Source organism: Neolamprologus multifasciatus, chromosome 4 (assembly GCF_963576455.1).
Source record: "Neolamprologus multifasciatus chromosome 4, fNeoMul1.2, whole genome shotgun sequence".
NCBI lineage: Eukaryota > Metazoa > Chordata > Actinopteri > Cichliformes > Cichlidae > Neolamprologus > Neolamprologus multifasciatus.
Window position 1 is genome coordinate 31,829,163 of NC_140442.1, and position 72,089 is coordinate 31,901,251.

At 41.3% G+C, this 72,089-nt stretch overlaps 2 protein-coding genes and 3 non-coding genes across 7 annotated transcripts; 3 read left to right on the plus strand and 2 right to left on the minus strand.

Moving 5' to 3' along the window:
- Positions 1 to 8,907: 8,907 nt before the first annotated feature.
- Positions 8,908 to 36,274, minus strand: LOC146520864 (ribonuclease inhibitor-like; the record flags this gene model as incomplete). Its single annotated transcript, XM_085157633.1, has 6 exons — positions 8,908 to 9,041; positions 9,716 to 9,889; positions 12,238 to 12,321; positions 20,483 to 20,569; positions 28,897 to 29,070; positions 36,087 to 36,274. Coding segments are annotated over 6 exons (720 nt in total), but the record flags the coding sequence as incomplete, so codon positions are not given.
- Positions 36,275 to 39,352: 3,078 nt separating this feature from the next.
- LOC146520865 (protein NLRC3-like) lies at positions 39,353 to 55,565 on the minus strand. 3 transcript variants are annotated; one of them, XM_085155596.1, is made up of 8 exons: positions 54,776 to 55,565; positions 53,606 to 53,755; positions 53,387 to 53,500; positions 52,541 to 52,782; positions 50,460 to 52,437; positions 48,780 to 48,956; positions 44,542 to 44,715; positions 39,353 to 42,393 (listed from the first exon to the last, which is right to left on the minus strand). In XM_085155596.1, the coding sequence occupies exons 1-8, from the start codon at positions 54,883 to 54,885 to the stop codon at positions 42,198 to 42,200; spliced, it is 3,141 nt and encodes a 1,046-aa protein (XP_085011722.1). In that variant the 5' UTR covers positions 54,886 to 55,565; the 3' UTR covers positions 39,353 to 42,197. The 3 variants fall into 3 exon arrangements, 2 of the variants coding, with proteins under 2 accessions (XP_085011722.1, XP_085011723.1); XR_014873549.1 differs by lacking the exons at positions 39,353 to 42,393; positions 44,542 to 44,715 and adding exons at positions 43,795 to 44,438; positions 45,123 to 47,038 and having other exon boundaries at positions 54,776 to 55,564; XM_085155597.1 differs by lacking the exons at positions 39,353 to 42,393; positions 44,542 to 44,715 and adding an exon at positions 48,404 to 48,589 and having other exon boundaries at positions 54,776 to 55,564.
- Positions 55,566 to 70,813: 15,248 nt separating this feature from the next.
- Positions 70,814 to 70,887, plus strand: trnai-aau (transfer RNA isoleucine (anticodon AAU)). The gene has a single exon. It is a non-coding gene; the product is annotated as a tRNA-Ile (tRNA).
- Positions 70,888 to 71,377: 490 nt separating this feature from the next.
- trnai-aau (transfer RNA isoleucine (anticodon AAU)) lies at positions 71,378 to 71,451 on the plus strand. The gene has a single exon. It is a non-coding gene; the product is annotated as a tRNA-Ile (tRNA).
- Positions 71,452 to 71,943: 492 nt separating this feature from the next.
- On the plus strand, positions 71,944 to 72,017 carry trnai-aau (transfer RNA isoleucine (anticodon AAU)). The gene has a single exon. It is a non-coding gene; the product is annotated as a tRNA-Ile (tRNA).
- Positions 72,018 to 72,089: the final 72 nt, after the last annotated feature.

A 72,089-nucleotide genomic window follows, 5' to 3' on the forward strand; every position in this document is an offset into this window, starting at 1 on the left:
AAAACACTACAACCGCCGAAGAAACAAATAAAACCAATCACAATCAACATCAAAATATGATCATAGAAAAATAGAAGAAGAAGATGACAGCTCAAGCACCCCCCACGACCCTGAAAAGGATATGTGGAAGCAAACGGATGGATGGAAAAACAGAAGAGACATATCATACAATTCATATACGTTCATGTGATATCTTTGGGTTCAAAAAACCCAATAAACTTAAATCCTTCTTTTAAATTACATTTAAATTTCAGCTGGCAGCAAAGAAATTAATCAGAAATCAACCACAAATAATTTGCAGCTTCATCAATGTGATGCTGAGTTTCTGACTGAAATTCAGCCTGAACATGTCTGACTCTGTTAAACAGTGTTTCTCTAACAGCAGGAGCCTCTTTACACTCAACTTCACACAGACGAGCTGAGGAATGATCAAGCAAACTTCTTCTTCTGTCATTTTTAACAGCAGCTTGCATCCAAAGATGTTGCACTACTGCCATCTCCTGGCTTTTACTCTTACTTCTCTTCCAGATCCTCAGATCCTCTTGATGAGATCAGTATTTCTCAAAAACTAAAAACCACTCCTTTCACCTCATCATGACTTAACTGATTAAACACTTTTTCAAATGTAAGTTTCATTTCACCACCAGTTCCTACCCTCAACACTCTCCTTTGACTTCTATACTTCCTGCAACTAATAACCACATGTTCAACCGTCTCCATAGCATTACACCATCACATAACCCAGTCGGATGTTTCCCCATCATAAAAAGAGAACCATTCAGAAAGCAATGACCTGTTTGTGTTCTCCTGCTGCCTATTTAACCCACTACTCCTCTTAACTTCTATTGTGTTTTGTACCCCATGTCTCCTTTTTGTTCCATTATCCCATGCCATTCTCCAGAAGTTCTTACTTTGTGTCCAAACTATTCTTTTCCCTCAGATTTCAACAATGGTATCTGCACATCTATGTCTACTTTTTTTAACAGCTGCTTCAGCCAACCTATCTGCTCTTTCATTACCCACAATACCTCGGTTGAGGGGGTCAGACCAGCACAGTCTCTTTCAGCACACATGGATATTTCATCAGTCTCATAGACACTGAGAACAATTTGTGTATCAGACTAAAGAAACAGTCCACACATAATTGAACAAAAGGCCTCTAAAGTTCTGTGGTTGCCACATTCCCGCATGACTGTTTAATTACAGCAAAAACCATAATTATAATTATCTTGATTGATATTGGAATCTCAGTTTTCAACACAATTGTTCATTAACTTAAACAATGTTACAAGATAAATATATATTCTTAGTGCTTATTTTCTGATTAGATTGTTTTATGTATTTTAATAAGAGAGGCCTTCATAAACCAAGCCCAGATGTGAGAAAGAACTAGGTCAGAGTGTGAACATAAAATAAGAGCTCGATTAGGCTGCAGAAACGGATGAAAATCCAGCAAAGTGAAGAGTGTGTGTGTGTGTGTGTGTGTGTGTGTGTGTGTGTGTGTGTGTGTGTGTGTGTGTGTGTGTGTGTGTGTGTGTCAAAGGAGCTTGCAAAGAAAAGCGTCTGGACTTCTTTAAGTTACTTGAAGACGTTTCACCTCTCATCCGAGAGGCTTCTTCAGTTCTAAGGTCAAATGGTGGAGAGTCCCAGATATAAACCTGGTGGGAGTGTCCCCCCACAGAGGGACAAAAGGACCCCCTGATGATCCTCTAATCGCCTGAGCCAAGGTGTGGAACTGGGTGTGGGTCCCAATCAGCCAGAGTTTCAGGTGAGTTCATTGTGAAACCTGGCCCCACCTTATCATGCGAATTCCTGAGGTCAGATGGCCCAGGATGTGAGTGGGCGTTAAGGTGTCTGGGAAGGGATCTCAAAACTGGATTATAGATGGCAGAGAGTTGGTGTCGTAAACCACCGCCTCTGTTCAAAGATGGTCGCTCACAGTGGACATAGATGGCTTCTTTCACTCCTCTTTCAAACCATCTGTCCTCTCTGTCCAAAATGTGAACATTGGCATCCTCGAAAGAGTGTCCTTTATCCTTAAGATGCAGATGGACAGCTGAATCTTGTCCAGTGGAGGTGGCTCTTCTGTGTTGTGCCATGCGCTTGTGAAGTGGCTGTTTGGTCTCTCCAATGTAGAGGTCTGGGCATTCCTCGCTGCACTGTATGGCATACACCACATTGTTAAGTCTGTGTTTTGGCGTTTTGTCTTTCGGGTGAACCAGTTTTTGTCTGAGTGTGTTGCTGGGTCTGAAGTACACCGGGATGTCATGCTTGGAGAAAACCCTCCTGAGTTTCTCTGATACACCGGCTACATAGGGGATGACAATGTTGTTGCGTCTGTCCTTCTTATCCTCCCTCGCTGGTGTCTGATCTTCTTTTCTGTGCCTCTTTGCTGACTTTAAGAATGCCCATTTAGGATAGCCGCACGTTTTGAGTGCTTCCTTTACATGTGTGTGTTCCTTCTTTTTCCCTTCAGGCTTAGAGGGAACATGTTCTGCCCGGTGGTGTAGGGTCCTAATTACTCCAAGTTTGTGTTCCAGAGGGTGATGTGAGTCAAACAGGAGGTACTGGTCCGTGTGTGTGGGCTTCCGGTAAACTTCGATGTTGAGGTTGCCATGCTCTTCAATGTGCACAGCGCAGTCCAGGAAAGGCAAACAGTCGTCCTTTGTGTCTTCCCTGGTGAACTTGATGTTTTTATCCACAGCGTTGATGTGCGCAGTGAAGGATTCCATGGAATATATAAATATATATATATATATATATATATATATATATATATATATATATGTATATATATATATATATATACATTTAATTTAATTTGTTAAATTAAAGGACTAAAGCTGTTACCTGTAAATTTAAATCATGTTTTTATTAAGTACTCGGTATCAGTATCGGTATCGGTATCGGCGAGTACTGAAATGCAAGTACTTGTACTCGTACTCGTTTCCAAAAAAGTGGTATCGGTGCATCCCTAATATATATATATACATATATATACAAAACAAAAAACACCCAGCACGCCCCTGCGGGCGGTTTATCCTTCAAGCTCGGGTCCTCTACCAGAGGCCTGGGAGCTTGAGGGTCCTGCGCAGTATGTTAGCTGTTCCCAGGACTGCGCTCTTCTGGACAGAGATCTCCGATGTTATTCCCGGGATCTGCTGCAGCCACTCGCCTAGCTTGGGAGTCACCGCACCTAGTGCTCTGATTACCACGGGGACCACCGTTACCTTCACCCTCCACATCCTCTCGAGCTCTTCTCTGAGCCCTTGGTATTTCTCCAGCTTCTCGTGTTCCTTCTTCCTGATATTGCTGTCAATCGGAACCGCTACATCGATCACTGCGGCCATCTTCTTCTGTTTGTCTACTAGCCACCACCATTTTGTCCGTCTGCATCTGGAAGTCCCACAGGATCTTAGCTCGGTCATTCTCCACCACCCTTGGGGGCATTTCCCATTTTGACCTCGGGACTTCCAGGTTATACTCGGCACAGATGTTCCTGTACACTATGCCGGCCACTTGGTTATGGCGTTCCATGTATGCCTTGCCTGCTAGCATCTTGCACCCTGCTGTTATGTGCTGGATTGTCTCTGGGGCATCTTTACACAGCCTGCACCTGGGGTCTTGCCTGGTGTGATAGACCCCAGCCTCTATGGATCTTGTACTCAGAGCTTGTTCTTGTGCTGCCATGATTAGTGCCTCTGTGCTATCTTTCAGTCCAGCTTTGTCCAGCCACTGGTAGGATTTCTGGATATCAGCCACCTCCTCTATCTGCCAGTGGTACATACCGTGCAGGGGCCTGTCCTTCCATGATGGTTCCTCGTCTCCCTCCTCTTTCTTGGGTTTCTGCTGCCTGACGTATTCACTGAGCACGCTGTCTGTTGGGGCCATCTTCGTGATGTATTCTTGGATGTTCATTGTCTCATCCTGGACTGTGGTGCTGACACTCACCAGTCCCCGACCCCCTTCCTTCCGCTTAGCATACAGCCTCAGGGTGGTGGACTTGGGGTGAAACCCTCCATGCATGGTAAGGAGCTTTCTTGTCTTTATGTCAGTGGCTTCTATCGCCTCCTTTGGCCAGCCTATTACCCCAGCAGGGTACCTGATCACGAGCAGGGCGTACGTGTTGATGGCCCGGATCTTGTTCTTACCGTTCAATTCACTCCTCAGGACTTGCCTGACCCTCTGCAGGTACTTGGTGGTTGCAGCTTTCCTAGCGGCCTCTTCATGGTTCCCATTCGCCTGCGGGATCCCCAGGTACTTGTAACTGTCCTCTATGTCTGCAATGTTGCCTTCTGGTAGTTCAATCCCCTCAGTTCTGACTACCTTCCCTCTCTTTGTTACCATCCGACTACACTTCTCCAGCCCGAACGACATTCCAATGTCATTGCTGTATAGCCTGGTAGTGTGGATCAGTGAATCGATGTCTCGTTCACTCTTGGCATACAGCTTGATGTCATCCATGTACAGGAGGTGGCTGACAACTGCTCCGTTCCGTAGTCGGTATCCGTAGCCAGTCTTGTTAATGATCTCACTGAGGGGGTTCAGGCCTATGCAGAACAGCAGTGGGGACAGAGCATCTCCTTGGTAGATCCCACACTTGATGGTGACTTGTGCTATGAGCTTGGAGTTGGCCTCCAGTGTTGTACGCCATATCCCCATTGAGTTCTTGATGAAGGCTCTTAGGGTCCCATTGATCTTGTACAATTCTAGGCATTCCAGTATCCAGCTGTGGGGCATTGAGTCATAGGCCTTCTTGTAATCAATCCAGGCAGTGCACAGGTTGGTTAGTCTGGTCTTCCAGTCTCGGCTGACTGTTCTGTCTAACAGTAGCTGGTGTTTTGCACCTCTGGTATTCTTGCCAATTCCTTTCTGTGTCCCGCTCATGTATTGACCCATGTGCCTGTTCATCTTAGCAGATATGATGCTTGACAGGAGCTTCCATGTAGTACTGAGGCAGGTTATTGGTCGGTAGTTCGAGGGGACTGGTCCCTTCTTGGGGTCCTTCGGTTAGCCATTCCGGGTGTCCCTCGTTAACTAGCAGCTGGTTCATTTGTGCTGCCAGACGCTCGTAGAGTGCAGTCAGCTTCTTCTTCAGGAGACTACTACTGGACTACTGGAGACCCTTTCTTGGATATCTGCCACTGTGATGGTTACTGGACCCTGTTCAGGGAGGTCGCTATGGTCTGCCCTCAGATCCACTAGCCACTGAGCATTGCCGTTATGGGTTGCATCCTTCTCCCATATGCTCTTCCAGTATTGCTCCGTCTCCAGCCTTGGTGGGGCTGTTCTCTTATTATTGTTCACTTGCCACTGAGAGTACACCTTTGCTGGTTCTGTGGAGAACAGCTGGTTTATTCTCCAGCCTTCTATCTCTCTGGTGTACCTCCTCAAGCGGCTGGCCAAGGCTGTGAGTCTTTGCTTGGCAGTTTCAGAGGCCTCAGGTATGGACAGCTTGCTGTATTTCTCATGCACCTTCTTTGTCGCACCTTTCTGCATCTCCGTTAGTTGGCTAACCTCCCTCCGTGCTACTTTGATCTCCATGGAGGGTGAGATAGATGAGGGTTGTTCAACTTGTAGCCAAGCATCTCACTGATCACTGCTGCCGTATTGTAGATCAGTTAGTTGTTAGTGTCGGTAATATATATATATATATATATATATATATATATATATATATATATATATATATATATTTATATATTTTATCGATCCGATATATTTTATCGGATCTTTACAGACAGATCCGATAAAATATAACTTTAGTTATAACTTTACAGACAGTTATAACTCTTAAAGCCCCATGATGGACAAAATCCAACAGATGAAGAGAGCAAGCACAGTCATTCATATAAATCATGTCACTGTAATCCAGGGCGGGTAAAATAAAAAAAGGTGGCAGCAACAAACTTTTTCCTGTGAAACATGATCTGTTCCTGGAAGAGAAGCCCAACTTCAGCCTCAGAGTCTTTATTAGATGTTCAATGTGTGGCTTATAGGAAAGTCTGTCATCAATCACAATACCGAGGTATGTGTATGAGGCCACAGCCTCTGATTTGGACTCCTGAGATCAAATATATTTTCCTTTGGGTTTTTTTTCTTCCCATTTGTGGCTTTAATTTAGTGTTACATCCTTTTTGTTTGCTTCCATCTGTATACATGTCCAGTTTCATGGTTATGTTTCTATTCTTACATTGCTGTGTGATCACTGTTCCCTCTGCTAACTGATGTGACCTTTTGTATCTTACACTGATACTTGTCATATTTGTATCTGCGCTAAAATAAAAAAGTTTTCCATGCTAAAACACAGCTCCACCTCCTGCAGTTCTCCCTCTGAACCACTAGATGTCTCTGTTATCTAAATGAAGACGTGCAGCACAGCAACCACAGCAGCGCTCAGATCACACGTGTCCTGTTATTATGTATAAAAGCATGAAACAGGTGGGATCAATATTAATGTTGTGGAAATATATGAAAAAGCAACAGAAGAGTCAAAACATTTTGTGTTTCTAGAAACATCTTTCAGCTCATAGCTGCTCACAGACTGTATTTACAAGTGACAAACTGCAACTCTACTGTACATCTACAGTATATATCAAATATATTCTATTCAATTTCAATTCAATTCAATTTTATTTATATAGCGCCAAATCACAACAAATGTCGCCTCAAGGCGCTTCATAGATACAGAGAAAAGCCCAACAATCATATGACCCCCTATGAGCAAGCACTTTGGCGACAGTGGGAAGGAAAAACTCCCTTTTAACAGGAAGAAACCTCCGGCAGAACCAGGCTCAGGGAGGGGCGGCCATCTGCTGCGACCGGTTGGGGTGAGAGAAGGAAGACAGGATAAAAGACATGCTGTGGAAGAGAGACAGAGATTAATAACAGATACGATTCAATGCAGAGAGGTCTGTTAATACATAGTGAGTGAGAAAGGTGACTGGAAAGGAAAAACTCAATGCATCATGGGAATCCCCCGGCAGCCTACATCTATTGCAGCATAACTAAGGGAGGATTCAGGGTCACCTGGTCCAGCCCTAACTATATGCTTTAGCAAAAAGGAAGGTTTTAAGCCTAATCTTAAAAGTAGAGATAGTGTCTGTCTCCTGAATCCAAACTGGAAGCTGGTTCCACAGAAGAGGGGCCTGAAAACTGAAGGCTCTCCCTCCCATTCTACTTTTAAATACTCTAGGAACAACAAGTAGGCCTGCAGAGCGAGAGCGAAGTGCTCTAATAGGGTGATATGGTACTACAAGGTCATTAAGATAAGATGGGGCCTGATTATTTAAGACCTTGTATGTGAGGAGCAGGATTTTGAATTCAATTCTGGATTTAACAGGAAGCCAATGAAGGGAAGCCAAAACAGGAGAAATATGCTCTCTCTTTCTAGTCCCTGTCAGTACTCTTGCTGCAGCATTTTGGATTAACTGAAGGCTTTTCAGTGAGTTTTTTGGACATCCTGATAATAATGAATTGCAGTAGTCTAGCCTGGAAGTAATAAATGCATGAACTAGTTTTTCAGCGTCACTCTGAGACAGGATATTTCTAATTTTAGAGATGTTGCGCAAATGGAAGAACGCAAGTCTTACATATTTGTTTAATATGTGCGTTGAAGGACATATCCTGGTCAAAAATGACTCCAAGGTTCCTCACAGTGTTACTGGAGGCCAAGGTAATGCCATCCAGAGTAAGAATCTGGTTAGATACCATATTTCTAAGCTTTTCAGCGCCGAGTACAATGACCTCAGTTTTATCTGAGTTAAGAAGCAGAAAGTTAGTGGCCATCCAAGTCTTTATGTCTTTAAGACATTCCTGCAGTTTAACTAATTGGTGTGTGTTATCTGGCTTCATGGACAGATAGAGCTGGGTGTCATCTGCATAGCAGTGAAAATGTATGCTATGTCTTCTAATGATGCTGCCTAGGGGAAGCATGTATAATGTAAACAGAATTGGTCCTAGCACCGAACCCTGTGGAACTCCATAATTAACCTCAGTGTGTGAAGAGGACTCTCCATTTACATGCACAAATGGAGTCTATTAGATAGATATGATACAAACCACTGCAGTGCAATACCTGTAATACCTACAGCATGTTCTAATCGCTCTAATAGAATATTATGGTCAACAGTATCGAATGCTGCACTTAAGGTCAAGAAGGACAAGCACAGAGATGAGTCCACTGTCAGAGGCCATAAGAAGATCATTTGTAACCTTCAATAAAGCTGTTTCTGTGCTGTGATGAACTCTGAAACCTGACTGAAACTCTTCAAATAAACCATTCCTCTGCAGATGATCTGTTAGCTGTTTGACAACTACTCTTTCAAGGATTTTTGATATGAAAGGAAGGTTGGAGATTGGCCTATAATTAGCTAAGACTGCTGGGTCTAGAGATGGCTTTTTGAGTAAAGGTTTAACTGCAGCCACCTTGAAGGCCTGTGGTACATAGCCGATTATTAGAGATAGGTTGATCATATATAAGATCGAAGAATTAATCAATGGCAGGACTTCTTTGAGCAGTTTTGTAGGAATGGGGTCTAAAAGACACGTTGATGGTTTGGAGGAAGTAATTATTGAAGTTAACTCAGAAAGATCGATTGGAAAAAAAAAATTCTGTATTCAAATCTATTGAGTGATGTTTGAAAGTCTTTCCAGGTGAGTTTGATCCAGGAGGGTCTGAAGCCAGAGTCAGACAGAGACTGTGCCGAGACTATAAAAGGACAGAGCAGCAGCAGAGCAGTCCAGATACACTGATGATCCTCTGTCAGATCCAGAGGGACACACAGGGATGATGCTGGACTCTACATTGTGTCTGACAGTGGAGCTGTTCTCAGAGCAGTTCACTCTGCAGCACTGACAGTCATCTGCACTTCATTCCTCTATCAGTCACTGCTGGATGAAGCTCTCCTCTCCACCTCCCAGTAACATGGCCCAGTCAGAGCGTCTCTACACACAAGCTGCTGCTGCTTCAACCTCTCTGGATCATCAGGACACAGCTGCTCCTCTCTCAGCACACACACCGTCCTGTTTACCACCCCCACCTGCAGAGAGAAGGAGGAAGAGCAGAGGAGATAAACGAGTGTTTCCAAAGACTCTTCATCAGCTGTCAGTCAGTGATGCAGCACATCCAGTATAAAGAGCAGCAGGGACTTCAGTGCTGGGACTGTACTAGGACTCATTGTTGCTTCACTTTTTCTAATCTTTGGATTTTTATTGAAGTTGATGAAAATGCTTTTCCCTCCTAGTTTGAGTTTGGACTTTCACTCATTAGAAGAACCTTGGTGCGTCCACTCTGAGCTCTGTAGGAACCCCAACAACCAGCCCAACAATCAGATGGACGGTTCCAGCTGTTAACTGGAGGAATTCCATCCAAACATCTGCTCTCACTAAATTCTTCCTGACCTACAGACTGTGTTCTTCACTGCTTTAAACTTGGAAATGAATGCAGTCATTGGTCTGCGTGCTGCTTTGTTCAGAGAGCTTATTGGCTGTTGACAGCGTTTGATCAGAGCGTGTCAGCCGTTACTATGGTGACCATAAAGGTCAGAAACAGGAAGTGTTGGTGTCCAATCCTGAAGTCTGTCACTGATCTCCTCTCACAGCTTCACTGAGAAGCTGCAGCTTTACAGGAAACACTGGATCTTTGTTTCATATTGACTGTGTTTAGTACAATACTGCTGACAGCACCACCCACTCACTCCATCACTATACTTACCGCAGAGTCTCCAGTATGTAGCCCGGACTCTGCTGAAGATCAGACAGCTGCTTCACTCCTGGATCCTCCAGGCTATTGTATCTCAGCTCCAGCTCTCTCAGATGGGAGGGGTTGGACTTCAGTGCTGCTGCCAGATAATCACAGCTGATCTCTGACAAATCACAGAGATTCAATCTGTATAAAGAATGAAAGATGTAAGTTTATTAGACAAAGTGTGAGCTTGAAATCATTCAGTGTTTCATCATCTGTTCAGAGCTGAAGAAGGTTCAGAATGTAGAAGTTTAGAAAATGGAAACTTCAAACAGCTGAAGCCAACAGGAAGCAGCTTCAAACAAACACAACAAGAGAAAAAACTCTGAATGTTTCACATTAAAGTCGTACATTTCTCATAGAAACAGGACAAAGACTTGAAAAAGTCGTGTTTTTCCTTCCGGGAACCACAAGGATTCACTTTTAAAGGTGAAGTGTGAAAGAAATGGACATATTTGAAGTCCAACACCTTTTTCCAGTCACATTATTAAAGCAGACAAACTACAAGCTCATTTTCATTCCAACAAGTCATCTTCTGACCTGGACTAACAACACTGGTCTCTACGTACAGCTGGCTGTGAGACCAGTGCTCAGGGAGTGTCTACAAAGTGCAACACTGAAAGAACATCACACACTCATTTGCTTCCAGCACTTTCACACAAACATCTACTGTCATTATTGTCACCAAACTCTGTGGATCCTTTATTGCAAATTCAAATGGGATCAAATGGTCAGACAAAAGAGCGTTATGAGGAAATATTATAAAATGTTGTGTATTAGCAGCAACTTATTGAATCTTTTTCCTCAGAAACCAAACAAAATAATTGACAAACATGTTTTTACAAACTCAGTGTTGGACTTGGATCAGCAGGATAAGCTGATGTTTAAAGGCATTTGAGTCTCGCTGAATGAGAGTCCAGTTATTACTCAATATTTATGGATGACGTTCTTTCAGTGTTGATCTTTGTAGACGCTCCCTGAGCCTCACAGCCAGCTGCACATGGACCAGCTGACATTACCCAGCATTAGAGGCGGCTGTAAAAAAATGGATTTTCCCATTTAAATGGTTTTAATTGGAATAAAACGATGTTGATTGAATCCTGAATCGATGTTTAATATAAATGTATTTTGCCAGAATCTCAGGTTAAAGCTCACAAAAGTATTTCAACAACAACCAAACAGATAAAACAGTAAATGAGAGCAGCTAAATACACAAAGATGGAAACACAGAGCGTGGATCGTTCACTCGACGGCACGTACACGGACACGCCGTCGGGGCTGAAAGTGGACAGCTCACAGATCCTGAAGCTGCAGGTTTCATCTGTCTCCAACCAAAACTGAGTGAACCAGCAGCAAAAGAAGATCCAAACTCTGCTTTACGTTTGACGAACATCGTCATGAATTCTCTCTGACTTTGACGTTTACTTCCTGCACAGCTCTCTCTCTCAGTGTACTTCAAGAACAGTTTACCTTCAAAAATGTGTTTTCTGCATTATTCACTGCTTATTACGCACCAGTCTGCTGTTGTGTTCACTGCTGTCGGCCTCCGAAAACAAAGCCTCATTTCTGCTGTTCAATACTGAAGAAATTTAAACCTTTTAAAATGATCAAGGGAGCTTGCAAAGAAAAGCGTCTGGACTTCTTGAACTTACTTGAAGACGTTTCACCTCTCATCCGAGAAGCTTCTTCAGTTCTAAGGTCAAATGGTGGAGAGTCCCAGATATAAACCTAGTGGGAGTGTCCCCCCACAGAGGGACAAAAGGACCCCCTGATGATCCTCTAATCGCCTGAGCCAAAGTGTGGAACTTTTAAAATGATGACAGATTACAAACTCTCAGCTGTGTCTGTAATCAAACCTCTGTAACTTTGCTTCACTTCAGCAGCATCAGCTCATGTTCACATGTTGATTAATGGTTTGCTTCAGTTTTTGATCGACTGCAGAAGATTTTGAAGGTTATCTTCTATAAAAAGCCAGAAGAGGAAAATCTGCTTCATGTGTTTCCGTTTGATCCTCAGTGACTTTGACACAAAGGCCTCTGCTGTGATGATCACACCTCTGATCAAGTCTCACAGTGTCAGCTTTGTTTTTATACATATGGATATGTGCTGATAAATGATCAGAGTTAGAATATTTCCCACTGTCTGCTGTGTGCCGTGACCTTTGACCTGCTAAAGACAGTCAGCTGTGGATTATTCATTGTTGTGTCTGATACTTAGAACTGTGAGGAAGAAGCTACACAGTTAATCAGGGTCCCCTCTCTCTGAATCAGGAAAGGTGGGCAGGCCGCGGGCCATACGTTGAGTATCACTGTTTGAAATGTGAACATTGTTCTGCTGCAGTCAATGGACTAAACCAGAGAAGAAAAAAACAGACTTTACCATGAAGATCCTCAGTGTGGATCAGTATAATATCAGCCTGATGTCTGCAGTTTAGTGTCAGCACAACATTCACATCATATTCATCTCAGCACAACTAAAACATGCTGACTGACCTCAGAGTTTCAAGTCCACATCCTGGACTCTCCAGGAAACCACACAGATGCTTCACTCCTGGATCCTGCAGGTTGTTGTTGTATCTCAGGTCCAACTCTCTCAGATGAGAGGGGTTGGACTTCAGTGCTGCTGCCAGATAATCACAGCTGATCTCTGACAAACCACAGAGACTCAATCTGTATAAAGAATGAAAGATGTAAGTTTATTAGACAAAGTGCTTAAAATCATTCAGTGTTTCATCATCTGTTCAGAGCTGAGGTAGGTTCAGAATGTAGAAGTTTAGAAAATGGAAACTCCAAACAGCTGAAGCCAACAGGAAGCAGCTTCAAACAAACACAACAAGAGAAAAAACTCTGAATGTTTCACATTAAAGTTGTACATTTATCATAAAAACAGGACAAAGACTTGAAAAAGTCGGGTTTTTCCTTCCAGGAACCACATGGCTTCACTTTTAAAGGTGAAGTGTGAAAGAAATGGACATATTTGAAGTCCAACACCTTTTTCCAGTCACATTATTAAAGCAGACAAACTACAAGCTCATTTTCATTCCAACAAGTCATCTTCTGACCTGGACTAACAACACTGGTCTCTATGTGCAGCTGGCTGTGAGACCAGTGCTCAGGGAGCGTCTACAAAGTGAAACACTGAAAGAACATCACACACTAATTTGCTTCCATCATCCAACCTGAAGAGGAAATAGAGACACCTCCCCTTCACAGTAAAAGCTGCTCCTTTTGGACACAGTATCAAAGAAAGTCTACAGTATAACATAGAAAAGCCAGAAAAAAAGTTTTGGTTGTTTTTAAATTGTGCAGAAATGAAACTACACTAAGCTCAATTATGTGACAGACATTTCATCCCATGTCAGTTTGGCCTCATCCGGTGCCGGATTATCCAGCACACACTCTGACCACAGGCCCAGGGGCCACGCACAACTGGGGTCAATCCAAGAGACAGGACACAAACCAACACAATAATAAAAAGCACCATGTGATCTTCTTACATCTTCAAGACAAACATAGTAAAAACATGAGCATATTTGTTTCCTGATAAAATGATGTGACAGGTAGAACAGAGTAAAGTGGTGGTGTTACAGCCTTTCTCCCCTCTGCTGCCGAGGCTGTTAGTCTCTCCCAAACTCAGCTACAGGACTTCCAAATGAATGAAAGCAGCAGAAGTGGCTTTACAAATGAAAGAGGAAGAGGAGAAGAAGAGGAGAGGGAGGCCACCCTGACCATCACTCCAGCTGAAAACATCGCACTTCCATTAAAGTTGGTGATAAAATGTTGAGCAGGATGAGCTGCTGGCTAATCTGGAGGCTGTAGCAGCAGCTCACAGTCACAGTGGATTTCCACTCATGAAAAAGCTCTGGCTGCTTCATTTCTCATCTCATATCAGAGACTTTAAAGCTTCAAAGCTGTACTGTGATGCTTCCATATTCCAGTGAGGCCTCCATAATGATTTCAGCTGTTCTGTACACACACTGTGTGCCCTGTATGGCTCAAAGTCTCTGCAGCCTGTTTTTATCTGCTATCATCAGATCTTCATCATCCTCATTCACATCCCTCACACACTCTACAGCCTCATCAGCACTGACTTCATCTTCACTGACTGATGGAGCACAACATGAACCTGTGGAGGCTGAAACACTGTCCTGTCAAACATCTCCCTGTCACCACTCCACTTCTGTCAGCCTTTAAATGAACCCTGCTCAAGCCTGTCACTTCTGTTTGGAGCCAAAACGAAAAACTGTTGTTCAGTCGTTTGGAAAGACTCAACATTTCTGAAAGCACTCAAGCTTCTTCACATTTGTCTTCAGACACATCCTGAACATTTAGGAACTAAAGAAAGTTTCAAACATCAATCAAAGACCTTGTGAGCAATTAGAAATTATTTTTGCTGCTATTGTTAATAATTATCATCATTACCATTGCATTAATAATACAATCTGCAGCATTGATATTGTATTCAGATGTTTAAACATATTGGTACCCAATTAGCCTTTACTACAGGTGCAGTTATAACCACTCTAAACTGTTGAGTTGAATCTATAATCCTAAATGCTTTTGAATGCTTGTTATAATCTGAAATGTGTATGTGCTGGCCTTCTGTCTGGTGGAAAAGGTTACAAGTTTCAGCTGGTGAGGCAAGAGGTGAAACTGAGTGCATTTCATGCTGACAAACACACAGTAGACTTTATCTCATGTATAGGTGAGAGGTTAATCATGTTTGCTTGCAACTCTAAAATTGTCTCTGTAGAAGAGGAATAGTTTCTTGCTGTCTCTGCAAAAAGAGGAACAGTTTGATTTTACAGACGGGAAGTGAAAGTCAGATGACAGGAAGCATCTGCTGTGGAGGTGGAGACAATGTTATTTTTAAACTGTCTTAAGTCATTGTGGTTTTGAAACCTATGTATGAACTGTATCTGAGTGATGTTTAGGGGTGTAGTAAATTTAAGCCCAGAAGGTATAAAACACCTGCTTATGCTCTGTAAGTTGGGGATCGGCGCTGTCTGCGTACAGCGGGCGATCTTCCCACGCGTGTCATTAAAATCATCGTTTGACTCCACCCGGCCGGACCAGTGTTGTTATTATGAAAGTTGATTACCTCCTCTACCCCTCCTCAATATTGAACCTAACAACCATAAATATAGAAAAACAACAACAGCCGCAGTCAGTGAACTCACCTCAGAGTCTCCAGTCGACAGTTTGGACTCTCCAGTCCAGCACACAAAAGCTTCATCCCTGAATCCTGCAGCTTGTTCTCACTCATGTCCAGCTCTGTCAGATGGAAGGGGTTGGACTTCAGAGCTGAGGCCACAACTTCACAGTGAGTCTTTGAGAGTCCACACCGAGTCAGTCTGTGATGATGGAAAATATAAAATGTGTTATTATAAAAGCAGAAAATCTGCATTATAAATACAGACTGAATCTATATGAAGACAAAAACAAAGACGCGAAAACAAAGGCGGACTGCAAATTGTGCTCAGCGAAATTGTCCAGAGGAGGCTCAAAAGGTAGCGCATTTAACACAAGTAATTTAATCAAGCACCAAAATCCCAACACGACAACGAGTACAAAGAGTTTACCCACGCTTATTTACCCATGCTTATTAGCACAGAGGAGCATAGCTGATGCTATAGCAGTGGGGCGGAAAAAAGTTGGGCATTTTAAACATTCCGCCTTAGCCTACTCCCGCCTCGAGGACATTCAGGGACAGCTCAACCAGCCAATAAAGAGACTGCAGCAGGACGTACAGATGCACTGGAACAGCATGTATTACATGCTCCAGTCCTTCATTGAGCAAAAGCGAGGGCTGGGCGTGTATGTGTCCGAGCACGAACTCCCTGACTCTCTCACCTCTCACCAATGGGCTCTTATGGAGACGACTGTTGCCATCCTCGCCCCCTTTGAGGAACTGACTAAAAAAGTGAGCAGCTACGACGCACTAGCCTCTGATGTCATCCCAGCTGTGACTGTGCTAGTGAGACTTCCAAACAGAGAAACAGACGAGTAAATACCTCTCAGCCCCATGTAGCAGTGTGGAAAGTGAAAGGCTTTTTAGCTCAGTGTCACACATTATAGATGAAAACAGAAACAGTCTGACTGCTGATAATGCAGAAAAGCTAATTTTCTTAAAAAAAAACCTGCCACTCACTTTTTCTCTCCATTAAGTGAGTCATCTTAGACTTGATGTTAATACCTACCTCAGTTGCACTGACTGCCACAGTTCTATGTTGGTGGATGTTGTCAGTTTATTCAAATATTGTGCACTAAATAGCAAAGATGTTTATTAATGCCCCTTGTCCAAAGCGGCAGAGTTTACAATAAACTGAAAACAATACTTGAGTGGCACTGTCACTGTTTAAATTTTTTTTCACAATTATTTATTCTCTAATATGTTGTATACAACATGCTTTTCATTTTAAATAAATGTTCTTAATTCCAAACCAGTCCCTTGTTTTGTTTTTTTTTAACAAAAAAAATTTAATTTGTTAAATTAAAGGACTAAAGCTGTTACCTGTAAATTTAAATCATGTTTTTATTAAGTACTCGGTATCAGTATCTGTATCGGTATCGGCGAGTACTGAAATGCAAGTACTTGTACTCGTACTCGTTTCCAAAAATTGGTATCGGTGCATCCCTAATATATATATATACATATATATACAAAACAAAAAACACCCAGCACGCCCCTGCGGGCGGTTTATCCTTCAAGCTCGGGTCCTCTACCAGAGGCCTGGGAGCTTGAGGGTCCTGCGCAGTATCTTAGCTGTTCCCAGGACTGCGCTCTACTGGACAGAGATCTCCGATGTTATTCCCGGGATCTGCTGGAGCCACTCGCCTAGCTTGGGAGTCACCGCACCTAGTGCTCTGATTACCACGGGGACCACCGTTACCTTCACCCTCCACATCCTCTCGAGCTCTTCTCTGAGCCCTTGGTATTTCTCCAGCTTCTCGTGTTCCTTCTTCCTGATGTTGCTGTCATTCGGAACCGCTACATCGATCACTACGGCCGTCTTCTTCTGTTTGTCTACCACCACTATGTCCGGTTGGTTAGCCACCACCATTTTGTCCGTCTGTATCTGGAAGTCCCACAGGATCTTAGCTCGGTCATTCTCCACCACCCTTGGGGGCATCTCCCATTTTGACCTCGGGACTTCCAGGTTATACTCGGCACAGATGTTCCTGCACACTATGCCGGCCACTTGGTTATGGCGTTCCATGTATGCCTTGCCTGCTGGCATCTTGCACCCTGTTGTTATGTGCTGGATTGCCTCTGGGGCATCTTTACACAGCCTGCACCTGGGGTCTTGCCTGGTGTGATAGACCCCAGCCTCTATGGATCTTGTACTCAGAGCTTGTTCTTGTGCTGCCATGATTAGTGCCTCTGTGCTGTCTTTCAGTCCAGCTTTGTCCAGCCACTGGTAGGATTTCTGGATATCAGCCACTTCCGCTATCTGCCAGTGGTACATACCGTGCAGGGGCCTGACCTTCCATGATGGTTCCAGCCTCAGGGTGGTGGACTTGGGGTGAAACCCTCAATGCATGGTAAGGAGCTTTCTTGTCTTTATGTCAGTGGCTTCTATCTCCTCCTTTGGCCAGCCTATTACCCCAGCAGGGTACCTGATCACGAGCAGGGCGTACGTGTTGATGGCCCGGATCTTGTTCTTACCGTTCAACTGACTCCTCAGGATTTGCCTGACCCTCTGCAGGTACTTGGTGGTTGCAGCTTTTCTAGCGGCCTCTTCATGGTTCCCATTCGCCTGCGGGATCCCCAGGTACTTGTAACTGTCCTCTATGTCTGCAATGTTGCCTTCTGGTAGTTCAATCCCCTCAGTTCTGACTACCTTCCCTCTCTTTGGAGTTGGCCTCTAGTGTTGTACGCCACATCCCCATTGAGTTCTTGATGAAGGCTCTTAGGGTCCCATTGATCTTGTACAATTCTAGGCATTCCAGTATTCAGCTGTGGGGCATTGAGTCATAGGCCTTCTTGTAATCAGTCCAGGCAGTGCACAGGTTGGTCAGTCTGGTCTTGCAGTCCTGGCTGACTGTTCTGTCTAACAGTAGCTGGTGGTTTGCGCCTCTGGTATTCTTGCCTTGCCAATTCCTTTCTGTGTCCCGCTCATGTATTGACCCATGTGCCTGTTCATCTTAGCCGCTATGATGCCTGACAGGAGGTTCCATGTATTACTGAGGCAGGTTATTGGTCGGTAGTTGGAGGGGACCGGTCCCTTCTTGGGGTCCTTGGGGATCAGGACTGTCCGACCTTCGGTTAGTCATTCCGGGTGTCCCTTGTTAACTAGCAGCTGGTTTATTTGTGCTGCCAGACGCTCGTGGAGTGCAGTCAGCTTCTTTAGCCAGTAGGCGTGAACCATGTCGGGCCCTGGTGCTGTCCAACTCTTCCTACTGGAGACCCTTTCTTGTATGTAAATATATATATATATATATATATATATATATATATATATATATATATATATATATATATATATATATATATATATATATATATATATACACATATATGTGTGTATATATATATGTGTGTGTGTGTATACATATATATATGTATATATGTGATGTGTATATATATATACATACATATATGTGTGTGTGTGTGTGTGTGTGTGTGTGTGTGTATATATATGTATATGTATATATATATTATCGTATCTTTACAGACAGTTATAAATCTTAAAGCTCCATGATGGACAAAATCCAACAGATGAAGAGAGCAAGCACTGTCATTCATATAAATCATGTCATTTTAATACAGAGCGGGTAAAAAAAAAAAAAGTGGCAGCAACAAGCTTTTTCCTGTGAAACATGATCTGTTCCTGGAAGAGAAGCCCAACTTCAGCCTCAGTGTCTTTATTAGATGTTCAATGTGTGGCTTATAGGAAAGACTGTCATCAATCACAATACAGAGGTATGTGTACGAGGCCACAGCCTCTGATTTGGACTCCTGAGATCAAATATATTTTCCTTTGGGTTTGTTTTCTTCCCATTTGTGGCTTTAATTTAGTGTTACATCCTGTTTGTTTGCTTCCATCTGTATACATGTCCAGTTTCATGGTTATGTTTCTATTCTTACATTGCTGTGTGATCACTGTTCCCTCTGCTAACTGATGTGACCTTTTGTATCTTACACTGATACTGGTCATATTTGTTTCTGCGCCTAAAAGATAAAAGGTTTACCATGCTAAAACACAGCTCCACCTCCTGCAGTTCTCCCTCTGAACCACTAGATGTCTCTGTTATCTAAATGAAGACGTGCAGCACAGCAACCACAGCAGTGCTCAGATCACACATGTCCTGTTATTATGTATAAAAGCATGAAACAGGTGAGACAGGTGGGATCAATATTAATGTTGTGGAAATATATGAAAAAGCAACAGAAGAGTCAAATCATTTTGTGTTTCTAGAAACATCTTTCAGCTCATAGCTGCTCACAGACTGTATTTACAAGTGACAAACTGCAACTCTACAGTACATCTACAGTATATATCAAATATATTCTGTATTCAAATCTATTGAGTGATGTTTGAAAGTCTTTCCAGGTGAGTTTGATCCAGGAGGGTCTGAAGCCAGAGTCAGACAGAGACTGTGCAGAGACTGTAGAAGGACAGAGCAGCAGAAGAGCAGTCCAGATACACTGATGATCCTCTGTCAGATCCAGAGGGACACACAGGGACGATGCTGGACTCTACATTGTGTCTGACAGTGGAGCTGTTCTCAGAGCAGTTCACTCTGCAGCACTCACAGTTATCTGCACTTCTTCTCATTCCTCTGTCAGTCACTGCTGGATGAAGCTCTCCTCTCCTCTCCACCTCCCAGTAACATGGCCCAGTCAGAGCATCTCTACACAAAAGCTGCTGCTGCTTCAACCTCTCTGGATCATCAGGACACAGCTACTCCTCTCTCAGCACACACACCGTCCTGTTTACAATCATCGCCTCCACCTGCAGAGAGAAGGTGGAAGAGCAGAGGAGATAAACGAGTGTTTCCAGAGACTCTTCATCAGCTGTCAGTCAGTGATGCAGCACATCCAATATAAAGAGCAGCAGGAACTTCAGTGCTGGGACTGTACTAGGACTCATTGTTGCTTCACTTTTTCTAATCTTTGGATTTTTATTGAAGTTGATGAAAATAAGAAAATTAAAAAAAGAATAAAAAATGTTTTTCCCTCCTAGTTTGAGTTTGGAATTTCATTCATTAGAAGAACCTTGGTGCATCCACTCTGAGCTCTGTAGGAACCCCAACAACCAGCCCAACAATCCAGATGGACGGTTCCAGTTGTCAACTGGAGGAATTTAATCCAAACATTTACTTTCATTAAATTCTTCCTCACCTACAGACTGTGTTCTTCACTGCTTTAAACTTGGAAATGAATGCAGTCATTGGTCTGCATGCGGCTTTGTTCAGAGAGCTAATTGGCTGTTGACAGTGTTTGATCAGAGCGTGTCAGCCGTTACTATGGTGACCATAAAGGTCAGAAACAGGAAGTGTTGGTGTCCAATCCTGAAGACTGTCACCGTTCTCCTCTCACAGCTTCACTGAGAAGCTGCAGCTTTACAGGAAACCCTGGATCTTTGTTTCATACTGACTGTGTTTAGTACAATACTGCTGACAGCACCACCCACTCACTCCATCACTCTACTGACCCCAGAGTCTCCAGTTTGTAGTCTCCTGAAGATCAGACAGCTGCTTCACATCTGGATCCTTCAGGCTGTTTCCCAACAGGTCCAGCTCTCTCAGATGGGAGGGGTTGGACTTCAGCGCTGCCAGAAAATCACAGCTGATCTTTGACAAACTACAGAGCTCAAATCTGTATAAAGAATGAAAGATGTAAGTTTATTAGACAAAGTGTGAGCTTGAAATCATTCAGTGTTTCATCATCTGTTCAGAGCTGAAGAAGGTTCAGAATGTAGAAGTTTAGAAAATGGAAACTCCAAACAGCTGAAGCCAACAGGAAGCAGCTTCAAACAGGAAACTGTGCAGAGTTTCAGACTTATATGACCTGATGCAGCCATTTGGTTTTTGGAGATTTGAATCTCTGTTCTGTGACTAAGTCCTTGAATCATTTCTTCCAGTTGGTCCAACAAGACAGACTAAGTATTGGACATGTGTTGTGGCTCCATTAGGGGAGCTTCTAAATGTGATGTGATGGACCCTCTGGGTCTGTCAGGTCACAGCACTGAAGAGAGCTCAAACTGGGCACACAGTTGTTCCAGTCTGGACCAAAGACTCTATACTGGGACTGAGGGACTGCTTTGACTGCACCCACTGGGACTTTTTAAAGGCTCATGTTCTGACTTAGATCATTGATTTCTACTTACATTTCTTTCTGGGAAAAATGGGGATTACTTTGGAAACAGGAAGTATTTTCCACAAAAAGCAGCCCTGGATTAGTAAATCACTCCAACATGTTCTCAGGCAGAAGAAGCTGTCTTGTTATGAGGGAGAGAAGAAAAAGATAGAGGCACAGAAACTTGCTCAAAGAGAGATAAAGCAGCTAAAATCAGGTGTAAAAGTAAAGCAGAGGATGAGCTGAATAAATGACACTCAAGGCTGGCTTGGAAAGGAATGAAGTTTTTCTTGTTTTAATAAAGGGAACAGAAAATATGGCTCTGAGCAGCTGCATGTGCGACAGTAAATGGTGTGTGTGACAGGAACTTTACATGCCCATAAAAGGAACTGACTGTGTCAAGGGAGCACCCAGGGAGAGAAACAGACGAGTTAAACTCTAGGCAGATGAATCAAATGGAGGTTTTAAGAATAGAAATGAAAAGGATATTAAATGTATGCTTTAGTGTGTCAGTACAGGTGGACTTCTCTCAACCTGGAACCTTGAGTACAGCGGCAAAAGGATAGATTAACAGAATTCGGAAGAAAACAGGCCAGGTTTTGGCTAAAATTTTACAGCTTGACCTCTCACTTTGTCCCTATCCTGAGAAGAAGCTCAAGGACCGTTAATCTCCTGATGAAGACCGACAGAACATCGTGGACTTGAAGAATTAACAGCAGGCAAAAGACAGTGCAACTGAACCATTAACACTGACGACGACTGACAACACCAGCAGCATGTAAGAATTGTGAATTACAGGCTGGGCAGTTGAACAGTGGGATAAAGAACTGTGGGAAAGCACTGGACACTGATTTTCAGATTTGCCATGCTTGGAGCAATCTTGAAAGAGACGACTGAAAGTAACAACAGAGAAGCAGAAACCACGTGATGAAAACATGCACGGTGAACTGCAGGCTGGTAAGAGCAGGGTGACATGACTGTCTGAAGGCACTGAATGTGATATTTTGCCAGGCTGGGACTTGATCTAAAAGGAAAATACTGAAAAGACCAACGGAGAAGAAACAGAGAAGCAGCAAACAGTAGACTTGGGACTAAAGTGGCTGGAGATTTAAGGCCACAAAGGACAATGTGAAGAGAAGACGGAGACCAGTGAGAGGTGAAGCCCAGACGAGTTCGACTGCGAGGATACAGGGTATAATTGGGTTGAAATTGAAGCCTGAACTCATGATGGTTTAGAGATGTCCCCCAGATCACAACAAAGAGGTAAACAGAAAATAGAAAACACACCTACACAAATTGTTACATGTGAAATTATTTTTGGAAAGAATCAGAAGTGAGATAGTTTGAATGCAGAAATCAGTGAAAAGATGCATGAATTAAGCCTGGTTATAACATACATATGCAATGAAGAAGCAGCTTACACTCAATTAATATGACCACATAACATAAATGCAATGAAGAAGCAGCTTACACTTACATGCATGAGATAAATTGGTATTTCTGACCAGAGAGAGAGAAACGGGTAGTTTAAGCACTCATGATAATAATGAAAATGTTTCAGTTGTGTTATTTTCAGGGGCAAAGCAGACCTGGATCAATTTTCCACATGCAGCGGTCGGAAGAAAGTTATAGGTTAACATCACTGGACATGTTAAGGCAAGTTTCTGGTTGAATTGTTCACAGCACCTGAGTCCATTAACCTCACAAGCAAGCTCTGACCTATGGCTGAGGACAAGGAATGCTGTTATTTCAGGTGGGAAATTAAAATTTGGGTTAGCAAATTTGGGAAAGAGAAAACTGACTGTTTAAGTGGAGAATTGTGAAGGAGTCGGAAAAACTGCAAAAAGCAACATATGCAAAATCACATACACAAGCAGAAAATGCATTAACCTTACAAGGACGAGCTCATGAAGATTAATGCATAGATATTGATTAAACCAGGCTAAGAACACAAACATACACAATGAAAATCAGCTTGCTACTTGTATGAGTGTTTAAATGGTGTGAATGTTTAATAAAATACACTTAGAGCTTGAAGTTGAGGAATAACTCAAAGAAGCTATATGACAAAGGGAGTGAGTTATGGAAAAGAAAAGTGATTAAAGTAGTTTTTATAAGAGTGACTTAGGAGTGCTCTTGTACTGATTGATCAAAGCAAGTGATTAGTATAGAAAGAAAATGAAAATAATTCAATAATGTGGTAAGGTTTAAACATGTATTTCTCTTGTTACGGCAACTTCTTGAGATATGACTCGGTATGCAAATTAGCTGGAGTGAGTGGTGACGAAGAGGCTTCCTGTGTGTCTGTGTGACTGAGGCTTTCAATTGAGGAAACAGAGCAGTGACTGAAGAGGATTACTTGGTGAAATATAATGGTAAAGTAACAGGTTTTGTTGTAATGTGTTCTGTTGTATTGGGTTTACATCTTATGCTGAATCTAAGTATGTTACAGTGCATAAAGGGGGCGATTGTTGTGTGCAAATTGTGTGGTTTTAACAAGATTTTCGGCGTATTGAGGAGGTGAAATTATGTCAGTTGACCTGGGAGTGTCAGGACTCTGGTGGCAAAACTTTTGTGTGTTTAAGATTTTTGAGGTTGTTGTTGTAGTGATGGGTTGATTCTGTCCGTTAGGTTTGGTTTGTTTTTGGTTTTTCTTGTTTTAATAGAGGGAGTTTTAGTAAACATGGACATGTCTAAGAGGGGCCCATTATTTTTGTAACAGTGCACTTAGAGAAAACCTGTCAGGTGCTAATAATAGAGCTAATAATCAGCTAATAATCAGCTCTCATTTCTCATCTTGTTCTAAGCAGGCCTGGAACAGTGAATAACAGCTCTGACAAACTCTCGGGAGAGCAAATATAAGGTCGGCTTTCCAGATTACAACTGGCTGAGAAGGCTACCTGTGGGGATCTAATCAGGTTGAAAGTCCCTGTCTAAAAGGATTGTAGCGATTCAATCCAGTCCAAAAGCATAAAGAACTATTTTCCTAGAAACAAAATAAGACAAATGAATGAGCTCATGTTGCTGAGGGTGGAGAATATGATTACTTGCGCGGGAGTCTCCACTATTAGCAAAAACCTGGTGTGAATGCATGTGAGTGAATTTGTGTGACTGGACCAAAGTTGGGATGACTAACTTTTTTTAATTTCCTAAGCTTGGGTGAAGCATTTTTAGTTGAGCATTTAGTTTGATACATGAGATGTGTCAAAAAAGGGGGAATTTAAGGTTTGATTGGAAATAGGTTTTAGGATCATTTTATGACTTTTGGGTTTTTGATAATCTAGATATGCTAAAACTGAAGCAGAAATTGTTATTTTTATGTTAAGGTTAAAGGATTAAAGTGAACTGAATCCTGTTTAGAAGATAAAATGCCGGTGTTTATAAGAAGCAGTGTACAAAACTTTAAGTGATATGTTTTTTTTATTGATTAGCATTCAAATATCTCAGTGAAGACAGAACAAAGATTTACCACAAAGCAAGAAAGCATGAGACAAGGCTAATCAAAAGGTATTGGCTGAAGCATTTGCTTATTACGCCAACCCTTTTAACAAAAGATCTTTTAGCATGCAGCTCCTGTACACAGGGCTCGAAGCAAATAATAAAATTCAATTCAATTCAATTTCATTTATATAGCGCCAAATCACAACAAATGTCGCCTCAAGGCGCTTCATAGATACAGAGAAAAGCCCAACAATCATATGAGGGAAACTGTGGGAATAAAAGATATGGGGAAACTAGTGAAGATTGTAGGAGTAGAAAATGTTTGATTTCTTCTAGAAGAAGTGGTTATAATGTAGGCTTACACATACAGATATTACATAGATTTATTTTTAGAATAGAGGAGAGAGTTTATACGTAGAAATGATTTTTTACATATTGCACTTTGGTGCTTATTAAAGAGTTGTGGCTCAGTCTATTGAAGGTTGTAAACTTCACTGAGCGCGATGTCTCAGTTGATATATTGAGGGAGGCTAAGAGCATAGAAGGCCGCACATGCGTACAAACACATAGAATCCATAAACCTGTCAGGCTAAAGGCCTGAAATTCATTTAGCTTATAACTGACTCTGGCTGAAAGAGGAGAAACTTGTTGATATAATTCGTGCCATTAACAAAAGAGGTCACTGTGGAAGCTAACTCTAGTTTATAGAGGAGCAAAATGAAATAAAGATGCTATATCAAGAACAGGTTATGACACAGGAAATGTGAGTTTAAAATGAAGATAGTGTTAACACACTGGAGCTGTTTTTGGGCAGCGTTTAGCTATGATGAAATTTATGTATTAGTAATTGCTTATATGTTTAAACTTAATTGATTGTTGGTTGTTCTCTCTTTGATCTTTCGGTGGAATAGGCGCTTGTAATGATTTTCTTGTGATCTATTGTGAAAGGTGACTATTAGGTCAGAGTTGAGGCACTTGCAGCAGCGACAGTTTTGTGTACAGGATGTTGATGATCAGATAAGGGAAAATAGAGCGAGCAACAGGAAACATATGCAGGGACGTGAAAGCAACGCTTTAAGAGTGTTAAAATGATGATTACTGAGATGAGTAACGTTGAAGAATAAGTATAAATAATAGTTAATAAGTCAAAAGATAATTAGGTTCATGCTTTTGATTAAAGAGTCCCAGACATAATAGGTTGAACCAAGTTTGAATAAAGAGAACAATTGATGAACATGATAAGTTAGGGAGGAGTAGGAAAAGGTGTTTTGTTCCCTTTGCAGGACATCTCGGCTACCACAGGGGGTGAGGATCTTGGAGGCCAGAGACCTGACGGACCACAAGAGAGGGACCCAGAAAAAAACCTAATCTCATGCATGGAGTGTTCTCAAGTGGGAGCTGACGTTTATTACTGGACCACCTAGATGACATTCAATTCAATTCAATTCAATTTTATTTATATAGCGCCAAATCACAACAAAAGTCGCCTCAAGGCGCTTCATAGATACAGAGAAAAACCCAACAATCATATGACCCCCTATGAGCAAGCACTTTGGCAACAGTGGGAAGGAAAAATTCCCTTTTAACAGGAAGAAACCTCCGGCAGAACCAGGCTCAGGGAGGGGCGGCCATCTGCTGCGACCGGTTGGGGTGAGAGAAGGAAGACAGGATAAAAGACATGCTGTGGAAGAGAGACAGAGGTTAATAACAGATATGATTCAATACAGAGAGGTCTGTTAATACATAGTGAGTGAGAAAGGTGACTGGAAAGGAAAAACTCAATGCATCATGGGAATCCCCCGGCAGCCTACATCTATTGCAGCATAACTAAGGGAGGATTCAGGGTCACCTGGTCCAGCCCTAACTATATGCTTTAGCAAAAAGGAAGGTTTTAAGCCTAATCTTAAAAGTAGCGATAGTGTATGTCTCCCGAATCCAAACTGGAAGCTGGTTCCACAGAAGAGGGGCCTGAAAACTGAAGGCTCTGCCTCCCATTCTACTTTTAAATACTCTAGGAACAACAAGTAGGCCTGCAGAGCGGGAGCGAAGTGCTCTAATAGGGTGATATGGTACTACAAGGTCATTAAGATAAGATGGGGCCTGATTATTTAAGACCTTGTATGTGAGGAGCAGGATTTTGAATTCAATTCTGGATTTAACAGGAAGCCAATGAAGGGAAGCCAAAACGGGAGAAATATGCTCTCTCTTTCTAGTCCCTGTCAGTACTCTTGCTGCAGCATTTTGGATTAACTGAAGGCTTTTCAGTGAGTTTTTTGGACATCCTGATAATAATGAATTGCAGTAGTCCAGCCTGGAAGTAATAAATGCATGAACTAGTTTTTCAGCGTCACTCTGAGACAGGATATTTCTAATTTTAGAGATGTTGCGCAAATGGAAGAACGCAGTCTTACATATTCGTTTAATATGTGCGTTGAAGGACATATCCTGGTCAAAAATGACTCCAAGGTTCCTCACAGTGTTACTGGAGGCCAAGGTAATGCCATCCAGAGTAAGAATCTGGTTAGATACAATATTTCTAAGCTTTTCAGCGCCGAGTACAATGACCTCAGTTTTATCTGAGTTAAGAAGCAGAAAGTTAGTGGCCATCCAAGTCTTTATGTCTTTAAGACATTCCTGCAGTTTAACTAATTGGTGTGTGTTATCTGGCTTCATGGACAGATAGAGCTGGGTGTCATCTGCATAGCAGTGAAAATGTATGCTATGTCTTCTAATGATGCTGCCTAGGGGAAGCATGTATAATGTAAACAGAATTGGTCCTAGCACTGAACCCTGTGGAACTCCATAATTAACCTCAGTGTGTGAAGAGGACTCTCCATTTACATGCACAAATTGGAGTCTATTAGATAGATACGATACAAACCACTGCAGTGCAATACCTGTAATACCTACAGCATGTTCTAATCGCTCTAATAGGATATTATGGTCAACAGTATCGAATGCTGCACTAAGGTCAAGAAGGACAAGCACAGAGATCAGTCCACTGTCAGAGGCCATAAGAAGATCATTTGTAACCATCACTAAAGCTGTTTCTGTGCTGTGATGAACTCTGAAACCTGACTGAAACTCTTCAAATAGACCATTCCTCTGAATAGACCATTCCTCTGAGGTTGTTGTCTTATTGGCTGAGCCACAAGACTGCTAGAGAGGGTCAGAGCAATGACACAAGTAAAGTGTGGTGACCCTCTTTTTAAGGAAAGAGAGGGTCACCAAGAGAGGGAGTGTAGGGATTAGAGAAATAATTTGCTGCTATTGTTAATGATCATCATCATTACCATTGCATTAATCATACAGTTTACAGTATTCATATTGCATTCAGATGTTTAAACATATTGGTACCCAATTAGCCTTTATTAGAGGTGCAGTTATAACCACGTTAAACTGTTGAGTTAAATCAATAATCCTAAATGCTTTTGAATGCTTGTTATAATCTTAAATGTGTACGTGCTGGCCTTCTGTCTGGTGGAAAAGGTTACAAGTTCAGCTGGTGAGGGGAGAGGTGAAACTGACTGCATTTCATGCTGACACCCACACACACTCACACAGTAGATAGACTCATTTATAGGTGAGAGGTTAATCATGTTTGCTTGCAACTGCAAAATTGTCTCTGCAAAAAGAGGAACAGTTTCTTGCAGGGTGTGGGTCTGATGTTCCAGACGAGAAGTGAAAGTCAGAATGTTGACAGGAAGCATCTGCTGTGGAGACGGAGACAATGTTCTTTTAAACTGTGTTAAAAGTCATTGTGATTTTGAAACCTATGTATGAACTGTATCTGAGTGACGTTTAAGGGGCGTCAGTAAATTTAAGCCCTGATGGTATATAAAGCATCTGCTTATGCTCTGTAAGTTGGGGATCGGCGCTGTCTGCGTACAGTGGTGATCTCCCCACGCGTGTCATTAAAAATCATTGTTTGACTCCACCCGGCCGGATCAGTGTTGTTATTTTGAAAGTTGATTACCTCCTCTACCCCTCCTCAATATTGAACCCAACAAGCCCAACAATCCAGATGGACGGTTCCAGCTGTTAACTGGACGAATTCCATCCAAACATCTGCTCTCACTAAATTCTTCCTCACCTACAGACTGTGTTCTTCTCTGCTTTAAACTTGGAAATGAATGCAGTCATTGTTCTGCGTGAGGCTTTGTTCAGAGAGCTGATTGGCTGTTGACAGTGTTTGATCAGAGCGTGTCAGCCGTTACTATGGTGACCATAAAGGTCAGAAACAGGAAGTGTTGGTGTCCAATCCTGAAGCCTGTCACCGTTCTCCTCTCACAGCTTCACTGAGAAGCTGCAGCTTTACAGGAAACCCTGGATCTTTGTTTCATATTGACTGTGTTTAGTACAATACTGCTGACAGCACCACCCACTCACTCCATCACTCTACTTACCGCAGAGTCTCCAGTCTGTAGTCTGGACTCTGCTGAAGATCAGACGGCTGCTTCACTCCTGAATCCTGCAGGTTGTTGATGGTCGGGTCCAACTCTCTCAGATGGGAGGGGTTGAACTTCAGTGCTGCTGCCAGATAATCACAGCTGATCTCTGACAAACCACAGACCTCCAATCTGTATAAAGAATGAAAGATGTAAGTTTATTAGACAAAGTGTGAGCTTGAAATCATTCAGTGTTTCATCATCTGTTCAGAGCTGAAGAAGGTTCAGAATGTAGAAGTTTAGAAAATGGAAACTCCAAACAGCTGAAGCCAACAGGAAGCAGCTTCAAACAGGAAACTGTGCAGAGTTTCAGACTATATGTCCTGATGCAGCCAGTTGGATTTTGGAGATTTGAATCTGTGTTCTGTGACTAAGTCCTTGAATCATTTCTTCCAGTTGGTCCAACAAGACAGACTAAGTATTGGACATGTGTTGTGGCTCCATTAGGGGAGCTTCTAAATGTGATGTGATTGGCCCTCTGGGTCTGTCAGGTGACAGCATTAAAGAGAGCTCAAACTGGGCACACAGTTGTTCCAGTCTGGACCAAAGACTCTATACTGGGACTGAGGGACTGCTTTGACTGCACCCACTGGGACTTTTTAAAGGCTCATGTTCTCACATAGATCATCGATTTCTACTTACGTTTCTTTCTGGAAAAAATGGGGATTACTTTGGAAACAGGAAGTATTTTCCCCAATAAGCAGTAAATCACTCCAACATGTTCTCAGGCAGAAGAAGCTGTCTTGTTATGAGGGAGAGAAGAAAAAGATTGAAGAGAGATAAAGCAGCTAAAATCAGGTGTAAAAGTAAAGCAGAGGATGAGCTGAATAAAGGACACTCAAGGCTGGCTTGGAAAGGAATGAAGTTTTTCTTGTTTTAATAAAGGGAACAAAAAATATGGCTCTGAGCAGCTGCATGTGCAACAGTAAATGGTGTGTGTGACAGGAACTTTACATGCCCATAAAAGGAACTGACTGTGTCAAGGGACAACCCAGAGAGAGAGAAACAGACGAGTTAAATTCTAGGCAGATTAATCAAATGGAGGTTTTAAGAGAAGAAATGAAAAGGATATTAAATGTATGCTTTAGTGTGTCAGTACAGGTGGACTTCTCTCAACCTGGAACCTTGAGTACAGCGGCAAAAGGATAGATTAACAGAATTGGGAAAAAAACAGGCCAGGTTTTGGCTAAAATTTTACAGCTTGACCTCTCACTTTGTCCCTATCCTGAGAAGAAGCTCAAAGGACCGTTAATCTCCTGATGAAGACCGACAGAACATCGTGGACTTGAAGAATTAACAGCAGGCAAAAGACAGTGCAACTGAACCATTAACACTGACGACGACTGACAACACCAGCAGCATGTAAGAAAAGCACGTGATGCAACATGTACTCTGAATTACAGGCTGGGCAGTTGAACAGTGGGATAAAGAACTGTGGGAAAGCACTGGACACTGATTTTCAGATTTGCCAGGCTTGGAGCAATCTTGAAAGAGACGACTGAAAGTAACAACAGAGAAGCAGAAACCACGTGATGAAAACATGCACAGTGAACTGCAGGCTGGTAAGAGCAGTGTGACATGACTGTCTGAAGGCACTGAATGTGATATTTTGCCAGACTGGGACTTGATCTAAAAGGAAAATACTGAAAAGACCAACGGAGAAGAAACAGAGAAGCAGCAAACAGTAGACTTGGGACTAAAGTGGCTGGAGATTTAAGGCCACAATGTGAAGAGAAGACGGAGACCAGTGAGAGGTGAAGCCCAGACGAGTTCGACTGCGAGGATACAGGGTATAATTGGGTTGAAATTGAAGCCTGAACTCATGATGGTTTAGAGATGTCCCCCAGATCACAACAAAGAGGTAAACAGAAAATAGAAAACACACCTACACAAATTGTTACATGTGAAATTATTTTTGGAAAGAATCAGAAGTGAGATAGTTTGAATGCAGAAATCAGTGAAAAGATGCATGAATTAAGCCTGGTTATAACATACATATGCAATGAAGAAGCAGCTTACACTCAATTAATATGACCACATAACATAAATGCAATGAAGAAGCAGCTTACACTTACATGCATGACATAAATTGGTATTTCTGACCAGAGAGAGAGAAACGGGTAGTTTAAGCACTCATGATAATAATGAAAATGTTTCAGTTGTGTTATTTTCAAGGGCAAAGCAGACCTGGATCAATTTTCCACATGCAGCGGTCGGAAGAAAGTTATAGGTTAACATCACTGGACATGTTATGGCAAGTTTCTGGTTGAATTGTTCACAGCACTTGAGTCCATGAACCTTACAAGCAAGCTCTGACCTATGGCTGAGGACAAGGAATGCTGTTATTTCAGGTGGGAAATTAAAATTTGGGTTAGCAAATTTGGGAAAGAGAAAACTGACTGTTTAAGTGGAGAATTGTGAAGGAGTCGGAAACACTGCAAAAAGCAACATATGCAAAATCACATACACAAGCAGAAAATGCATTAACCTTACAAGGACAAGCTCATGAAGATTAATGCATAGATATTGATTAAACCAGGCTAAGAACACAAACATACGCAATGAAAAGCAGCTTGCTACTTGTATGAGTGTTTAAATGGTGTGAATGTTTAATAAAATACACTTGGAGCTTGAAGTTGAGGAATAACTCAAAGAAAGCTATATGACAAAGGGAGTGAGTTACGGAAAAGAAAAGTGATTAAAGTAGTTTTTATAAGAGTGACTTAGGAGTGCTCTTGTACTGATTGATCAAAGCAAGTGATTAGTATAGAAAGAAAATGAAAATAATTCAATAATGTGGTAAGGTTTAAACATGTATTTCTCTTATTACGGCACCGTCTTGAGATATGACTCAGTATGCAAATTAGCTGGAGTGAGTGGTGACGAAGAGGCTTCCTGTGTGTGTGTGTGACTGAGGCTTTCAATTGAGGAAACAGAGCAGTGACTGAAGAGGATTACTTGGTGAAATATAATGGTAAAGTAACAGGTTGTCATGTTTCGGCTGTGTCCAGGCAGGAGAAGGACCCAAACGCAAGACTCACGACAACGAAATTAAACTCAAAAAGCTGCTTTATTGCAGGATGGCATGGAAAACTAAACTAGGACATGGATAAACTAAAACGCAAGGAAACACAGCCATGAGGTAGACTACGACACTGACAAAGAGAAACACAGGGCTTAAATACACAGAGGGATAACGAGGGAATGAGACACAGAAGGAGAGCACAGCTGGGAGTAATCAGGCTGGACGAGACAAGGGAAGCAAAACTAGAAACACTCACATGAGACGTGGACCTTCAAAGTAAAACAGGAAACACACTGACTGAACTCAAAACATGTAAACTTAACACCAACTGAGACAGAACATACGGAGCTGAAACATGGGACAGAAACGCAAAGTAGACACAACATGAACATAACGACGCCCACAGGGAAAGAGCAAAACAGACCACCAAAGCACAGGACCTCTTTCAAAATAAAATAGGAAAAAATGAAACACTGACATGACTACATAAACTTGACAACATAAGAAACAGACATGAAACACATGAAGAATAAAGGAGACTTAACACAAGGGTTGAAAACACAAGGGGAATATAATAAGCAAATGAACATAGAAATCTAATGAGCTTAAACATAAACTATAAACATCAAAATGAACTAAAACTCAAAACGCTGGGTCATAAGACCCAGGATCGTGACACAGGTTTTGTTGTAATGGGTTTTGTTGTATTGGGTTTACATCTTATGCTGAATCTAAGTATGTTACAGTGCATAAAGGGGGCGATTGTTGTGTGCAAATTGTGTGGTTTTAACAAGATTTTCGGTGTATTGAGGAGGTCAAATTATGTCAGTTGACCTGGGAGTGTCAGGACTCTGGTGGCAAAACTTTTGTGTGTTTAAGATTTTTGAGGTTGTTGTTGTAGTGATGGGTTGATTCTGTCCATTAGGTTTGGGTTGTTTTTGGTTTTTCTTGTTTTAATAGAGGGAGTTTTAGTAAACATGGACATGTCTAAGAGGGGCCCATTATTTTTGTAACAGTGCACTTAAAGAAAACCTGTCAGGTGTTTTTTTTGTTTTGTGTTTTGATGAGCTAATAATCAGCTCTCATTTCTCATCTTGTTCTAAGCAGGCCTGGAACAGTGAATAACAGCTCTGACAAACTCTCGGGAGAGCAAATATAAGGTCGGCTTTCCAGATTACAACTGGCTGAGAAGGCTACCTGTGGGGACCTAATCAGGTTGAAAGTCCCTGTCTAAAAGGATTGTAGCGATTCAATCCAGTCCAAAAGCATAAAGAACTATTTTCCTAGAAACAAAATAAGACAAATGAATGAGCTCATGTTGCTGAGGGTGGAGAATATGATTACTTGCGCGGGAGTCTCCACTATTAGCAAAAACCTGGTGTGAATGCATGTGAGTGAATTTGTGTGACTGGACCAAAGTTGGGATGACTAACTTTTTTTAATTTCCTAAGCTTGGGTGAAGCATTTTTAGTTGAGCATTTAGTTTGACACATGAGATGTGTCAAAAAAGGGGGAATTTAAGGTTTGATTGGAAATAGGTTTTAGGATCATTTTATGACTTTTGGGTTTTTGATAATCTAGATATGCTAAAACTGAAGCAGAAATTGTTATTTTTATGTTAAGGTTAAAGGATTAAAGTGAACTGAATCCTGTTTAGAAGATAAAATGCCGGTGTTTATAAGAAGCAGTGTACAAAACTTTAAGGGAAACTGTGGGAATAAAAGATATGGGGAAACTAGTGAAGATTGTAGGAGTAGAAAATGTTTGATTTCTTCTAGAAGAAGTGGTTATAATGTAGGCTTACACATACAGATATTACATAGATTTATTTTTAGAATAGAGGAGAGAGTTTATACGTAGAAATGATTTTTTACATATTGCATTTTGGTGCTTATTAAAGAGTTGTGGCTCAGTCTATTGAAGGTTGTAAACTTCACTGAGCGCGATGTCTCAGTTGATATATTGAGGGAGGCTTAGAGCATAGAAGGCCGCACATGCGTACAAACACATAGAATCCATAAACCTGTCAGGCCAAAGGCCTGAAATTCATTTAGCTTATAACTGACTTTGGCTGAAAGAGGAGAAACTTGTTGATATAATTCGTGCCATTAACAAAAGAGGCCACTGTGGAAGCTAACTCTAGTTTATAGAGGAGCAAAATGAAATAAAGATGCTATATCAAGAACAGGTTATGACACAGGAAATGTGAGTTTAAAATGAAGTTAGTGTTAACACACTGGAGCTGTTTTTGGGCAGCGTTTAGCTATGATGAAATTTATGTATTAGTAATTGCTTATATGTTTAAACTTAATTGATTGTTGGTTGTTCTCTCTTTGATCTTTCGGTGGAATAGGCGCTTGTAATGATTTTCTTGTGATCTATTGTGAAAGGTGACTATTAGGTCAGAGTTGAGGCACTTGCAGCAGCGACAGTTTTGTGTACAGGATGTTAATGATCAGATAAGGGAAAATAGAGCGAGCAACAGGAAACATATGCAGGGACGTGAAAGCAATGCTTTAAGAGTGTTAAAATGATGATTACTGAGATGAGTAACGTTGAAGAATAAGTATAAATAATAGTTAATAAGTCAAAAGATAATTAGGTTCATGCTTTTGATCAAAGAGTCCCAGACATAATAGGTTGAACCAAGTTTGAATAAAGAGAACAATTGATGAACATGATAAGTTAGGGAGGCGTAGGAAAAGGTGTTTTGTTCCCTTTGCAGGACATCTCGGCTACCACAGGGGGTGAGGATCTTGGAGGCCAGAGACCTGACGGACCACAAGAGAGGGACCCAGAAAAAAACCTAATCTCATGCATGGAGTGTTCTCAAGTGGGAGCTGACGTTTATTACTGGACCACCTAGATGACATGAGGTTGTTGTCTGATTGGCTGAGCCACAAGACTGCTAGAGAGGGTCAGAGCAATGACACAAGTAAAGTGTGGTGACCCTCTTTTTAAGGAAAGAGAGGGTCACCAAGAGAGGGAGTGTAGGGATTAGAGAAATATTTTGCTGCTATTGTTAATGATCATCATCATTACATTGCATTAATCATACAGTTTACAGTATTGATATTGTATTCAGATGTTTAAACATATTGGTACCCAATTAGCCTTTATTAGAGGTGCAGTTATAACCACGTTAAACTGTTGAGTTAAATCAATAATCCTAAATGCTTTTGAATGCTTGTTATAATCTTAAATGTGTACGTGCTGGCCTTCTGTCTGGGGGAAAAGGTTACAAGGTTCAGCTGGTGAGGGGAGAGGTGAAACTGACTGCATTTCATGCTGACACCCACACACACTCACACAATAGATAGACTCATTTATAGGCGAGAGGTTAATCATGTTTGCTTGCAACTGCAAAATTGTCTCTGCAAAAAGAGGAACAGTTTTTTGCAGGGTGTGGGTCTGGTGTTCCAGACGAGAAGTGAAAGTCAGAATGTTGACAGGAAGCATCTGCTGTGGAGACGGAGACAATGTTCTTTTAAACTGTGTTAAAAGTCATTGTGATTTTGAAACCTATGTATGAACTGTATCTGAGTGACGTTTAAGGGGCGTCAGTAAATTTAAGCCCTGATGGTATATAAAGCATCTGCTTATGCTCTGTAAGTTGGGGATCGGCGCTGTCTGCGTACAGCGGTGATCTCCCCACCCGGCCGGATCAGTATTGTTATTTTGAAAGTTGATTACCTCCTCTACCCCTCCTCAATATTGAACCCAACAAGCCCAACAATCCAGATGGACGGTTCCAGCTGTTAACTGGATGAATTCCATCCAAACATCTGCTCTCACTAAATTTTTCCTCACCTACAGACTGTGTTCTTCTCTGCTTTAAACTTGGAAATGAATGCAGTCATTGTTCTGCATGCGGCTTTGTTCAGAGAGCTGATTGGCTGTTGACAGTGTTTGATCAGAGCGTGTCAGCCGTTACTATGGTGACCATAAAGGTCAGAAACAGGAAATGTTGGTGTCCAATCCTGAAGCCTGTCACCGTTCTCCTCTCACAGCTTCACTGAGAAGCTGCAGCTTTACAGGAAACCCTGGATCTTTGTTTCATACTGACTGTGTTTAGTACAATACTGCTGACAGCACCACCCACTCACTCCATCACTCTACTTACCGCAGAGTCTCCAGTCTGTAGTCTGGACTCTGCTGAAGATCAGACAGCTGCTTCACTCCTGAATCCCGCAGCCAGTTGATGGTCAGGTCCAGCTCTCTCAGATGGGAGGGGTTGGACTTCAGTGCTGCTGCCAGATAATCACAGCTGATCTCTGACAAACCACAGACCTCCAATCTGTATAAAGAATGAAAGATGTAAGTTTATTAGACAAAGTGCTTGAAATCATTCAGTGTTTCATCATCTGTTCAGAGCTGAAGAAGGTTCAGAATGTAGAAGTTTAGAAAATGGAAACTCCAAACAGCTGAAGCCAACAGGAAGCAGCTTCAAACAGGAAACTGTGCAGAGTTTCAGACTATATGTCCTGATGCAGCCAGTTGGATTTTGGAGATTTGAATCTCTGTTCTGTGACTAAGTCCTTGAATCATTTCTTCCAGTTGGTCCAACAAGACAGACTAAGTATTGGACATGTGTTGTGGCTCCATTAGGGGAGCTTCTAAATGTGATGTGATGGCCCCTCTGGGTCTTTCAGGTCACAGCACTGAAGAGAGCTCAAACTGGGCACACAGTTGTTCCAGTCTGGACCAAAGACTCTATACTGGGACTGAGGGACTGCTTTGACTGCACCCACTGGGACTTTTTAAAGGCTCATGTTCTCACATAGATCATCGATTTCTACTGACATTTCTTTCTGGAAAAAATGGGGATTACTTTGGAAACAGGAAGTATTTTCCCCAATAAGCAGCCCTAGATTAGTAAATCACTCCAACATGTTCTCAGGCAGAAGACATTGTCTTGTTAGGATGGAGAGAAGAAAAAGATTGAGGCACAGAAACTTGTTGAAAGAGAGATAAAGCAGCTAAAATCAGGTGTAAAAGTAAACCAGAGGATAAGTTGAATAAAGGACACTCAAGGCTGGCTTGGAAAGGAATGAAGTCCATGAAGATTACAGTTAGTCCATAAAGTAACTAACTGTAATCTGAAGCTTCAAATGGAACTAAGACTTCCTCCACTAGGTGGCAGTGTCTGATGAGAAAGTGTTAGTGGAGCTGGCCTGGAGTCAGAAACAGGAAGATGCAGGATTTGGGCTGAAATGGGGAAAAGTGGTTCGCACTAGTGCCTTAAAGCAAGAAGGTTGTAGGTTGAAGCTTGTTGGTCTTTCTGTGGAGGTGGGATGTTCTCCCACAGTCCAATGAAATGCTGCTTAGGTTCATTGGTGCTTCTAAATTGGCTGTAGGTGTGGATGTGAGAGAGTGCTTCTCTGTCTCTCTCTGTTGGCCCTGTGATGGACTGCTCACCTGTGCAGATGGACCACGCCTCTTGCCCTATGACAGCTAGGGCACAGGCTGCAGCCCTGTGAGCCTAAGCTGAATAAACAGTTAGCAAAAATGATCCATAGATGGCCTGAAATCCCCCAGTTAGCAGTTTGGTAGATAGCTATGACATGCTAATCCCATCCAGCAGCTGTATTCTACCTGTAAGCTGATCCCTGCTGAGCCAAAGCACTTTTTCATATACAAATTACAACCTTTAATAGAAACCTATTGGTCAGCATCTTATTAGCCTGCTGTTAGCTTCATTCCACAGAAAACTGAGAGAAACTAACAGAGTTGATAAAGAATAAAGAGAAATGTGCTGATTTTAAACCTTTGAAGTGCTTCAGATGATCTCTGTCCACTTCTGTCCACTCATTCATTCATGTAAGCTTTCTAATACAGCTTTGATCTTCACAGTCTGCTTTATGAAACTCATTCTAACCCTGAATGTCAGAGTGTTCCTCCTTCTCTTTCCCATCATTCATGCTGGCAGTGGAGGAGATTTGGATGTTGGACTGTGTTTTGGATGATGTGTGTATGTTTGTGTTGGACTGCTGTCTGTAAAGCAAACACACATTTTGCTTTGGATTTCAGTGTCACACAGACTTTAAGGTGGAATGAAGAGTTTGAGAGTTTCACAGTGATTTATCCAGTGGAGGATTTTTCTTCTTCTTTGAAGGTTTGAAATGTGAATATTGTTCTGCTGCAGTCAATGGACTAAACCAGAGAAGAAGAAAACAGACTTTACCATGAAGATCCTCAATGTGGATCAGTATAATATCAGCCTGATGTTTGCAGTTTAGTGTCAGCACAACTTTCACAACATATTCATCTCAGCACAACTAAAACATGCTGACTGACCTCAAAGTTTCAAGTCCACATCCTGGACTCTCCAGGAAACCACACAGATGCTTCACTCCTGAATCCTGCAGGTTGTAGTTCCAGTTCAGGTCCAGCTCTCTCAGATGGGAGGGGTTGGACTTCAGTGCTGCTGCCAGATAATCACAGCTGATCGCTGACAAACCACAGAGACTCAATCTGTATAAAGAATGAAAGATGTAAGTTTATTACATAAAGTGTGAGCTTGAAATCATTCAGTGTTTCATCATCTGTTCAGAGCTGAAGAAGGTTCAGATTGTAGAAGTTTAGAAAATGGAAACTCCAAACAGCTGAAGCCAACAGGAAGCAGCTTCAAACAAACACAACAAGAGAAAAAACTCTGAATATTTCACATTAAAGTCATACATTTCTCATAAAAACAGGACAAAGACTTGAAAAAGTCGTGTTTTTCCTTCCAGGAACCACATGGCTTCACTTTTAAAGGTGAAGTGTGAAAGAAATGGACATATTTGAAGTCCAACACCTTTTTCCAGTCACATTATCAACCCTTTAAGACCTAACATAGAACCAAGTCTGCCAGAGCTTATATTATATTTTTACATGCTGTAATGCCATTTTTGGGAGCATTTCAAGTTGCTATACATCAATACAACCATTACAGCCTAGATTTTAATAATATGTATGAATTAAGTGCATAGTGATTACATAAATTGCAAAAAAGTGCAATAAACTACAAAGAAATTGAAAATCGTTTTTGTTTTTTTAACATATATTTCTAGTTAGAGAAATTTAAGAGGCTTATCCCTCAAAACTGTAAATACAAAAAAGTTGCACAAAGTAGTTTCCCACCACAGGAAATTTATTTTGAGTGCCTTCATAGTTTTATTTTTGAAATACACCAATTTTTATGCACTGCAGGAAAAACGAAAATAAATATTATAGTGCAAATTTGCAAAAAAGCAGCATATGCATCAAAACAAACTATTTCCAGCAGTGCAATATGAGTCCTAAGCATCCCAGAAACGACACAGAAAGTCATAAAGTCAAAGAAAACTTTTAAAAACACCAGTATAGGCTCATAAGGGCCTGATAGTAAAAAAAACTACATTTCCGCGAAAATGACGTCACTTCCGGTTTCGGGCAGGTCATGGCGGACATGCGATACTTCGCGCTGACGTCTAATCCAATGTAGGAAGTGTTATGAACAGCTGATCGGATCGGCAAAGCGTGTTTCTGGAATATTATGTTTTTGTTGCTGCAAGCGCTTTTTATGCAATCTTTGCAAAGCTATATGTGGAAGGAAACTGTGACCGAGGACAAGCTGATGGCATAAGATGTAAGTACAACTCCTCCGGTTTCATATGCAAAAAAAATTATTGCGCTAGCTCACGTGGTTGCAGAGCTACCGGGATTTAAAAATAGTTACGCAAAACAGAGCGTGCTGCTCTGACCGGCTTTAAAGGGTTAAAGCAGACAAACTACAAGCTCATTTTCATTCCAATAAGTCATCTTCTGACCTGGACTAACAACACTGGTCTCTATGGCTGTATCCCAATTCAGGGTCTGCAGCCTTAAAAGTCGCATTTTAAGGCCGATTACGTCACAGTGACACGACGAAGGCTGTCCCAATTCAAAGGCTGCTTGAAATGCGGCCCTCAAATGCGTCCTTCATTTCCCTGAATTTTAAGGCTGTGGCAGTGTAGACTTCGTGGCCCAACATATCCCACAATTCATAGCTCGGCAGTCGGTGTGGATAATTTTGCCACAGACGGCAGAAGCGGAGCGGCCGAAGAGTAAACTGTTAAAAGTAAGTACTGAATATTATTTCACTTATTTATGTGCAAATGTTTAATAATGAGGAACATTAAAACATGACTGTTGGCCACATGTCGGCAAATTTATGTGACATTAGTGGTGTTTGTACTAATTTGGTTTTAAAGCCTTTACTTTAAAATATACGCCGTTCAATAGCTGACCCTAATCTTACAGAGAATGATCAAAGCTCATGTAAAAAAAAAACAAATGAACAAAAGATTTTCTCCTTTATTTCCGTCAAACAAAGCTGTATGAAACGTTTCCAGCTGTTAGTATCATGGTTGCTAGGCAACCTGGGTAGCGCAACGAAGGATAGACCGTCCCATTTCACAAGCCTCGCACTTCCGGCCTTAGCGGTCTTTAAGTACGCGGCCCCTGTGGACCGTTAAGGCTGCGTACTTTAAGGCTGCAAAACCTGAATTGGGATACAGCCTATGTGCAGCTGGCTGTGAGACCAGTGCTCAGGGAGCGTCTACAAAGTGCAACACTGAAAGAACATCACACACTCATTTGCTTACAGCACACAAACATCTACTGTCATTATTGTCACCAAACTCTGTGGATCCTTTATTGCAAATTCAAATGGGATCAAATGGTCAGACAAAAGAGGGTTATGAGGAAATATGATGAAATGTTGTGTATTAGCAGCAAGTTATTGAATCATTTTCCTCAGAAACAAAACAAAATGATTGACAAACATGTTTTTACAAACTCAGTGTTGGACTTGGATCAGCAGGATAAACTGATGTTTAAAGGCATTTGAGTCTCGCTGTATAAGAGTCCAGTTATTACTCAATATTTATGGGTGATGTTATTTCAGTGTTGCACTTTGTAGACGCTCCCTGAGCCTCACAGCCAGCTGCACATGGACCAGCTGACATTACCCAGCATTAGAGGCGGCTGTAAAAAATTCATGTTCCCATTTGAATGGTTTTAATTTGAATAAAACGATGTTGATTCATTCAATCCTGCATCGAGTTTTAATATAAATATATTTTGCCAGGATCTCAGGTTAAAGCTCACAAAATATTTCAACAACAACCAAACAGATAAAACAGTAAATGAGAGCAGCTGAACACACAAAGATGGAAACACAGAGCGTGGATCGTTCACTCGACGGCACGTACACGGACACGTCATCGGGGCTGAAAGTGGACAGCTCACAGATCCTGAAGCTGCAGGTTTCATCTGTCTCCAACCAAAACTGAGTGAACCAGCAGCAAAAGAAGATCCAAACTCTGCTTTACGCTTGATGAACATTGTCATAAATTCTCTCTGACTTTGACGTTTACTTCCTGCACAGCTCTCTCTCTCTCAGTGTGCTTCAAGAACAGTTTACCTTCAAAAATGTGTTTTCTGCATCATTCACTGCTTATTACGCACCAGTCTGCTGTTGTGTTCACTGCTGTCGGCCTCCAAAAACAAAGCCTCATTTCTGCTGTTCAATACTGAAGAAATTTAAACCTTTTAAAATGATGACAGATTACAAACTCTCAGCTGTATCTGTAATCAAACCTCTGTAACTTTGCTTCACTTCAGCAGCATCAGCTCATGTTCACATGTTGATTCATGGTTTGCTTCAGTTTTTAATCGACTGCAGAAGATTTTGAAGGTTATCTGCTATAAAAAGCCAGAAGAGGAAAATCTGCTTCATGTGTTTCTGTTTGATCCTCAGTGACTTTGACACAAAGGCCTCTGCTGTGATGATCACACCTCTGATCAAGTCTCACAGTGTCAGCTTTGTTTTTATACATATGGATATGTGCTGATAAATGATCAGAATTATAATATTTCCCACTGTCTGCTGTGTGCTGTGACCTTTGACCTGCTAAAGACAGTCAGCTGTGGATTATTCATTGTTGTGTCTGATACTTAGAACTGTGAGGAAGAAGCTACACAGTTAATCAGGGTCCCCTCTCTCTGAATCAGGAAAGGTGAGCAGGCCGCGTGTGGGCCGCGGGCCATATGTTGAGTCTCACTGTTTGAAATGTGAACATTGTTCTGCTGCAGTCAATGGACTAAACCAGAGAAGAAGAAAACAGACTTTACCATGAAGATCCTCAGTGTGGATCAGTATAATATCAGCCTGATGTCTGCAGTTTAGTGTCAGCAAAACTTTCACATCATATTCATCTCAGCACAACTAAAACATGCTGACTGACCCCAGAGTTTCAAGTCCACATCCTGCACTCTCCAGGAAACCACACAGATGCTTCACTCCTGGATCCTGCAGGTTGTTGTTGTTACACAGGTCAAGCTGTCTCAGATGGGAGGGGTTGGACTTCAGTGCTGCTGCCAGATAATCACAGCTGATCTCTGACAAATCACAGAGATTCAATCTGTATAAAGAATGAAAGATGTAAGTTTATTACATAAAGTGTGAGCTTGAAATCATTCAGTGTTTCATCATCTGTTCAGAGCTGAAGAAGGTTCAGAATGTAGAAGTTTAGAAAATTGAAACTCCAAACAGCTGAAGCCAACAGGAAGCAGCTTCAAACAAACACAACAAGAGAAAAAACTCTGAATGTTTCACATTAAAGTCGTACATTTCTCATAAAAACAGGACAAAGACTTGAAAGAGTCGTGTTTTTCCTTCCGGGAACCACATGGCTTCACTTTTAAAGGTGAAGTGTGAAAGAAATGGACATATTTGAAGTCCAACACCTTTTTCCAGTCACATTATTAAAGCAGACAAACTACAAGCTCATTTTCATTCCAACAACTCATCTTCTGACCTGGACTAACAACACTGGTCTCTATGTGCAGCTGGCTGTGAGACCAGTGCTCAGGGAGCGTCTACAAAGTGCAACACTGAAAGAACATCACACACTCATTTGCTTACAGCACACAAACATCTACTGTCATTATTGTCACCAAACTCTGTGGATCCTTTATTGCAAATTCAAATGGGATCAAATGGTCAGACAAAAGAGGGTTATGAAGAAATATGATGAAATGTTGTGTATTAGCAGCAAGTTATTGAATCATTTTCCTCAGAAACCAAACAAAATGATTGACAAACATGTTTTTACAAACTCAGTGTTGGACTTGGATCAGCAGGATAAGCTGATGTTTAAAGGCATTTGAGTCTCGCTGTATAAGAGTCCAGTTATTACTCAATATTGATGGATGATGTTCTTTCAGTGTTGCACTTTGTAGACGCTCCCTGAGCCTCACAGCCAGCTGCACATGGACCAGCTGACATTACCCAGCATTAGAGGCGGCTGTAAAAAAAATGGATTTTCCTATTTAAATGGTTTTAATTTGAATAAAACGATGTTGATTCATTCAATCCTGCATCGATGTTTAATATAAATGTATTTTGCCAGGATCTCAGGTTAAAGCTCACAAAAGTATTTCAACAAAAACCAAACAGATAAAACAGTAAATGAGAGCAGCTGAACACACAAGGACGGAAACACATAGCGTGGATCGTTCACTCGACGGCACGTACACGGACACGCCGTCGGGGCTGAAAGTGGACAGCTCACAGATCCTGAAGCTGCAGGTTTCATCTGTCTCCAACCAAAACTGAGTGAACCAGCAGCAAAAGAAGATCCAAACTCTGCTTTACGTTTGACGAACATCGTCATGAATTCTCTCTGACTTTGACGTTTACTTCCTGCACAGCTCTCTCTCTCAGTGTACTTCAAGAACAGTTTACCTTCAAAAATCTGTTTTCTGCATTATTCACTGCTTAATACGCACCAGTCTGCTGTTGTGTTCACTGCTGTCGGCCTCTGAAAACAAAGCCTCATTTCTGCTGTTCAATACTGAAGAAATTTAAACCTTTTAAAATGATGACAGATTACAAACTCTCAGCTGTGTCTGTAATCAAACCTCTGTAACTTTGCTTCACTTCAGCAGCATCAGCTCATGTTCACATGTTGATTCATGGTTTGCTTCAGTTTTTAATCGACTGCAGAAGATTTTGAAGGTTATCTGCTATAAAAAGCCAGAAGAGGAAAATCTGCTTCATGTGTTTCTGTTTGATCCTCAGTGACTTTGACACAAAGGCCTCTGCTGTGATGATCACACCTCTGATCAAGTCTCACAGTGTCAGCTTTGTTTTTATACATATGGATATGTGCTGATAAATGATCAGAATTATAATATTTCCCACTGTCTGCTGTGTGCCGTGACCTTTGACCTGCTAAAGACAGTCAGCTGTGGATTATTCATTGTTGTGTCTGATACTTAGAACTGTGAGGAAGAAGCTACACAGTTAATCAGGGTCCCCTCTCTCTGAATCAGGAAAGGTGGGCAGGCCGCGTGTGGGCCGCGGGCCATACGTTGAGTATCACTGTTTGAAATGTGAACATTGTTCTGTTGCAGTCAATGGACTAAACCAGAGAAGAAGAAAACAGACTTTACCATGAAGATCCTAAGTGTGGATCAGTATAATATCAGCCTGATGTCTGCAGTTTAGTGTCAGGACAACTTTCACATCATAGTCATCTCAGCACAACTAAAACATGCTGACTGACCCCAGAGTTTCAAGTCCACATCCTGGACTCTCCAGGAAACCACACAGATGCTTCACTCCTGGATCCTGCTGGTTGTTGTCACTCAGATCCAGCTGTCTCAGATGGGAGGGGTTGGACTTCAGTGCTGCTGCAAGATAATCACAGCTGATCTCTGACAAACCACAGCTCACCAATCTGTATAAAGAATGAAAGATGTAGGTTTATTAGACAAAGTGCTTGAAATCATTCAGTGTTTCATCATCTGTTCAGAGCTGAAGAAGGTTCAGAATGTAGAAGTTTAGAAAATGGAAACTCCAAACAGCTGAAGCCAACAGGAAGCAGCTTCAAACAAACACAACAAGAGAAAAAACTCTGAATGTTTCACATTAAAGTCATACATTTCTCATAGAATCAGGACAAAGACTTGAAAAAGTCGTGTTTTTCCTTCCAGAAACCACATGGCTTCACTTTTAAAGGTGAAGTGTGAAAGAAATGGACATATTTGAAGTCCAACACCTTTTTCCAGTCACATTATTAAAGCAGACAAACTACAAGCTCATTTTCATTCCAACAACTCATCTTCTGACCTGGACTAACAACACTGGTCTCTATGTGCAGCTGGCTGTGAGACCAGTGCTCAGGGAGCGTCTACAAAGTGCAACACTGAAAGAACATCACACACTCATTTGCTTACAGCACAGAAACATCTACTGTCATTATTGTCACCAAACTCTGTGGATCCTTTATTGCAAATTCAAATGGGATCAAATGGTCAGACAAAAGAGGGTTATGAGGAAATATGATGAAATGTTGTGTATTAGCAGCAAGTTATTGAATCTTTTTCCTCAGAAACAAAACAAAATGATTGACAAACATCTTTTTACAAACTCAGTGTTGGACTTGGATCAGCAGGATAAGCTGATGTTTAAAGGCATTTGAGTCTCGTTGTATGAGAGTCCAGTTATTACTCAATATTTATGGATGATGTTCTTCAAGTGTTGCACTTTGTAGACGCTCCCTGAGCCTCACAGCCAGCTGCACATGGACCAGCTGACATTACCCAGCATTAGAGGCGGCTGTAAAAAAAATAGGATGTTCCTATTTAAATGGTTTTAATTTGAATAAAACGATGTTGATTCATTCAATCCTGCATCGAGTTTTAATATAAATATATTTTGCCAGAATCTCAGGTTAAAGCTCACAAAAGTATTTCAACAACAACCAAACAGATAAAACAGTAAATGAGAGCAGCTGAACACACAAAGATGGAAACACAGAGCGTGGATCGTTCACTCGACGGCACGTACGCGGACACGCTGTCGGGGCTGAAAGTGGACAGCTCACAGATCCTGAAGCTGCAGGTTTCATCTGTCTCCAACCAAAACTGAGTGAACCAGCAGCAAAAGAAGATCCAAACTCTGCTTTACGTTTGATGAAGATCGTCATGAATTCTCTCTGACTTTGACGTTTACTTCCTGCACAGCTCTCTCTCTCTCAGTGTACTTCAAGAACAGTTTACCTTCAAAAATCTGTTTTCTGCATTATTCACTGCTTAATACGCACCAGTCTGCTGTTGTGTTCACTGCTGTCGGCCTCTGAAAACAAAGCCTCATTTCTGCTGTTCAATACTGAAGAAATTTAAACCTTTAAAATGATGACAGATTACAAACTCTCAGCTGTATCTGTAATCAAACCTCTGTAACTTTGCTTCACTTCAGCAGCATCAGCTCATGTTCACATGTTGATTCATGGTTTGCTTCAGTTTTTAATCGACTGCAGAAGATTTTGAAGGTTATCTGCTATAAAAAGCCAGAAGAGGAAAATCTGCTTCATGTGTTTCTGTTTGATCCTCAGTGACTTTGACACAAAGGCCTCTGCTGTGATGATCACACCTCTGATCAAGTCTCACAGTGTCAGCTTTGTTTTTATACATATGGATATGTGCTGATAAATGATCAGAATTATAATATTTCCCACTGTCTGCTGTGTGCCGTGACCTTTGACCTGCTAAAGACAGTCAGCTGTGGATTATTCATTGTTGTGTCTGATACTTAGAACTGTGAGGAAGAAGCTACACAGTTAATCAGGGTCCCCTCTCTCTGAATCAGGAAAGGTGGGCAGGCCGCGTGTGGGCCGCGGGCCATACGTTGAGTATCACTGTTTGAAATGTGAACATTGTTCTGCTGCAGTCAATGGACTAAACCAGAGAAGAAGAAAACAGACTTTACCATGAAGATCCTCAGTGTGGATCAGTATAATATCAGCCTGATGTCTGCAGTTTAGTGTCAGCACAACTTTCACATCATATTCATCTCAGCACAACTAAAACATGCTGACTGACCTCAGAGTTTCAAGTTTACATCCTGGACTCTCCAGAAAACCACACAGATGCTTCACTCCTGGATCCTGCAGGTTGTTGTTGTATCTCAGGTCCAGCTGTCTCAGATGGGAGGGGTTGGACTTCAGTGCTGCTGCCAGATAATCACAGCTGATCTCTGACAAACCACAGCTCCCCAATCTGTATATAGAATGAAAGATGTAAGTTTTTTAGACAAAGTGCTTGAAATCATTCAGTGTTTTATCATCTGTTCAGAGCTGAAGAAGGTTCAGAATGTAGAAGTTTAGAAAATGGAAACTCCAAACAGCTAAAGCCAACAGGAAGCAGCTTCAAACAAACACAACAAGAGAAAAAACTCTGAATGTTCCACATTAAAGTCATACATTTCTCATAAAAACAGGACAAAGACTTGAAAAAGTCGTGTTTTTCCTTCCAGGAACCACATGGCTTTACTTTTAAAGGTGAAGTGTGAAAGAAATGGACATATTTGAAGTCCAACACCTTTTTCCAGTCACATTATTAAAGCAGACAAACTACAAGCTCATTTTCATTCCAACAAGTCTTCTTCTGACCTGGACTAACAACACTGGTCTCTATGTGCAGGTGGATGTGAGACCAGTGCTCAGGGAGCGTCTACAAAGTGCAACACTGAAAGAACATCACACACTCATTTGCTTCCATCATCCAACCTGAAGAGGAAACAGAGACGCCTCCCCTTCAAAGTAAAAGCTGCTCCTTTTGGACACAGTATCAAAGAAAGTCTACAGTATAACATAGAAAGACAGAAACAAGTTTTGGTTGTTTTTAAATTGTGCAGAAATGAAACTACACTAAGCTCAATTATGTGACAGACATTTCATCCCATGTCAGTTTGGCCTCATCCTGGGCCGGATTATCCAGCACACACTCTGACCACAGGCCCAGGGGCCACGCACAGCTGGGCTCCATCCAAGAGACAGGAAATAAACCAACACAATAATAAAAAGGACCATGTGATCTTCTTACATCTTCAAGACAAACATAGTAAAAACATGAGCATATTTGTTTCCTAATAAAATGATGTGACAGGTAGAACAGAGTAAAGTGGTGGTGTTACAGCCTTTCTCCCCTCTGCTGCCGAGGCTGTTAGTCTCTCCCAAACTCAGCTACAGGACTTCCACATGAATGAAAGCAGCAGAAGTGGCTTTACATATGAAAGAGGAAGAGGAGAGGAAGAGGAGAGCGAGGCCACCCTGACCATCACTCCAGCTGAAAACATCACACTTCCATTAAAGTTGGTGAGAAAATGTTGAGCAGGATGAGCTGCTGGCTAATCTGGAGGCTGTAGCAGCAGCTCACAGTCACAGTGGATTTCCACTCATGAAAAAGCTCTGGCTGCTTCATTTCTCATCTCATATCAGAGACTTTAAAGCTTCACTGAAGCTGTACTGTGATGCTTCCATATTCCAGTGAGGCCTCCATAATGATTTCAGCTGTTCTGTACACACACTGTGTGCCCTGTATGGCTCAAAGTCTCTGCAGCCTGTTTTTATCTGCTATCATCAGATCTTCATCATCCTCATTCACATCCCTCACACACTCTACAGCCTCATCAGCACTGACTTCATCTTCACTGACTGATGGAGCACAACATGAACCTGTGGAGGCTGAAACACTGTCCTGTCAAACATCTCCCCGTCACCACTCCACTTCTGTCAGCCTTTAAATGAACCCTGCTCAAGTCTGTCACTTCTGTTTGGAGCCAAAAGGAAAAACTGTTGTTCAGTCGTTTGGGAAGACGCAACATTTCTGAAAGCACTCAAACTTCTTCACATTTGTCTTCAGACACATCCTGAACATTTAGGAACTAAAGAAAGTTTCAAACATCAATCAAAGGCCTGAAATATAGAAAAACAACAATAGCCGCAGTTAGTGAACTCACCTCAGAGTCTCCAGTCGACAGTTTGGACTCTCCAGTCCAGCACACAGAAGCTTCACTCCTGAATCCTGGAGGTCATCATTTCCCCTCATGTCCAGCTCTGTCAGATGGGAGGGGTTGGACTTCAGAGCTGAGGCCACAACTTCACAGTGAGTCTCTGAGAGTCCACACAGAGTCAGTCTGTGATGATAGAAAATATAAAATGTGTTATTATAAAAGCTAAAAATCTGCATTATAAACACAGACTGAATGTATATGAAGACAAAACAGAGTGAGGTCATAATCTGATGAATCTGCTCTTCACATCTGTGCTTCAGCTCCTCTTACTGTGTTTGACATGACACAACGATTGAGTCTCTCTCAGACCTGCAAACTTTTAATGAGAATCTTTGTTTGGCTTTAATCTGCAGATGAAGGAGGAAGATGGTGTCACATTTAGGCTTCCATAATGTCCACAGTCTGTCACTGAGATCTGATCCAGAGTCAGAGTGAAGACACACATTTGGACTGTTTCCTGTTTTGAATCTGACTCCAGAACATTTGAATGAGCTCAGCTCAGTGAAGAGTTCCAGCTGGAAAGATGATCTCTGTTTGCTACCTGCTGTCAAGTACGACTGTTCACGTCCACACGCAGGAAAAACCTGCTGACTGTTACCAAACGGAGCAGAAATCTCATCACTGGACAATAATGATGAATGAACTCAGAGCTGCGGATATCAGATCTGATTTCAGGGGAACTAAACACAGAAATGATTGGCTCATTTTAGCTTTCTGAGCCATTATCTGCTGGTGTGTTGAAAAAGATTTGTATTCCTGTTCAGGGCTTCAGTGTTTATGAGTCCAGATCCAGGTGACAGCAAGTCAAAATGATGTTACCTGTCTGTGTCCAGCAGCAGCCTGTATTCACTTTGAATATTGTTATCACCTGACATGGATCAGTTTGTCTTTGATTGGTTTGTAAATGTCACTGTTTGCATTGGACCTGAGTGACGGTGCAAAGACAGAGAGGGAGAGAAAGGAGAGAGAGGATGGAGACAGCAAAGAGAGAGCAAACACACACAGGTGAGAGTAGACAGGTGACCAAGGTCAGCAACCAATCAGAGAGCTTCTGTTTGACCCACAGTCACTGATGATGACTGCACATAACCAAGCAGTGTGTTACTCTGATATCAAATATGGATCCTGCTCTTCTAATAATGATCATCAGATGATATTATTGTTACTTTGTAGCTAAATACGATGTTTGTGTGATTATCAGTGAAAGCAGCAGTGAGGAGGATGGAGAGAGAGACAGGACAGAGGGCGAAGTTAGAAACACTAAAAGGATTTTTCATGGATTTCATGGATGATTTGAGTGATTTCCAGCAGGACACTTAAACATGTCAGTGGACATCCTGAAGAACATATTCACTTATATGAAACGTGTCATTGAACAGGATCAATATCAGTGGAAACATGGTGGAAACAGCTGTGACTGCATGGATGTGACACACTTCAAATCTGTTCTCCACTCTTGGATTTGGGATCCATGGAGCTGCTGCTGAGTCTGTACAATAAAGGAATGGTGTGGAAGGTTGCAGCGTACGCGCACAAACACTTTGTGGTTACAATCTGATTTTATTTTCAACATTAAACTACTAACCTACACTGATCAATGATGTTAATGATCACATCTGGACTCACCCAGCCTTACTGCAGTTCCTCACAGCTGGAATCAGTCGACGTCGTCCCTGCTCTGATGTTTTGTACTCCTGCAGGTCCAACTCATACAGAACCTCCTCTGACATCTGCAGCATGAAGGCCAGAGCTGAGCACTGGATCTCAGAGAGTTCCTGTTCTGATCTGTTCTCTGACTTCAGGAACTCTTGGATCTCCTGATGTACTGAGAGGTCGTTCATCTCCATCAGACAGTGGAAGATGTTGATGCTTCTGTCAGGAGACATTTCATCACTGTTCATCTGCTTCAGGTTGTTGATTACTCTCTGGATGGTTTCTGGACTGATCTCTGTCTGACCCAGCAGACCTACTAAGAGTCTCTGGTTGGACTCCAGACAGAGGCCATGAAGGAAGCGAACAAACAGGTCCAGGTGGCCATTTTTACTCTGGAGGGGTTTATACATGGCTCTCCTTAGAAACTCATCCACAGAGGATTCACGCATCATGTAATCATCCAGCAAAACTTCCTCATCATGATAATTATCACTGTGACTGTTATCATCATTATCATACTCCTCATCCTCATTCCAGTCTATCCCCAGGAAGTTCCTCAGCACCCCAGTCTTCTTACTCTGGAGGGACTTGTCCATGGGTTGTTTAAGGAAATCATCCAGAGATGACCCACTGTACTTTTGTCCCAGGAAGTCCTCCAGCACCTCTGTCTTCCTGTTGGTGAAACAGTGGAACATGTAGACTGCAGCCAGAAACTCCTGAATGCTCAGATGAACAAAGCAGTAGACTGGTTTCTGGAAGATCACACACTCTCTTTTGAAGATCTCTGTACAAACTCCTGAGTACACCGAGGCCTCTGTCACATCCAGACCACACTGCTCCAGGTCTTCTTGGTAGAACATGATGTTTCCTTTCTCCAGATGTTCAAACGCCAGCCTCCCCAGCTTCAGAAGAACTTCCCTGTCAGCCTCCGTCAGCTCCTGTGGACTCGTCTCATGTCCCTCGTGGTACTTGTTCTTCTTCCTCTTTGTCTGAACCAGCAGGAAGTGTGAGTACATGTCAGTCAGGGTCTTGGGCAGCTCTCCTCTCTGCTCTGTAGTCAACATGTGCTCCAGAACTGTAGCAGTGATCCAGCAGAAGACTGGGATTCTACACATGATGTGGAGGCTCCTGGATGTCTTCATGTGGGAGATGATTCTGCTGGACAGCTCTTCATCACTGAATCTCCTCCTGAAGTACTCCTCCTTCTGGGCGTCAGTGAAGCCTCGTACTTCTGTTAGCCTGTCAACACATGTATGAGGGATCTGATTGGCTGCTGCAGGTCGGGAAGTTATCCAGACGAGAGCCGAGGGAAGCAGATTCCCCTGGATGAGGTTTGTCAGCAGCTGGCTGACTGATGACTTCTGTGTGACATCAGACAGCAGCTTCCTGTTGGTGAAATCCAATGAAAGTCTGCTTTCATCCAACCCATCAAAGATGAACAAAAGCTGAGAGACAGCCAGCTTCTCTGCTGTGACCTTCTGTAATGTTGGATGGAAAACATGGAGCAGCTCTAGAAGACTGTACTGCTCATCTCTGATCAGGTTCAGCTCCCTGAATGAAAGCAGAACCACCACACTGACATGTTGGTTCTCCAAGCCCTCTGCCCAGTCCAGAGTGAACTTCTGCACTGAGAAGGTTTTTCCAACACCAGCCACGCCGTTGGTCAGAACCACTCTGATGGGTGTCTGTTGGTCAGGTAAGGCTTTAAAGATGTCCTGGCACCTGATTGGAGCGTCATGGAGGGCGTCCATCTTGGAAGCTGTCTCCAGCTGACTCACCTCATGTTGGGTATGAACCTCTTCACTCTGTCCCTCTGTGATGTAGAGCTCAGTGTAGATGGTATTGAGGAGGGTTCTACTTCCTGTTTCATCACTTCCTTCAGTCACACGTTCACATCTCCTCCTCAGACTGATCTTATGTTCATCTAAAACCTCCTGCAGACCAACATCTGCTGAAAGAAAGAAAAACAGAAAGAAAACTCTTCAATGTCTGAACAACACAAGAAGTCCAGTTTTCAGAAATGAGTCCATCAGCAGACAGATGTTCAGTCTTACTTTGTACACAGCTGCTCTGACTGGCTGTCTGCAGTCCAGCTCTGCTTCTGGATCTTTCTCCACACTGGGGACAGGAGGAGTCTCCTGATGAAGCAGACTGGTCCCAGTATGAGGAGATGCACTGTCTGCAGAACCAGTGTCCACAGCTGGTAGAGACTGGATCCTTCAGGACGTCCTGACACAAAGCACAGCAGGACAGCTGCTCCTCCTCACAAACACCACTCCTCTTCCTCTTCCTCCCTCTGTGAACACATTTCTTTATCACTAAAAACATTGACTGTTAGTGACAAACATCCAGATTTGATGACACTGTGCAGAAGCTCTGATGGTGACACAGAGAAGTCAAAGTGGAGATACTTCTGTACAACTTTGATTAAACTCATTATAAAAAGGGAAAAAAAAGTTTTAAATTTACTTTAAATGTTAGATGGAAAATGTATTGCTCAGTTTAACCAAAGTAAGAACAATGATCCGTAAACCTTCATAAAGACAAACATCTCCCCAGAACATTGAGCTGCTGAAGTGTCACTGAAGGGAAAAACTATTTGTCCTCCTCCATCCAGCAACACCTGAAACACCTGAGTGGAAGCTCCTCCCTACACTGTGTTTAAAGCAAAGCACAAAGGAGACACCTGCTGGAGCAGCTGGAGTCCTACAGACACTCAGCCTCTTCACTACACAAACACCTCCTACAACATCCACTCTTTCCACTCTGACTGCTGTGTTTGTGGAAACACGCTTCACACACCAATATAGAAATGTGTGTGAAAAAGAGCTGAGCTGATATTAAACATGAGGATTTATTCATAAACACAGAGTCAGGAACAACATCTAGACACACATTACCTCTCAGCAGCAGAAGAACATCCTTTAAAGTCTACACGAATATCCTTCGACACGTTGCTCTTTAGAGACACACAGCTGGGTTCAGGTCCAGGAGATTCTGGCCTCTTATTGATCCTTAAAAAAAACAATAAATGTAACAGCTTCATGAGATAGGAAGGAAAAACTGGAAATATTAAATTAAAGACATGATGAACAATCTCATAAAAATAATGTACTTACTCTTTGTCACATAACAGTCTTTTGTTAAAGTGTACACCGATATCCTTCGACTCGTTGCTCTTTAAGGAAACACAGCTGGGTTCAGGTCCAGGTTCTGGATTAGTTTTAGGGTTATGTCCAGCTGAGCCTGGTACGCCCCACAGCTCTGGGCTTCAAAACAACACACACAGAGGTATGAGTGTGAATAATGACTACACACTTTACCTGCATAAATACAGAAAAACAGACCCAAACACCAGAAACCATCAGTTTCACCATGTAGAATATATTGTTGTTTCCTTGCTTTTAATTCAGAGAAAAACTCTGATTTTGATTTTCTCTGTTCTCTTTGCCACAGCCCATCCCAGCAGCAGCTGAAGCAGCTGACTGTCACAACACTGAACAACACTTTAGGAGGAATTTCAGAGGTCAGTAAAGCTCCAGTTTCAACATCAGTTAATTAATCATAGTTCATCATAAATGTTAACCTGGCTGGCATACATGTTAATGTTAGCCATTTAAATATTAGCAGTTAGCTGAGGCCACGAGAAGAAGAGGCCCTAGAAGAACAATGGATGATAACATTAGATTTTCAAGACTAGGCAGAGACGTGTTTTCCTTTACTGTCTCTTACAGAGGAGGGAGCAGATACCAGACGAGGTCACGGAGGTACGGGTTGGATTCGCAGCAGACAGCAAGACTGCCACGTCCATACGAGAGAGCGATGGCTACGATAATCTCTGTTTTTGTCTCACTATATAATGTTGTACAGCCCATTTGAGGGTTATCCTCTCTGTGAACCAGATGCTTGATTTCACACAGAGGTCCACCAACTCAATTTGATCAGTTATGGGACGATTTACCTCGACAGGCTCCTTCACTCGCTGCTTTTAAACCTCCTTTAAAACACACTTTTACTCCCTGACCTTTGACCCAGTGTGACATGTTGACTCACTACCTCAGACAGCTTAAAAATAGTCTTTTTGTTTTTTGGTGCTGCATAAAAGAACCATAAAATATCTGTGCTATATACAGTTATGTTCATATATTTTTGTACTACATCAGGAAACTCAAAAATATAGTTTGTAATATTTTAATCCTTATTTTTAAAACTGTTTTTGTCATTTTTCTTCTCCCATTGCATCAAAAATCATTATTTACACTGAATAAATGAGTCAGCAGCTCTCTTACATTGTTGCTGCAGGTTCATTACTGAAGTCTGGAGGTTCTTCTTTGGACCAGTCACTCCTCACAGACACACAGCTGGATGCTGCAGATCCTGCTCCATCCTTTTCCTCCATCTTCTTGATGTCAGGGTGGAGTTAGTCTGAGAGGCAAACACACACACTCAGAGGTGCTGTTGTACTGGAAGCATCACACTGACGGGTTTCTAAAGTTCTCATTGATCATTTCATGGAGTTTCTGTGGTAAACACTGTCCTGTGACGTATGTGTTATGGTGAGGGTCATGAGGGCGAACCAGCCCCACTCCTTACTCCTCATATTTCAGCCTGAAGCACAATAACAGCCTAAACCTAACCAGGAGGCTGTAACCTCAAAGGGACTTCATGGTTAGAAATAAAGGTTCAATGAAATGAAGCAGATCATAAAAACACGAGTTCCAACTTTAAAAGAAGCATCCACACGATGACGGCACAGCAGAGGAGCACTTTCTCTAACACACTGATTCAGTTCCACTGACACAAGGACACACACAGGAAGGCACACACACACAAGCCTTTATAAGAAACAACACAATCATCTGCGCTTGACTTGTCAATCCAAGTACTTAGCCCATGAGCCCGCGGTATCACACCACAGATATTCCCTTACTTTGAAAAAATAAAGCCAGTTTTCAGAACAGACCTGATGTTTATGCTACAGCCTGTTTACCAATATAATCAATATCAGATATCAGAGCAACAGAAACCTCGGTGATCAGGACGCTGGGACTGAGAACAGGAAGTGGCTCAAACATCATAGTTTCATAACGTCACCCTGAACTCCACTCACAGAGTTTCTGTCGCCATTGTAGTTTTTAAAGTCCCGTGATAAAGGCGGGTCTTTCTGTGAATCCGCACGCTCATTGGCTAATAACTTGAGATTGACAAGTCGCTGTCCAATGAGCGTGCGGGAACTTCCGACATAAAGTTGTTTCCTTTGAAAAACCAAAATCTGATTATTTTTGCCTCCACTGACGGAGCCTGTTGTTCCCGCCACAGAGACAGTAATGTCAGAGCGGTGTTAACACTCACCCTGCCTCAGCACAGCTCTCACTCTCCTCCTGCTCTCTCAGCTAAACGGAGGCTCAGCTAAACTCACTTCCTCTCTACTTACAGGAAACCAGCGCTCAGAGGAGCCGACCGGCCTCACATTTCACCCACAGACACGAACAGCGTGGAATTATTTTATGTCATAAGAAGAAACATATTCATGTTAACACTCGCCTGCCTCAGCTCCACCTTCCTCCTCCTGCTGCTCTGAAGGCTCAATACTTTCACTTTCACTGCTCCTCCCTAAACACAGAGGATGCTGGGACTTGTAGTTTTTTCCTTCCGGTGCGCTCTTCCTCTTTGTTTGTTTGTGTTCAAGTTATTTCGATCATGTAAACATCAACAGAACACGTGAAGCCACACAGAGTTTGTATGTCGAGGTGGGTAGAAGGGTTTGAGGGTTAGTCACTACTACACTGTAAAAACTGTGACTAGAGGTTACTTAAAAAAGTTATGGCAACAAAGTGACACTTAAAATAATTAAGTAGATTTTAATTTCAAAAGATTTAGAGAGAAAATGTTAATTCAATTCAAATAGAAAACAAAAGTAGATATTAATAGAATTAAACTGTAAATATGTGTTGGATTTAGGGACAAAATCTCAAACTGAAGGTTGAAATTGCCCAACTTTAACAAAAAAAATAATTGATATGAAATAAGTCTCTGAGAAAAATTACTTTGAATTTACTAACTATCTGGCAAAGGTTTAGTAAAAACTTCCTAAAATATCCATTACAAAGAAATGAATTTTTTTTGTTTTTTCAGTAAAACTCAAATTGAATTCTATAATTTTCCAAATAAACCTTAAAAATAATGACTGAATAATAAGAGAAAATCTACGGTGGCCCCTAGAGACAAAGCATGTACAAACTCCAAAACACTTACAAAATTCAAAACACATGCAAACTCCAAAGCACAACGGAAGTGCTCCAGGACGCTAGGGGCAGTGTTGAGCTCGAATTGCAAAATAAACGGCAAGTTTGTTGCAAACACATGGGCTCTATGGGACGGTCTAGTCTCCGTAGCGCTGCCCAGGTTGCCTAGCAACCATGATAGTAACCGCTGGAAACGTGTCATACAATTTTGTTTGACAGAAATGAAGGAGAACATATTTTGTTCATTTGTTTGTTTGTTTCTACATGATCTTTGTGTGATTTGATAAGTATCTGAGGCTGAGACGACAGGACTGTAAAACATGATTTTTGGCCTTCATTTCTGTACTGAACGGTCATTTTAAAATTAGCTAGTAAATAACAATTAGCTAATGTTGTTCATGAGACTAAAGTAATATCACTTCGGTAATGTAAATATAATATGGCCAATATTATGGTTATTATATTAATCATTATTAGCTATTACAGCAGTGAACATGAACTCTGTGTCAAATACTGAGCTTCAGTACAGATTCAAGTTGGAGTTATTTATGTCACCTTAAATCGTCACTCAAAGAGAAGTATCTTTGACAGTGTATATATAGGTGTATCATATATAAGAGACAAATGTTGTTCCTTCAGTATGTTTGCATAACTAAATTTGGCTCAATGCTTACATATATGTGTAAAAAGAAAATGTACGAGCTGTGAAAACTGTTTCTGATAAAATGAAGAGTACACAGCAAATTCAAAAGTGTTGAATGTTTTGGTGTTAGTAGTCTTAGAGTTAATTTTACTCTAAGTAGAGTCACATTCTTTTAATGTAACTCTGAGGTGTAAAATGATAGTAGTTAAAATCGAGTGTTAAAAATGAGTGTTTCTATTTCAAATCTGGAGGTGTTACAATGGAAACATTAACTCTTGACCTCTTAACTCTGAACTCCTACAGGGGCTATGACACCAATAGAGTAAATTCACAGATTCCGCCCCCAGCACCATAGGCTCCAATCAAAGCTGAAGTGAAGCCATTTCAGAACATTTTGCTCTACATATTTGAGTTGTTTGCCATGCTTGGTAAGTCATTTTTTTTTCAAAGATTGTTTCAATTATTATTATTAGCTTTTATTTCTGTGGCTCTTTGGAGTTGAGACAAAGCTGTGTGAAAGGCATTAGCCATGTTGCTCGCTGATAGCATAATATTCTGTTTTAGCTAGCTGAAAGGTATTGTTTGCGGGCAAATACCACAGCCTTGAAAAATGTGAATTTTCAGTCAAATTTTTGGTCGAATACACCTAAAACAATGTCTAGAATGTGAAATGTTGGTATAATGGTGCTACTTGAAGCCTGAAAACGATCTCCCATAAAAAAACGAGCAAACAGCAGTAGCAGACGTCCTGACTGGGTTCTACGTTAGCATTTAGATCCCTCAAGAGTTTTGTGCACACGGTTTAGGTAAAAATGAAAAAGGTTGAGGTTTTACATTTAGTTCAGTACTACCTGTTGCCTGTGTCCTTGTCTTTTGGGAAAATGCTTTACACAAGTAATGGCTCAAAAATTATTCCTTTTTTTTTACTGTGCTGCAATTGATTACTGGATTATTTGTGCCATTAATTAGTGTCAGCCAATTTTTATTCAATCTCCACATAGGATATGCTTGTGAAGATGGAATATGGGGGAGAGCAGATGTGCGTTGAAGTTCCACAAAGTGATGAATGAAGGACATGCATATTGTATTGAAGAAGTAAGTGATGAGAATGCTGTTATTTGCATTTACCAGCTCACATTCAATTCAATTCAATTCAATTTTATTTATATAGCGCCAAATCACAACAAATGTCGCCTCAAGGCGCTTCATAGATACAGAGAAAAGCCCAACAATCATATGACCCCCTATGAGCAAGCACTTTGGCGACAGTGGGAAGGAAAAACTCCCTTTTAACAGGAAGAAACCTCCGGCAGAACCAGGCTCAGGGAGGGGCGGCCATCTGCTGCGACCGGTTGGGGTGAGAGAAGGAAGACAGGATAAAAGACATGCTGTGGAAGAGAGACAGAGATTAATAACAGATACGATTCAATACAGAGAGGTCTGTTAACACATAGTGAGTGAGAAAGGTGACTGGAAAGGAAAAACTCAATGCATCTTGGGAATCCTCCGGCAGCCTACATCTATTGCAGCATAACTAAGGGAGGATTCAGGGTCACCTGGTCCAGCCCTAACTATATGCTTTAGCAAAAAGGAAAGTTTTAAGCCTAATCTTAAAAGTAGAGATAGTGTCTGTCTCCCGAATCCAAACTGGAAGCTGGTTCCACAGAAGAGGGGCCTGAAAACTGAAGGCTCTCCCTCCCATTCTACTTTTAAATACTCTAGGAACAACAAGTAGGCCTGCAGAGCGAGAGCGAAGTGCTCTAATAGGTTGATATGGTACTACAAGGTCATTAAGATAAGATGGGGCCTGATTATTTAAGACCTTGTATGTGAGGAGCAGGATTTTGAATTCAATTCTGGATTTAACAGGAAGCCAATGAAGGGAAGCCAAAACAGGAGAAATATGCTCACTCTTGCTGCAGCATTTTGGATTAGCTGAAGGCTTTTCAGTGAGTTTTTTGGACATCCTGATAATAATGAATTGCAGTAGTCCAGCCTGGAAGTAATAAATGCATGAACTAGTTTTTCAGCGTCACTCTGAGACAGGATATTTCTAATTTTAGAGATGTTGCGCAAATGGAAGAACGCAGTCTTACATATTTGTTTAATATGTGCGTTGAAGGACATATCCTGGTCAAAAATGACTCCAAGGTTCCTCACAGTGTTACTGGAGGCCAAGGTAATGCCATCCAGAGTAAGAATCTGGTTAGATACCATATTTCTAAGCTTTTCAGCGCCGAGTACAATGACCTCAGTTTGATCTGAATTAAGAAGCAGAAAGTTAGTGGCCATCCAAGTCTTTATGTCTTTAAGACATTCCTGCAGTTTAACTAATTGGTGTGTGTTATCTGGCTTCATGGACAGATAGAGCTGGGTGTCATCTGCATAGCAGTGAAAATGTATGCTATGTCTTCTAATGATGCTGCCTAGGGGAAGCATGTATAATGTAAACAGAATTGGTCCTAGCACTGAACCCTGTGGAACTCCATAATTAACCTCAGTGTGTGAAGAGGACTCTCCATTTACATGCACAAATTGGAGTCTATTAGATAGATATGATACAAACCACTGCAGTGCAATACCTGTAATACCTACAGCATGTTCTAATCGCTCTAATAGGATATTATGGTCAACAGTATCGAATGCTGCACTAAGGTCAAGAAGGACAAGCACAGAGATGAGTCCACTGTCAGAGGCCATAAGAAGATCATTTGTAACCTTCACTATAGCTGTTTCTGTGCTGTGATGAACTCTGAAACCTGACTGAAACTCTTCAAATAAACCATTCCTCAGCAGATGATCTGTTAGCTGTTTGACAACTACTCTTTCAAGGATTTTTGATATGAAAGGAAGGTTGGAGATTGGCCTATAATTAGCTAAGACTGCTGGGTCTAGAGATGACTTTTTGAGTAAAGGTTTAACTGCAGCCACCTTGAAGGCCTGTGGTAGATAGCCGATTATTAGAGATAGGTTGATCATATATAAGATCGAAGAATTAATCAATGGCAGGACTTCTTTGAGCAGTTTTGTAGGAATGGGGTCTAAAAGACACGTTGATGGTTTGGAGGAAGTAATTATTGAAGTTAACTCAGAAAGATCAATTGGAGAAAAAGAGTCTAACTTAACATCAATGAAACTAAGAGTAGCTGTAGATAATATTACATCTGTGGGATGATTATTGGTAATTTTTTCTCTAATGATAAAAATTTTATTTGTGAAGAAGTTCATGAAGTCATCACTAGTTAACGTTAAAGGGATGGTTGGCTCAAAAGAGCTCTGACTTTTTGTCAGCCTGGCTACAGTGCTGAAGAGAAACCTGGGGTTGTTCTTATTTTCTTCAATCAGTGATGAGTAGTAAGCTGTTCTGGCTTTGCGGAGGGCTTTCTTATAAAGCAACAAACTATTTCTCCAGGCTAAATGATGATCCTCTAAATTTGTGACACGCCATTTCCTCTCCAGATTACGAGTCATCTGCTTTAGGGTACGTGTTTGAGAATTATACCACGGGGTAAGGTACTTCTGATTAGAGACCTTAGTTTTCACAGGAGCTACAGTATCCAGAGTCGTACGTAGTGAGGAGGTGAAATTATTAACAAGATAATCGACCTCTGTTGGGGTAGCGTTCAGATAGCTGCTCTGCTCTGTGTTGGTACAGGGCATTGACGATGATAACAGTGGCTGGATTATATTCTTAAACTTAGTTACAGCGCTTTCAGAAAGACATCTACTTTGATAAAGTCCACTCTCCACTGCTGCGTAATCAATTATTGTAAATGTAAATGTTATCAAGAAATGATCAGACAGGAGAGGGTTTTCAGGAAACACTGTTAAATGTTCAGTTTCTATGCCATATGTTAAAACAAGATCTAGAGTGTGATTAAAGTGGTGGGTGGGTTCTTTTACATTTTGAGAGAAACCAATTGAGTCTAACAACAGATTAAATGCCATGTTGAGGCTGTCATTTTTAGCATCAACATGGATGTTAAAATCACCCACAATAATTATTTTATCTGAGCTCAGAACTAAATTAGATATAAAGTCTGAGAAATCAGACAGAAACTCTGTGTAAGGCCCAGGTGGACGATAGATGATAACAAGTAAGACTGGTTTCTGAGTTTCACAGCTGGGGTGGACGAGGCTAAGCATCAGGCTTTCAAATGAATTAAAAGTCTGTCTTGGTCTTTCATTAATTAATAGACTGGTGTGAAAAATTGCTGCCACACCGCCCCCTCGACCTGTGCTTCGAGATTTCTGGTAGTTAGAATGACTCGGGGGTGTTGATTCATTTAAACTAACATAATCATCCTGCTGCAACCAGGTTTCTGTAAGGCAGAGTAAATCAATTTGTTGATCAATTATTAAGTCATGTACTAACAGAGACTTGGAGGAGAGAGACCTAATATTTAATAATCCACATTTCACTGTTTTACTCTTTGGTTCAGATGTGGATACTGTATTGTTCTTTCTTTGTAAATGTTTAAGTTGTTTGTTGCTGGTTTTTAGTTTGTTTTTTGTCTTTTTGGAAGCAGACACAGTCTCTATGGAGATGGGTTTTTGGGGGGGTAGCAGGAGGAGAGAAGCTGCAGAGAGGCGTGTAAGACTGCAACTCTGCTTCCTGGTCCCAACTCTGGATAGTCATGTTTTGAGGGGTTTAATAAATTTGTCCATATTTCTAGAAATGAGAGCTGCTCCATCCAAAGTGGGATGGATGCCGTCTCTCCTAACAAGACCAGGTTTCCTCCAGAAGGTTTGCCAATTATCTATGAAGCCCACATCATTTCTGGGACACCACTCAGACAGCCAGCAATTTAAGGAGAACATGCGGCTAAACATGTCACTCCTGGTCTGATTGGGGAGGGGACCAGAGAAAACTACAGAGTCCGACATTGTTTTGGCAAAGTTGCACACCGATTCAATATTGATTTTAGTGACCTCCGATTGGCGTAACCGGGTGTCATTACTGCCGACGTGAATTATGATTTTATTGAATTTACGTTTACCCTTAGCCAGCAGTTTTAAATTTCCTTCAATGTCGCCTGCTCTGGCCCCTGGAAGACAATTGACTATGGTTGCCGGTGTCTCTAGCTTCACATGTCTGAGAACAGAATCACCAATTACCAGAGTTTGACCCCCAGCGGGTGTGTCACCGAGTGGGGAAAAACGGTTAGACACATGAACGGGTTGGTGGTGTACCTGGGGCTTCTGTTTAGGACTACGCTTCCTCCTCACCGTTACCCAGCCATCTTTCCCCAGCTGCTTGGGGTCTGCCGGGGAACAGCTAGCGGGGCCTACGCTATCTTCGGCTGCACCAGCTACAGGGGCCAGGCTAGCTAAGGGTGAGAGCAGGGTGCAAAGCCGAGTCTCCAGATCAGTAATCCTGGCCTCCAGAGCTGCAAATATGCTACATTCGTTACAGATATCATTACTGCTAAAGGAGGCCGAGGAGTAACTAAACATCTGACACAATGAGCAAGAAAGTGCAGGAGGGACAGGTGAAGTAGCCATGCTGCTAACGGGTCGGCTACGAGCTAAGCTAGCGAAACAGTACAGAGACAGTGAGTGAATACTTTGGCTATAAATTAGGTAGTGAGTACAGAGAAAGTGTGCTTCGGATGAAGCACGTGAAGATTATACTGTGAAAAAAAAGAATGTATTTAAAAGTTGTTAATTAAACTGCTAAGCAAATAAGCTACTCAGAAACACCACTGTGTTTGAGCAGGAACAGGAAGCGATACTATACCACAGAGCGAGCGAACACCAAGTGACAGCACATATGTCAGACCTTTTGATAAACAAAATTCTAATGAAATCGAGAACATGTACACTGTTACATCTTTCAGAAAATGTTTTGAAATTGTGGTGCACAGTTCAGAATAAATGTTTTTCAAAAACCATTGCGTCTTTTTAGTAAATGTTTATTTCCAAAAGAAATTTCTACAAGTTCAGAACAGTAAAATTCCCGCTTTTTAGAATTAATTAGAAGATAACTCTTACGTAGTTAAACTAAAATACTCTTTGAGAGTTAATATATAAACTCTCAACACCTAGTTAGCATTAGTAAGTGTTAAATTATCAACTCCAGACAGATTTGGTGTTTAACACTAAATCAGAGTTAACGTACCAACTCTCCAAAAAGAGTTAAATTAACACTCTCTGGTGTGGACCCATATAGACACTTTAATAGTGTTGAAATCAAATCTGACAGTGTTAATTTGGACATGCTGGATTTGCTGTGTAGACTGATATATTAAATATTCCTTTATTGGGTAGGAAAATCACACCATGTCATAACTGCTTTAAGTCACACAGAATAAATATCAGAGCCTTAAACTGGCTGACTTCTGCTAAATGGGTCAAACTGGGCAGAAAGTATACAAACACATATCATCCTTATAGAATATGATATAACACTATAGATAAACTTACCTCAGAATATATAAAGCATATAAACAATTACAGCATTATGATGCAACAAATGCAGTACTACTAATCCAAAATACTCAAAGCTTCATAGAACTGAAACAAACATTTATTTTTAGCTCCATTCTGCTGCTGATACATACTTTAGGTTTCTGAATATTAAACTTGTTGCTGCTTTTCATAGTGTGTAACTTGAAGGCCCTGAGTACTTTCTCCCACACTGAAAACACTGGAATGATAAAACTATTTGAACATTATCTAATAAGACTGTTTCAGGACAGACAAATAGTTATGCTAAACCTTTCTAGCAGTCCTTCACAAACAGGGAACAGTCTGTCTATTCTCTCCGTCTGTCAGCTGATGCTGGCTCTTCCTCCTCCTCTTCCTCACACACTGCTGAGTTTGTCCTGGTGGATCATCAGGGGTGCAAAGCCTCACAGATGATGTGCAGCAGTGGGTCCCTCAGTCTGTCCTCACTCTGGACACTTGCAGTTGTCACACATGGAAATCAAATGTGTGATAAGCTGCAGGATTCAAACACAAGTGTAATTTATAAATATATGTTCATACTTTTATTACACAATCAGAGAGAAAGAAACAGAGAGAGAGTGCAGGACAGACACACAGGTGACAGTCTCAGGTGTTTACACTGCTACAAACAGGAGGATTTAGTGTTTGTGTTATTACGAGTGCTAAACAAGAAGAGTTCCCAGCTGGTACAGTGGACACATGTGTGACTCCTGTGATTAAAGCATCTTTCTTTCAGCGTAACGAGTGAACCGTCAGCTCATTCAAACACACGTTAAAGTCCGTTTGGCTCGACACCACCGAACAGAGGCAGCAATTTAACATAGCTAACATTAACAGTGCAGTGAATCCTGCTTGTGCCGTGATATTCAGGACTGCAAACCGAGCAGCATCACTGACTTTCAGCTTGTTGTGTTTGTGGATATATGACTGACTTTAATTATCCATAAAATCATCACATTCTTTGTAAGATTAAGGCCGACTATTGAACGGCGTATATTTTGAAGTAAAGGCTTTAAAACCAAGTTAGTACAAACACTAATGTCACATAGATTTCCCGACATGTGGCCAACAGTAATGTTTTAATGTTCTTCATTATTAAACATTTGCGCATAAATAAGTGACATAATATTCATTACTTACTTTTGAAAGTTTACTCTTCGCTCCATTTTTTTCAGAAAAATTATCTACACCACCGCCGCGCTATGAAGTCTGCGATATGTTGGGCCATAAAGGCTACAGCGACCCATCCTTAAAATTCAGGGAAATGAAGGACGCATTTGACGGCCGCATTTCGAGCAGCCTTTGAATTGCGACAGCCTTCATCGCGTCGCTGTAATCGGTCTTGAAATGCAGCCTTTAAGGCTGCAGACCCTGGCTGTGTCCTTCAAAAGAGTCTACGCGTTCTCAAACGAGGCTCAAGAGGCAAGGTTAGGGAAGCCATGAACTTGGCCTTATCAGTGAGAGATCGGGCCACATAAGCTTTATGAACTCCATTGGCAGATGATACTCTGGCTTAGTGGGTGGATCCACTGTGCATGTGGCAGGTAGGACTACGTTTTTAAGAGCGTGATACATGGGAGAAATGCTGTGGCATGCACTTATTTCAAGCAACAATCAAGATATATCCACCAGCCACGTGACCAATCCAACACCAGCAGTTGGCTCAAACAGACTCCAACAAACGTTCATGAAAAGTGGGAACTTCTGCAAAACCACGTGGCCTAATGGACAAGGCGTCTGACTTCGGATCAGAAGATTGAGCGTTCAAGTCCCTTCGTGGTTGGCTGTGTCCTTGAGGAGCAGGCATGCGTTCCCAGCTTGTTCCTTTATGTCATCCAAAATTGCTACGCTGTTGTCAATTTCATGTCCTTCAACAGAGACTACGAGTTCTCAAACGAGGCTCGAATGGCCAGGTTGGGGACTGAAGCCATGAACTTGTCCTTATCAGTGCCAGGCTCGAGTCATCTTGGCTTAGAAGCAACCATAGAAAGTCAATAACATGCCATGACCTCAAGCGACACGGGTGAAAAAAATTACGCCTTGGAAGCATGCTGTTGGTGGAACTCCACCTGGGAAAGATCCAGTGTACTCTGTTTCACTCCCCGTTGAAGGCATGTGTTGGAGTTTGTTCAAAAAACAGCCATGCCGCTATACTTGAAGCATTTTCATTAGGAAACACAGTGCTTTTGACTGTTTTCCTATTTTAGTCTACTAAAGTATGACTTTGTTAGTTTCTCCAGCCACATTTTTCATCAGCTGAACTGCATAGGTGGCTTCTGATCAGTAGGAGCTTCCAAGAGTTGGCTTTCATTGGTACAGCTTGAAGTAATTTCTTGTAAACACACATTTCTCTTGTGTTCTTAACAGTTCTTCCACCCTCTTTTTTGTATATTAGTCAACAAAAGGATCGGTTCACGCACATGTTGTAGGCCGGTTAGCTCAGCTGGTCAGAGCGTGGTGCTAACGCCAAAGTCATGGGTTCAATCCCCATACTGGCCATTCCAGCAACTGTCCAAGGTGCTGTCTCATGGTAGATTGTGGTTTTTGTTTGTTGGGATCCAAGAAAAAAACCTCTGCCAACTTCCAGGTGACAGATCGGGCCACGTAAGCTTTATGACCTCCATTGGCAGATGATACTCTGGCTTAGTGGGTGGATCCACTGTGCATGTGGCAGGTAGGACTACATTTGTAAGAGTGTAATACATGGGAGAAATGCAGTGGCATGCACTTATTTCAAGCAACAATCAATTATTTCAAGCAACAATCAAGCAATATCCACCAGCCACGTGACCAACCCAACACCAGCAGTTGGCTCAAACAGACTCAAACGAACGTTCATGAAAAGTGGGAGCTTCTGCCAAACCACGTGGCCTAACCGACAATGCGTCTGACTTCGGATCACAAGATTGAGGGTTCGAGTTCCTTCGTGGTTGGTTGTAAGTCCTTGAGGCGCAGGCATGCGTTCCCAGTTTGTTTGCAGCAGGCCAACCTCGCATTGATTGAATCTTTATTTTGAACATGTTACAAAAGTACAACAACATAGAATTAAAAGAGACAAATAAACAAAGCAAAACAAAAAGAAAACGAGCAACCACAACTACATATAACTTTCATGTTCAAAAAGGAGCAGGAAGAAGCATAAGCTTATTTAATCCCACCCCTTTTCCACTATCTAGTAATCAATAGACTACAGAAATACCTCCTTGCAATTACATTATATGTCATGTGTATTTTTTTTTACTATTCTTTTTTTTATATATATATATATATACATTTATGTTTCTATCTATCCATACATACGTATATACACATACGCACATATACACATTTTCAATAACCCCATTAACACCTCAAAGGATACACAACCTACAAATATATATATACCCATACCAACATTCCCGTGCACCCGTACACACATGAAAATATTAGACAAGAACACCCTATCAAATCTCTACCTCTTCCCTGTACCCTGTAAAAACCATCTCCTTAAACCGCTTTTTAAACTGTGTCATGCTCGGACATTGCTTTATATCTTTACTTAGTCTGTTCCACAGCTTCACTCCACACACAGAGATGCAAAAACTTTTTAATGTTGTACGGATACGAGGATGTTTTAAATTTAATTCCCCCCTCAAATTGTATCCCCGTTCCCTTTTAGAAAACATTTTTAGAATATTGTCAGGAAGCAGGTTATTTATTGCTTTATATATAATTTGTGCAGTGAGAAAATGAACCAGATCTGTGAATTTTAGAATTTTTGATTTTAAGAATAGTGGATTTGTATGATCTCTGTAACCAGTTTTATGGATTATCCTTATGGCCCTTTTTTGTAATATAAAGATTGGTGATAGCGAACATTTGTAAGTATTGCCCCACACCTCTGCACAGTAATTCAAATACGGTGCAATCAGGGAACAATAGAGAATGTGGAGTGATTTGTGGACCAGAATGTGTTTTACTTTACTCAAGATTGAGACACTTCTTGAAATTTTGTTATGTATATGATTTATATGAGACTTCCAGTTTAATTTATCATCTATAATCACACCAAGAAACTTATGTTCAAGTACTCTTTCAATTTCCACACCATCTATATGAATCTGCACTTGTGCATTTCTAAGGGAATTCCCAAATAAGATTATTTTAGTTTTACTTAGATTTAGCGATAGTTTGTTCCTGTTAAACCATTTTTAAATTTTGCACATTTCTGAAGTAATTGTATCCAGCAGCTCCTTTAGATTCCCCCCAGAACAAAAAATATTTGTGTCATCTGCAAATAATACTAATTTTAATATATCAGATGCCTTACAAATATCATTTATTTAAATAATAAATAATTTTGGACCCAGTACAGAGCCTTGTGGAACACCACAAGCAATGTTCAAGCATGATGAGGAATGGACACCCAGCTTCACAAATTGTGTCCTGTCACTTAAATAATTTTTCACCCATTGCAGTACAACCCCCCTGATCCCGTACCGTTCCAGTTTATTAATTAATATATCATGATTGATTGTGTCGAATGCTTTCTTGAGATCCAGAAATACTCCAGCTGCATACTGTTTCTGATCTATAGCATTCGTAATCTCCTCAATTGATTCGATTAATGCCAGAGATGTTGATCTTTTTGATCTGAATCCATATTGACTGTCAGAGAGTAATTTATATTTATTTAAGAATTTGTCTAATCGTTTATTAAACAGGTTTTCTAGGATTTTGGAGAATTGTGGTAGTAAAGAAACAGGCCTGTAATTTGTGAAGTGGCGTCTATCCCCACTTTTATACAGCGGCACAACTTTAGCTATTTTCATTTTGTTTGGCACTTTTCCCGTCTGAAATGATAAGTTGCAAATACATGTTAGAGGTCCTACAATTCCTTCAATGACCTTCTTGACGATTTTCATGTCAATATCATTACAATCAGTTGATGTTTTATATTTACACATGTGTACAATGTCAATTATTTCTTTTTCCTCCACTGATGTGAGGAACATTGAGTTAGGGTTCCTATCAATCAGGTTTTCACTACAGTCTACTGATGGCAGTGACTCAGGAATTTGTTCTGCCAGTTTTGGTCCAATATTTACAAAATAATGATTAAAGCTGTTGACCTTATCAGCAGTGTTTTCCATAATATTGCCATTGTCGATAAAGTATTGAGGATAACTTTGCTGTCCAGAATTATTTTTAATGATACCGTTTAACACATCCCATATTCCCTTCATATTATGTTTATTGTTGTTCAATATTTTACTATAATACTCCTTTCTACATACACGTATAATATTGGTCAACTTATTTTTGTATTTTTTATATTTATTTTCAGCATCTTTTGTTCATTGTTTTAGGAATTCCCTATAGAGTGTATTTTTCTTTTTACATGCATTTTGGAAACCCTTAGTGATCCATGGTCTATCTGAATATTTGTGCTTTCTGTTGTATTTTATTGTTGGACAGTTTTTATCGTACAATTCCATGAATATTCTTAAAAATATGCCATATGCAATATCAATATCAGTTTCTTTGTACACATTGTCCCAGTCCTGATTCAATAGATCATTCTTAAGTGCATTCATAGTTTCTTCTGTCCTTACACGTCTGTATCTCAGTTGTTCTTCATGCTGATTTTTCTTATAATTAGTGTCATAAACTGCAAAAACTGGTAGGTGATCACTGATGTCATTATTTAATATTCCGCTCATAATGTTGTTTTCCATATTGTTAGTGAAAATATTGTCAAGTAAGGTGGCACAATGTGGTGTAATTCTGCTAGGCCCGGTTATTTTAGGATGTAAACTCAAACTGTACATAGTGTTTAGGAATTCGTCGGTCATTTTATGCTTTTTCGGATTCAACAGGTCAATATTAAAATCACCACAGATAAACATAACTTTTTGATTTGTTTTAGAGAACATTTCCTCTATGAAGTCATTAAATACTTGAATACTAGAGCCAGGTGTTCTATATATACAGCTAATTATTACATTTTTCAATTTTTCCTTATAAATTTCAATTGTTATACATTCTAATAAATTATCAATTACAGTTGTCATGCTTTCTACCACCTTGTAATTTAGGTTTTTATCCACATACACAGCTACTCCCCCTCCACTCTTGTTCCTTCTCTTAACAAAATTCACTTCATATCCCTCCAGTCCAAAGTCCAGTCCTTTCTCCGCATTGATCCATGTTTCAGAAATGGCAATAAGTCCAAATGGATTTGTCAACTCATTTAGATATTCCTTTATATTGTTGAAGTTGGCATAAAGACTTCTGCTATTAAAACGGATTATTGATAATTTATTTTCCGTGTTGATGGTGTGCTTAAACTGCACACTTCTGTTGTTTCTTTTTCTTTTTTTTTGCCTCAGATTTTCTTTTCCTTTATGTCATCCAAAATTGCTATGCTGTTGTCAATTTCATGTCCTTCAACAGAGACTACAAGTTCTCAAACGAGGCTCGAATGGCCAGGTTGGGGACTGAAGCCATGAACTTGGCCTTACCAGTGCCAGGCTGGAGTCATCTTGGCTTAGAAGCAACCATAGAAAGTCAATAACATTCCATGACCTCAAGCGACACGGGTGAAACAAATCACGACTTGGAAGCATGCTGTTGGTGGAACTCCACCTGGAAAAGATCCAGTGTGCTCTGTTTCACTGCCCGTTGAAGGAATGTGTTGGAGTTTGTTCAAAAAACAGCCATGCCGCTGTACTTGAAGCATTTTCATTAGGAAACACAGTGCTTTCAACTGTTTTCCTATTTTAGTCTACTAAAGTATGACTTTGTTAGTTTCTCCAGCCACATTTTTCATCAGCTGAACTGCATAGGTGGATTCTGATCAGTAGGAGCTTCCAAGAGTTGGCTTTCATTGGTACAACTTGAAGTAATTTCTTGTAAACACACATTTCTTCTGTGTTCTTAACAGTTCTTCCACACTCTTTTTTGGTATATTAGACAAAAAAAAGGGGTCAGTTTAAGAGCAAGTTGTAGGCCGGTTAGCTCAGCTGGTCAGAGCGTGGTGCTAATAAGGGCAAGGTCATGGCTTCAATCCCCATACTGGCCATTCCACCAGCCATCCAAGGTGCTGTCTCATGATAGACCGGGAATTTTATTTGGTGGGATCCAAGAAAAAAACCTCTGCCAACTTCCAAGTGAGTGATGTACACAACTACAAATGACAGCAAAGCAAAAAATTCACTGACACATGACACGCTAATGAATACATTACATGCTTAGCTACAATCTCCAAATCACTTTTCCAGCTACTTTCTGGATAAATCACTCATTTCCAAAGTCTGACACAGCATACTGCATCAAAAACTGCTGCTTTATATCACACCTATCGACCCTAACATTAGAAGACGCACACCATGTATTGTTTTGTGGCAAATTTCTTCTTAAAGCGTTTTTTGTAAGTCAACAGAAGACTTTTTTTTCCCTGTATGTTGAAGTAATTTCTTGTAAACACACATTTCTCTTATGTTCTTAACAGTTCTTCCAACCTCTTTTTTGTATATTAGTCAACAAAAGGATCGGTTCACACAAATGTTGTAGGCCGGTTAGCTCAGCTGGTCAGAGCGTGGTGCTAATAACGCCAAGGTCATGGGTTCAATCCCCATACTGGCCATTCCACCAGGCATCCAAGGTGCTGTCTCATGATCGACTGTGGATTTTATTTGGTAGGATCCAAGAAAAAAACCTCTGCCAACTTCCAAGTGAGTGATGTACGCAACTACAAATGACAGCAAAGCACAAAATTCACTGACACATGACACGCTAATGAATACATTACATGCTTAGCTACAATCTCCAAATCACTTTTCCTGCTACTTTCTGGATAAATCACTCATTTCCAAAGTCTGACACAGCATACTGCATCAAAAACTGCTGCTTTATATCACACCTATCGACCCTAACATTAGAAGACGCACACCATGTATTGTTTTGTGGCAAATTTCTTCTTAAAGCGTTTTTTGTAAGTCAACAGAAGACTTTTTTTTCCCTGTATGTTGAAGTAATTTCTTGTAAACACACATTTCTCTTGTGTTCTTAACAGTTCTTCCACACTCTTTTTTGCTATATTAGACAAAAAAAGGGGTCGGCTTAGGCACAAGTTGTAGGCCGGTTAGCTCAGCTGGTCAGAGCGTGGTGCTAATAACGCCAAAGTCATGGGTTCAATCCCCATACTGGCCATTCCACCAGCCATCCAAGGTGCTGTCTCATGATAGACCGGGGATTTTATTTGGTGGGATCCAAGAAAAAAAC

Bases quoted from the DNA above. Each gene is read 5' to 3' on its own strand.
- LOC146520865 (XM_085155596.1), bottom strand. From the start codon at position 54,885: ATGGAGGAAAAGGATGGAGCAGGATCTGCAGCATCCAGCTGTGTGTCT. The intron at 53,756-54,775 runs GTAAGAGAGCTG...GTTGTTTTGAAG, and splicing joins AATGAACCTGCAGCAACAAT to CCCAGAGCTGTGGGGCGTAC. The intron at 52,783-53,386 runs GTAATGTGTGTC...ATGTGTTCACAG, and splicing joins TGTTCTTCTGCTGCTGAGAG to AGGGAGGAAGAGGAAGAGGA.